The following is a 72,089-nucleotide window of genomic DNA, read 5'->3' as shown; positions in this document are numbered from 1 at the left end:
CCATTTTGCAGTTTTGTGGTGATGACACGTCCTTCCAGAGGGAACTCAACTATATTAAAATGCTGGATATTTCATTTCTTACACCTTTTATGTAGTCTCCTCAGTCCTCTTCTTAAAAACAATTCTTAAAGCACTCTTAGTCATTCTCACATTGTCATTTTAAAGGCCATTCTTGGAATTTTTATTTGAAGACAGAAAGTATGTCCTATGCTTTCATATCTTCTACCACATCTGGCACAAAACTGGGTCAATTAGAGATCATCAGATTTGATTTGACATCTGATTGACAGATTTATTGATTGGCTACATCTCTATGGTAGAGAATACACTAGAGACAAGTATTCTTTCAATTTGCTGTAGTTCTGTTCTTGGTAGATAGATGGTCTGACCATGATTACAGTAGAATTCTGATTAGAGGGAAATAATTCTAAGAAACAGTATTGGAAGTTAGATAATGTGATTTATAATGAAGATAGTGCTTATCATATTTTACAACTTCATATAGGTTAATATAAATTTGTTTTATTTGTTGTTGTTTTTATAAAACAACAAGCATGGCTTTCATTGCAAAGGCATAGGAAAATTGTACAGTCTTTCTCTCTCTTATACACATACACATACACACACCCATACACACACAACTCTATATATCAAAGAGATACCACATGATACACTAAGCATCTTTGTTGGGGTTTGACAAGAAAATTAAATTAATTTAAGTTAAATCAAATACTTTGCATTATATATTTAAGTTGCCATTCAAATAGTACAGATTTTTCTGCCTGTCATTTAGAATGAATTCAGTATCACAAGTTTTCCACTGAATGAACAGAGCTAACTGAGGGCATCCAAGAAGAAACCTTCATAGATAATTGGCTAGCTCAGGGAGCTAGTGTAGTGGAACATGATTCCAGATTGAATCAAATTCTCTAGCTCTCCTGAAGAGAGGACTAAAGAATGGTGGGAAAACAAGATTATATGACAATTAAAGAATGATTTGTACTTTTATTTTATCAATGTTTAGTTTTGCCCAATATACAAATGTCTTTAACATATTGAAGAAAACTTGGTCTATATTTTTTACATATTATGAAGTAGAACAAGGGCAGATTTCTTTAACTCGAAGAACAATAAGCACATAAATTACTCAGGGTTCTATTTTCTCATTACTTTTTAGTTTTGAAAAAAAGTTAGCTTAATGAAGACTTTGATAAAATCGTCTCCATGACATTCATCAGGCATAAAGAAGTTCTACACTGAAATTTACCTCTTGTGAAATTTAAACACATCATTGGCAACATCAAAGATTAAAATGAGCTTTTGGTCCAAACAAACATCATTGTATTTAATGTTCAAAGTTGAAATAAAAATACATTTAGTCAATCAATCAATTCCAGTTCATAGTTGTAGATATACCTCTAAGATTAAAATGGATCCTTTATTAATCTTCCCTGGGTACCATTTTATCTGTCTATCTATCTATCTATCTATCTATCTATCTACTTATCCATCTATCTATTTATCTATCCATCTATCATCTTTTTATTTTTCATTATAAGCTGTTCACATTTCTAACCATGCATTGTGCTCACTGTTCACATTTATATATTTTTAAAATATATTCTTGTGTCTATTATCTATCTAAAGCCACACAATATCATATCTAAAGACATAAGAACTTCTCTATCCAAAGACATCTGAATGCTCTGTGAATACAAGGATATTTATCATCACTTGTGCTTCTGGTCTATATCATAAAACCTGTGTTTCTGTTTTGTAATCCTAAGGTTAGATACCTTTTTGATGAACTCATACCACCCCTCTTCTCTTTTTTATTACTCCATCAAACGTGTACCTATCTCATTCTTCTGCCAGATCCTTGGTTCCCTTGAGGTCACTGTCTTACTCATTATTAAATTTTCCATAACATAAACAGGATGAATTGTACATAATATGTGCTTATTGTATCTTTGATAATTTAATGACTCATTAGTTTTTGATTTCCATGGATGAAGCAGACTGAAATTTCAATTTTAAATATTATTTTCTTTTTTTCTTATAGACATGCTAATGTTATCAATATGGTATAGCCTGAATATTTGATGCAATTTCCTGTTCTAGGTAGCGATGTTATGCTAACTTTCCCTAAGCAAACTCAGTGTTTTGTTGTATTTGACTAAAGAATAGAGATAGTGTAAGGCTTCTACAAGATTACAGAGTCCCATTCCCTGTAGTCTGTAGTATGAATGCCACCCCTAAAAGTTGTGCAGTGCTCAGGCTGACAACGTTGGCTATAGTGCCTTCCCCTTCTTCACATTTCATTCAGTCTCACAATTCAAAAACCAAGCAGGTCACAATTGACCTAATTTGCATTATGAGCATTGCAACCTATGTTGCATGCTATTCTTAGAAGAAGACTTTCTCTCTCTTACCCTGTGCACCTAGAATCTAGAAATGCAGGAATTCACTGAAGGAAATGACGATGGAAAAAGAAACAGCTCTGATGAGTAGAATAACCAAACCATATATAAGGACGGTTTGGGGTATTCTCTCTAATAAAATGAGTGATGTTAACCACAGATTAACCTTTCCTTTGGCAAACGGCTAAATGGAAGATTTTACTGTAAAAGAAATAGACTGCAGGTGTATAAATAAACACATTCGTGAACATAATGCTTCAAAATGTATAGTTGTTTAAAGAAATATCCAGAGCTGGCCCGAAAGATCAGTGGCAATTCAGGTTTCATGTTAGTCTTCAGAGAGGGTTAGAGGAGTAGAAAAGTAACTTCAAATCCTCCCATAAGAAAAACCAGTGAAAAGATTTGGGCTTGTTTTTAGGCAAGATGACTTGTCAGATGGCCTAATTTTAAATACTCTTATTAAGGAAGTATTCTCTTTTTACAGACATACAGAATGATTAGCAGGAACTTCTTTTCTGGCCACCCTAAGTACACTTCAATAAATAGAAACTCTACGTTATTCTGTGCCATGAGACATGATAGAGTTGACTGGCAAGCTGTCCATGTAATTTCTCATCTCCCCTGTACTATCTGGGGTGGGGGGGCATAAGGTTTGACTTGATTTTGTTGGTCCAAGGTTAGGGTGGAGAATTATTTTTTTTTAAAACTACAGTCATAAATATATTATTTACTTTCAGTTCTTAAAAAAATCCTACTGCCACTTACAAAATGTAGTCATCCTTTTCTTTACTTTTATCACTTCATGACGTTTGTACTTATCTCTCTGTTCTACCAGATACCATGTTTCTTTGAGGGTAATTCCTTAGTCATTATTAAATTTTACATAATTTGTACTAAAGTGTATTGCATAGTATATGTGTATTGCCTCTTTGATAAACATGCAAATCATTCATGTTTTCTTTCAATGGATAATAAGTAGTATGAAACTCATATTAGAATTTCAAAGTTTCTCTCTGTTTTATAAAGTATCATCATGCTCAATAGCACAACTGAGAACTCTAGCTCTTGTCTGTGATAATGACCCAGGCCACTTTCAATTAACTTCTTCCAGCCGATTTCTCCCTGCTCCAGGACACTCTAGCACTTCACACATCTTCATCACACCTACTTTAGCTGTGGTACACAGGTTTTCTCCTTGAGTGTAACCTAGTATTTGACTCTGGCTTGATACATAGAGTCTGTATTGGAGAAGCCTCTTTTGCTCCTTCTCCCCTTCCACATGGAACTGTACCCATCACTCCAATCTTAAAAAAATTTTAAAAAAAGAAAGAAAAAAACAAGAAAATTAACACAAAGAAATGTGTCAAAAGGGGCTTGGACATGTAATTGTGAATAAGACAGATAAGGCTGCTATAAAGAGAAGATACAAATGAGATACCAGAGGGAGAGGCCTGCTGAGGTATATCAGGAGGCAGACTGCATCATGAAGAGCCTAGAAGTTTAGGGAGGGCAAAACCAGGGTGAGTTAATAAAAGCAGAGGGACAGAAGGGAGGTCTGAACGGATTATGAAAACCACTCTGCTATTGACTCTGGACATTTGGAGTAGTCACGATTTTATACACCCAAAATAGGATGGCTGTAAGCACCAATAAATCACCCACAAGCACTTGTGAGAATATTTTTCAGAAGCACAGATGTATTCTTATAAGAGCTGAGGAAAACGACTTGGGAAATAATTATAGATGCAGGAAACTACAAGAATAAAACCTGAATTCAAGATTCTTTGAGATATAACATATTCTAAAATGCAAACAGAAAACCTAATAAAATGTTTTAGTTTTTCTCATACTTATAGTTTTATTTTTTAGTTTCTTTTCAATCAAGTCATTGCAATTAGAAACATTCAAAAACAGAACTGCTAGCTTGTTTAATAATGGAATTTTGTATTGGTCATAACCAAATTTTTCCAAGGCCCAGTTTTAAAAAACAGATATGGCAAGAAAAAGGGCTATTGATTCACATTCTGATTTTCATCTGCCTTCTATTTTCCTACATGTTCATTTCAAACAGCTTAAAAGCCATGAAAAGGTGTTGATGTTCTCTGTGTCCAAAGAACATTAAAAATATCCACCTGTGTCCTAGCAGTCTAAATTCACCACGTATGACCCTGAATGAGAACATAGTTGATCCACCACAGATACACAAAATTCAATGCAGTCCTCTGTTTTCATCAAGTGCACAGGATGATCTCTGGTTTAATATGGTGATCAATATTATGGTACCATATTGATCTCTGGTTCAATATGGTATGCCTCCATTTGCCTCCATTTCTCATTCAAATAAAAGAAAATAAAAACAGAATTAAACCCATAAATGTAAAGGAAAGAGAATGGGAGAAGGGCTGTCATTAAACATTAGATTTCAAAACATTTCTGGGAGATGGAAATGGATGAGAACCATGTAGTTGAACAAAGAAGACTGAGGAATCTATAGTCCAAAATTAACATAAGAAGGGATGACAGGAAAAGCTAATCTTTCAGGCAGAACCACAAAGGCTTTTGGAATAAAATTCATAAGTATGGAGGATGAGATCATGGAAGTGAGCCAAAACTAGAGAGCCCCACTGAAATTCTGTCTCTAGAATATGGAGCCAATCATGTCCCTACTCCTCTCCTCTCTTTCCCACATTCCTGCATGTAACAAGAGAACAAGAAACTTCACATTGACACAAGGCGAAAGAAAAGAGAGCACAACAATAATCACCATAACAAAAACAATGACCTCTACATTAAAGAAATTTAATGTATTGCTTGGGGAGAATTAGGACCATTAGCTGGGTGTTGGCACCACAGAATAAATTTCTTCCCATTTTGGTAATCCCTTATCAAAAGCCTGGATCCTCTGTGATTTAAGTGCCTACAAGGCCAGATCAGCCCCCATTACTGAAGGAAAAAATCTTACAGAGGAAACAAGCCTACATAATACAGCAGCAGAGAAAACCCAATCCACTACCTGGAAAAGTCAGTTCAATACCTCCTGTTTTAAATATGCACAAATAACTTATAATCACTCAGGCATATAAAGAAAATTAGCAGCATTAAACTGGCAAAATAAATAAAGCAATCCTAGTGGAAACAGAAATAACTCACTGAAAAGAAGAAACTTGAAAAAAATCTAATTATGTTCTCACAGAGACTTGAAGGATGATACTAAAAAAAGAGAAAAAAATGAGATTAAAGTCAAGAAATTCTACATTAAAAATAGAACAAAAAGGACAAAGAGCAGAAAATATGTGACAAAACGTAGAAGATATAGGATAACAATCAAGAATACACAAAATCTGACAAATATGAGCTCTGGAAGGAGAAAACAGATTATAAAAGGGAAAAAATAAACAAAATAAAACACAGGAAAATTGTGCATATCTGAAAAAAGACATTAATATTTCTATTTAATGGGTACTCTGATTACACAAAATGATGGATGACAAAATACCTACTCCTAAATATAATCTCAGGAAACATAAAAAGAAAAAAACAGCCATCTCAAATTTTACCAGTTGTGGTGGCAAAGAACCAAGGTCTCTGTGGCTAAATGCCCAGGTCTGAGAATGGCTCACTTCCTTGCTGCTCAGTTCATTGGTAAATGAAGCTGGTCACTTGGCTTATTAGCCACAAGGGGGTCTGAATCCAATAATCCCAGGTGCATAGAAGGCAAAAAGAGGAAAATAAATTTGTAAACACCACCAATATCTGCAACACTTGCTTGTACATATCTTTATGAAAAAGTTTGTACATGGAGTTACTCTTGTATAATGAGGATAAAAACTGAGAAGATGTGCAGAAACGTTAGTGTTATGTGGAAGAAGTCAAACAATAAGCGAAGTTAAAAAATGAGGATATATATTTCTTTCTTTTTTATTTTTTGTGGTACGTGGGCCTCTCACTGTTGTGGCCTCTCCTGTTGTGGAGCACAGGCTCCGGACGTGCAGGCTCAGTGGCCATGGCTCATTGGCCCAGCCGCTCCATGGCATGTGGGATCTTCCTGGACCGGGGCACAAACCCGTGTCCCCTGCATCAGCAGGCCGACTCTCAACCACTGCCCCACCAGGGAAGCCCTATACTTCTACTTTAGTATAATATATGCTTAACAAAATTCACCAATTTAATAATTTTAAGTGTACATTTCAGTTTCATTGCTGTGTAACCATCACCACCATTCATCTCCAGAACCTTTTCTTGTTCCCAAACTAAAACTCTATATCCATTAAACAACAACTCCTTACTGCTCCCTCTCCCATCCCCTGGTAAGACAACATTCTAGGTGGCTGACTGCTCTAGGTAGCTCATATAAGGAGAATCATACAATATTTTTCCTTGTGCCTGGCTTACTTCACTCAGCACTAGGTTTTCAAAGATATTTCATGTTGTAGCATGTGTTAGGATTTCTTTATTTTTTAAGGCTGAATAATATTCCATAAAAATATGAATGTTTCACAAATTCACATCATCCTTGCCCTATGCCAATCTCTGTAACACCAATTTTAGTGTATGTGCTGCTGAAACGATATTAAAGATTTAGTCAATTGAAAAAGTGAAATATTAGCTACAGATTAAGTGGAAGAGGAGGAGTTGGGATCATATAAATAAGCTAAATCTTCATCTTCAGTAGATAGGAACAATAATGCCTAAATTTCCTATGTTAAAAAAAAAAGTCACTTCAACACCTCACTTAGAGCTATAGATGTCACCTCTACAAGATGCAAAATTTTAGAAAGTAACAAGAACAGGGACTAGATAATTGGAGAGGGGAAAGGAGGAGCAAGGGAGAGCTTGTTAGTTTAATGCATTCTGCACAATTGTTGTTGTTTTTTTTTACATACACATATTAACCTAATCACAAAAAAGTGCCTCCAACCACAGTGCTACTTAATAACCAAAATCATAGCCCAGAACCTCCAACATTAGTGTCTGCTTTTCATTGTAATAGGTGCCTCGCCCCAGACACTTTCTTGAAGACCCTTAGTGCCATGGACATGATTATGTCACATGGAAAAGGATGTGGAAAATCATAGCAATACCCTAACTCCAAAGGCCCCCATTCCCCTTATCTCCATGTTTGACTGATATTATTCCAGTATATATTAAAGCATTTTATTACTATAACTACCACATTTACTGCTATTTTCCTCTTTTAAAGAGGTCTACCTGCTTCCTTTGACACTGGTCTTACTACTTTCTTGGAATGTATATGAGTTCCTTGAAAGCATACTAGCAAGTTCCCCTACCTACCCCTGGAGCTTTCTCAAAGACCTTGTTCAGTCTTTGAAGAATTTCCACAGCAGCATTAGAGCTTTCTTGAAAGTTCCAGGCAGAGGCTTCAGCAGCCAGTGATGTTTGTGGTGGTCCAGAACCCCACTATGGCTGTGGGAATAATGCCTATGCATCTCATGAGTTTTGATATTTTTTGGTCACCCAAAGACAGTCACACCTAGTTTTTATTTCTCTTTCTGACTAATCTGAAAGGCTGAGTTATTCTTAGCACATTGCCGCTGCCAGAAGTTTACAGTGGGGCTCTTGAATCCATAAGAATGGAGCCCCTGCACCTGGGGCAGCTGAGTTGAGTATACATTCACCCCAAATTTCAGTAGATGGAGGGAGCTGTAGCTCCATGCCCTCAGACAGAATAGGAAATCATATAAAGTAAGTGTAGGCTCAGTTTTACAGAGAAAATGGTGATGTTTCAAGTAAATAAAAATAATTTCTGATCTGCAAATAAAATCTTCTCAATTGTAAGTATTTTTTTATCTCCTACAGCTTTGTACTTTGATGTTCTTTTAATTCAATTATCATCTTTGCTATTAATAACTTTTGCAGATGCAGAAACTTGATTTGGAAAAGTGATGAAGGGTGGTGTTGGAATTTCTAGGTGCTGCACTTAAACCACACTTTCAATATTATTTCCAATTCAAAGTTCCGTACATTAGGAAAGAAAGCTGGAAACTTCTAAAATAAAATCAGCTATGATCATGTGGTGACTGAAAGTCATATCAATTAAGGAATGCTTAGAGAAGCTGGGATATGCAACCCAGAAAAACAAAATAGAATTGAACAGACAGTGTATTTTGAATGTGTAAAATGAGGAGCTAGAAGACTTTTGTGTGTGTGTCCAGAGCACAAAAGGGCTTGAGTTCTGCAATCAAACAGAATTGGGCACAAATTCTAAATCTCCATTTATTAATGTGACCCTCAACAATGTCAGTCTAGCATTATAAGTCTCAATTCACCCTTGTGTAGAATAGGGGCAAATAATAATGCCTACAACATAAGATTTTGTCTGATTATAAATAAAAACATAAACACATACAAAATTGTATTACACGCCTAATACATAGAAAAATATTCTGCTATTGATCATTATTATTACTGTATCATCATACATTATTATTATTATTCCAAAAGAGAAAGGAAATACTAATGAATGAATGTCCTAGATCAATAAAAGGGTGACTTTCTTAACAAATGAAACAACTAACCACGGATGGAAAATTCAATGAAATAATGAGCTTCCAATGGCCATCTCACAGGAATTCTGTAATTAAAAGGAGTTCTTGAATTAAGAAGCAGATTATACCTGATGATCATTAAAGTTCCTTTTACTCTTCAGATTCAATGCAATGATTAAGTTCATGCAGCTCATTAGTGCTAGTAAGTTTGGGGGTGTTGATATGGTCCCAAATTGTCCTTCCTTCTAGTTAATAAGGAGAGAGGCTGGCTGAGGAGTTTCCAGTTACTATTTCTGCATAGCACTGCCAAGGGAAGTTGTATCTCGTACACCATGAGCTAGCAGGCCTCACTCTTCTCTTCTTTTTTCATCATGAAAGCCGCAGGAAGCAGAGACCGCCTGCTCTTCCCTTCTACTCGCCCAAGAAAATGACAAAATGACATTCTTTCCCAGTCTCTGAGAAATGATTTCTGTTAACAGCTCTGGAAAAATGCTGCAAAGATGTGAGCGAAATGATGGCAGGATTTGTTGACAAGAAGGCAAAATAAGGGAATTCAGAAAAAATCACCCACATTAGAGATTGGAGGGCCTGTGGGCTCCATCTGCTCCTCTCCCTTGGCCTGGGGTCTTCTCAGAATCATCTTGGGGGATCTCAGTCTTCTTTTAAATGACTCAATCAATGGGGCTGCTAATAATGTCTAATGGATCTCACTATTAGCAGTTTTTTTTTTTTTTTTGATGCTCAGTCTAAAATTTTCCTTTGATTAATTTAACCTATTTCTCTTCATTAGATGATGGCAGTAATTTTGAAACAAAGGAAAACATGCAAATTTGAAAAGAGTCATTGTGGAATATTCTGCTTAAAAATACCTTATTCTTGCAGCAGCACAGGGCAAAACTAATGCTCAAAATCCTTTGGAGGAGTAAGGTTTCCCAAACAGCAAGGAGTACCTAGGAGCCCACTTTGCCCTGATGTGCTTATTTCTATCCTTGAAGCTAAGATTAGAGAGATCCAGAGAAAGGTTACATGCCCACCTGAATCAGGCCAGTGTGCCTGATATTATCTCTGGATACTCACACTAGACCTTTCTAGACTCTTTTTTTTTTCTTTTACTAGAATATCTTTAAAAGTTGTTACGTGAACTGGTGAGGGGATGAATTAAAAAAAAAAAAATGTCTGAGGGAACACAGTCAGTGTAATGTGATATAAACACATTGCACTGTGTTTGTGTTTGGGGACAATGACTTATGGGTCCTGGTTGTGCCACAAACATTGTCTTAGACAATTTGCTCATCTCTCAAAGCCTCCATTTTTTGTCCTGTAAAATTGTCACAATAATACATACTTTACAGATTAGTTCCATGGCGATTTTTGAGAAGTCTCTAACATAGTGTAAGGCAGAAGTCTAGCACTCAATAAAGATTATAAATAATCATTCCCTCCTTGGTGTGAATAAGGTTGTTACAGATATAGGTTTGAGATTTGGAAAAGATTTATTGAAAATGTTTCAAGATGACTAAAAGTAGGCAATAACACACAGAATGGAATTAACTGTGAATCTGCATGAAACTGAGAAAAGGAAGCTTATTTAGGAACACAATGATGCAAAGGAGGGGGGATGGGTCACCAGAAAGTCTCAGTCTTGGTATTCAGTGATGAGAAGGTAAAGGGAGTGGAATTCTGGGCAAAGAAACACATGGAGCTTTACCTGAGCATGGAGTATTCAAGGAGACATTAGCAAATTATTTTATTTAAACAGAGATGGGTATTGGAGAATGAGTAGACAGAAAGATGGGCTAAATGGAGGAAGGCCAAGATAGGAAGAATGTGAGAAACCAGGGAGGTATCCTCACAAGTTGAGTTATCCCTTTTGAAAATGCTCATAGTCTCTGCAAAGAAGACATTGGTATATATCCCAAATATTACAATTGTATTGGCCTGTGTCACTGGCATGAAAGGCAGTATGCATATTATAAAAGGTCCATAATTGGAATCAGGAAATCTGAGTTAAGATCTTTTCAAGCCAGGAAAACCCGACAAATGACTTAACTTTGGGCAAATCACCTAATCTCTCTCTCGTTAACTTTTCATCTGTGAAATGTGCACAGTGTTAGTGCACACTCCACAAGGATATTGTGATGATTAAACGAGGTCATATCATGCATGCAAAGTGTTTTGTACAGTTCTGGGTACAAAGAAAGCACTCAGCAAGTGTTGGTTTAAAAATAATTCAAAGAAACAAAAAACCTTAACTCAGGGGATTGACCAGTTGCTTTAAATGTGATCCTCTCTCACAGAACTTCATAAGTGGCTCAGAAAAATAAGGCTTGTGAAATCATCTAACACAGTGAATAGTAATTGACTTTGTTGATTATAGCAGCTGTGTGGAGACAGAGTGCAATGGTGAGACTAACTTTGCAAGACTGTCCTGCAAAATGTGGGATGTGAGGTCTCATACACAAAGCAGGTGCTTAGCATATTTTAGTAGAATCTGGAATTGAATAAAGTAACAGAGAACAAATACCAGAAACACAACATTCCATAGGTGTTATACAGTACTACAATGGTCACTGAGAGTTTTCATTAAATGCTATTTGAACAAAGAGGGTTGTAATTGCCTTTCCCCGCCACTTCCCTGCTGCTTTTACTTCCTGATAATAATCTAGCCACTTTGCCTCCGACCTACACAGAGCTCACCTTTCCCATTGTGTTTTCCTTCCTTCTGTTCACTAAACATTTCTTAATCCATGAAGATGATGGGCCGGGCTTGTTAATTCAGCCCACAAGTGTTTTGCTGAAGATAGGATTCTAAGACCTGTTGTAAAACAAAGAGTATCCCTATGTTTTATGTAATAAAATCAATGATCACCAATAGAGAGCAAACCATATTTACTTGGGGTCCCGAGCTCTCAAAGGATTTATTCATAGCAATAATACTCACCTATAGGAAAGGAGCAGCTTCTCTGCTTTGCCAACTCTGGCCAGTAATGCCCTGTGCAAAAGAATTTGGAGATTTTCTCAGCTTGCCTTCATATGCTACAAAAGGGAAATAGCCCAAATTGCACGTACTTGGGCCTGAATTATCGACTTCAGCTTTGAAGTGCAAATGAGCCGAATGAAAACATACTTAGACTGCAACACAGAAACTACTCCTACTAGTTGATTGATGGTGCATTAACTGTCTTGTATGGAAAGCCTTGTATTGCTATGGATTTGTCATCCCCTGGTCCGATTATCACACAGATGAAGGTAAACACCACACACCATATGAACTAGTCAGTAGTGGTCATTTCTTTCAATTCTTTACTTTTTTTCTTTTTTCTAACAATTCGAGTTACTGGGTCACCCATAAAACAGTTCTTTTGTGGTTTATCAGCCCTGCTGCTTCTAAAGTTAGACTTATGGACTCGAGCTAGGAAAACAAAATGCTATAAACAACTTCTCAGTAGGCTAAAATCATCAGTATTTATTGTGAATGCAAACTCCTTTGGAAACTTCTAATTACCATAATCCATCTATATAAAAATAATCCCTGACTAAATGAATATGCCTGGAAGGAAAAATGAACAGAGCATTTATACAACCACACAAAATGCTATGTGCAAATTATTAAAGGGTCTTTGATATTTTGCAGCTTCAAAAAAATGAAGTTATATAGATCCTGACCATATATGATTGACTTTGGGGAATAACGTTAGAAATTTAGTAATTTCTTCCTGAAATCAGAGATATTTAAATAAATAAATGTATTCTTTGTTCATCATTTCCCATCTGTGACATTTTAAACCATGTATCAAGCATAATTGGGAGGACTTATATCAAAATCTCTCGAGGGAATCTCCCAGTGATTTTAGCATAGTAAGATTTGCTTCAGAGGAGGGTCCCCTACCTTGTTGAAAAGAGTAAAAGATAGGTAGTGTTTAAAATCTGCTTACTTTAATGTACCATAAACATCTCTTTTGTAAGATTATGATTTTTAACAACTCATTCATTTACCTTTACTATTCTATCCAAGAGGACTTTCTTTTTACATCCTAGAAATAATGCTTAGAGCTCTTAAGAAGGAAAGGAACCAAACTGAACAGGGGACAAATAAGGTTATATTAGTTTTCCCTTTTGCAGGCCCCTGTGTTAGGGACAGAATTTTAAGATTCACTGGAAAATTTTACTACTGATATATCCACACTTTTTATGTAGAGATTTTCTCTAGAAAAGACAATAGCCCCAGGGAGTGCTTGGATATAGATTCTAACATTGTGTTCCCCACTACTAAGATAAAGGAGAAGGTCTAGAAGTAATGACATGTAGAGATAATCTTCCAAATTCATTGTCCTTCCAATAACTTTCACTGATTCCCTCACAGAATATTCAAGCACACGTGTGAGCAAAGAGCAAGATTCATTGAGTTGAAATTCCTTTTGCTCACAAAAAAAAGGACTGAACAAAGGGGTCTTGCTAGCCAACAAATGAGCTAATCAGACTCCAAATAATTAGCAGGTATCAGTTCAGCAGTGCTGAAGTTTGAATCCTTAATACAGGGGTAAAATTATCATGTGATGGGAACCAAATGAGAAAGAAGAAAAGAAGATGAACCCATTTGACTATAAAATTGTACCTGAGCCATTTCCCCAGGTTAGATAGACCTAAAATCCCACATTTGCAGCTTCAAAACAGTTTCAGAAAAGTTTTTATTATTATCATTGTTCAATTTCATGCATCTCTGCACTTGAACTTCCAGCCAGGAGCAGGAGTCGAACTGCCAGAAACACTGTGAACAAACAGTGTTTTTCCTGGCATTTCCAGCCAACATTTTCAGGCCCAGGAGATATGAAGACACATCCAAACTTTTGAGTGCTAATAAAATTTGAACATCTGAATCTTCTGAGACTTTTTTTCTCTGTCAATCAGAACCAAATTATGAGCTAAGGAAGCAGAAGGATGGAATACAATATCAGAGGTTATTTTCTGTACTGGATACAATATCTGCTGGCCTCCAGATTTCTGGTATGTCCCATCTCTACTCTGAACATTAAATGTAATAGCTATAAAACTAATTATGATGCATATTATCAAGAATGCCCAATGTTTCTTGTGAATAACCTCTCTGTGAAATTTCAATTTCTATTTGAATGAGAATTCAGTTAACAAGAAAAGGTATATGCTTCATGATCAACATAGAACAGCTGTGCACTACACAGAACATATTAAATTATCATTTAATTTATCCAAAATTTTAAGGGGACAGGTATTTTCCAGATAACCAAAATCTAGTTTCACTAGTCAAAAACAAACTTATTTCAATAGAGTATGATGGAGATATTCCTAACATGTCTGATCCCAGAGAATGCTAAATATCACTTAACCACTGCTTGATAAATCCATCGCAGTTACCTCTATGATTATTCTCCTGCTAACTGTAAATATACACGTTATCTTTGGTCTGATTTTTTGTGTAAATTTGTTGTTACTAACTATATTTACTTGCAAATATCAGTCTGCTGATTCAAACAAAACCTCTCTCTTCTCTGATTTGAAACTTAAAATATGCTCTGTTATGAATAAGCAGATAATCAAGTGTGGTATGTTAAATCAAAGTTTTTTGGTGTTGAAAGGAGAACCCAAGTACCTGCATTTTACAGTGGGTCTTTTTTTTTTTTTTAACAACTGTATAGGAGTATAACTGCTTTACAATGGTGTGTTTCTGCTTTATAAAAAGTGAATTAGCTATACATATACATATATCCCCATATCTCATCCCTCTTGCATTTCCTTCCCACCCTCCCTATCTAACCCCTCTAGGTAGTCACAAAGCACCGAGCTGATATACCTGTACTATATGGCTGCTTCTTACTAGCTATTTTACATTTGGTATTATATATAAGGCCATGCCACTCTCTCACTTCATCCCAGCTTACCCTTTCCCCTCCCAGTGTCCTCAAGTCCATTCTCTACATCTGTGTATTTTTTTTCTGTCAAATATGATTTTTTAAAATTTTATTTTATATATTTTTTTATACAGCAGGTTCTTATTAGTCATCAATTTTATAGACATCGTTGTATACATGTCAATCCCAATCACCCAATTCATCACACCACCAACACCACTCCCCCACAGCTTTCCCCCCTTGGTGTCTATACATTTGTTCTCTACATCTGTGTCTCAATTTCTTCCTGCAAACCGGTTCATCTTTACCATTTTTCTGGGTTCCACATATATGTGTTAATAAATGATATTTGTTTTTCTCTTTCTAACTTACTTCACTCTGAATGACAGTCTCTAGATCCATTCACGTCTCAACAAATGACCCAATTTTGTTCCTTTCTATGGCTGAGTATTATTCCCTTGTATATATGTACCACATCTTCTCTATCCATTCGTCTGTCAATGGGCATTTAGGTTGCTTCCATGACGTGGCTATTGTAAATAGTGTTGCAATGAACACTGGGGTGCATGTGCCTTTTAGAATTATGGTTTTCTCTGGATATATGCCCAGTAGTGGGATTGCTGGATCATATGGTAATTCTATTTTTAGTTTTTTAAGGAACCTCCATGCTATTCTCCATAGTGACTGTATCAATTTACATTCCGAACAACAGTGCAAGAGGGTTTCCTTTTCTCCACACCTTCTCCAGTATTTGTGCTTGTAGATTTTCTGATGATGCCCATTCTAACTGGTGTGAGGTGATACCTCAATGTAGTTTTGATTTGCAATTCCCTAATAATTAGTGATATTGAGCAGCTTTTCATGTGCTTCTTAGCCATCTGTATGTCTTCTTTGGAGAAATGTCTATTTAGCTCTTCTGTGCATTTTGGGATTGGGTTGTTTGTTTTTTTAAAAATTGAGCTGAATGAGCTGTTTATATATTTTAGGGATTAATCCTTTGTCCATTGACTCGTTTGCAAATATTTTCTCCCATTCTGAGGGTTGTCATTTTTGTCTTGTTTATGCCTTCCTTTGCTGTGCAAAAGCTTGTAAGTTTCATTAAGTTCCATTTGTTTATTTTTGTTTTTATTTCCATTACTCTAGGAAGTGGATCAAAAACAATCCTGCTGTGATTTATGTCAAAGAGTGTTCTTCCTATGTTTTCCTCTAAGAGTTTTATAGTGTCTGGCCTTACACTTAGGCCCCTAATCTATTTTGAGTTTATTTTTGTGCATGGTGTTAGGGAGTGCTCTAATTTCATTCTTTTGCATGTAGCTGTTCAGTTTCCCCGGCATCACTTATTGAAGAGTGTCTTTTCTCCATTGTATATCCTTGCCTCCTTTTTCATAGATTAGTTGACGATAGGTACATGGGTTTATCTCTGTGCTTTCTATCTTGTTCCATTAATCTATGTTTCTGTTTTTGTGCCAGTACCATATTGTCTTGATTACTGTAGCTTTGTAGTATAGTCTGAAGTCAGGGAGCCTGATTCCTCGAGCTCCATTTTTTCCCCTCAAGACTGCTTTGGCTATTCAGGGTCTTTTGTGTCTCCATACAAATTTAAGATTTGTGTACTAGTTCTGTAAAAAATGCCATTGGTAACTTCATAGGGATTGCACTGAATATGTAGATTGCTTTGGGTAGTATAGTCATTTTCCCAATATTGATTCTTCTAATCCAAGAACATGGTATGTCTCTCCACCTGTTGGTATCATCTTTAATTTCTTTCATCAGTGTTTTATAGTTTTCTGCCTACAGGTCTTTTGTCTCCTTAGGTAGGTTTATTCCTCGGTATTTTACTCTTTATATTGCAATGGTAAATGGGAGTGTTTCCTTAATTTGTCTTTCATATTTTTCATCATTAGTGTATAGGAATGCAAGAGATTTCTGTACATTAATATTTTATCCTGCTACTTTACCAAATTCATTGATTAGCTCTAGTAGTTTTCTGGTGGCATCTTTAGGATTCTCTATGTATAGCATCATGTCATCTGCAAACAGTGACAGCTTTAATTCTTCTTTTGCAATTTGTATTCCGTGTATTTATTTTCCTTCTCTGATTGCCGTGGCTAGGACTTCCAAAACTACGTTGAATAATAGTGGTGAGAGTGGACATCCTTGCCTTGTTCCTGATCTTAGAGGAAATGCTTTCAGTTTTTCCCTATTGAGAATGATGTTTGCTGTGGGTTTGTTGTATATGGCCTTTATTATGTTGAGGTAGGTTCCCTCTATGCCTACTTTCTGGAGAGTCTCTATCATAAATGGGTGTTGAGTTATGTCAAAAGCTTTTCCTGCATCCATTGAGATGATCATATGGTTTTTATTCTTCTATTTTTTAATCGGGTGTATCACATGGATTGACTTCCCTATATTGAAGAATCCTTGCATCCCTGGGATAAATCCCACTCGATCATAGTGTATGATCCTTTTAATGTGTTGTTGGACTCTGTTTTCTAGTATTTTGTTGAGGATTTTTACATCTACATTCATTAGTGATATTGTTCTGTAATTTTCTTTCTTTTTTTTTTGGTAGTATATTTGTCTGGATTTGGTATCAGGATGATGGTGGCCTCATAGAATGAGTTTTGGAGTGTTCCTTCCTCTGCAGTTTTTTGGAAGAGTTTGAGAAGGATGGGTGTTAGCTCTTCTCTAAATGTTTGATAGAATTCACCTGTGAAGCCATCTGCTCCTGGACTTTTGTTTATTGGAATATATTTAATCACAGCTTCAATTTCATTACTTGTGATTAGTCTGTTCATATTTTCTATTTCTTCCTGGTTCAGTTTTGGAAGGTTATACATTTCTAAGAATTTGTCCATTTCTTCTAGGTTGTCCATTTTATTGGCATACAGTTGCCTGAAGTAGTCTCTTAGAATGTCTGCTTGTAGTAGTCTCTTTGTATGTCAGTGGTGTCTGCTGTAACTTCTCCTTTTTCATTTCTAATTTTATTGATTTGAGTCCTGTCTCTCTTTTTCTTGATGAGTCTGGCTAATGGTTTATCAATTTTGCTTATCTTCTCAAAGAACCAGCTTTTAGTTTTATTGATCTTTGCTATTGTTTCTTCGTTTCTCTTTCATTTATTTCTGCTCTGATCTTTATGATTTATTTCCTTCTGCTAACATTTTGTTCTGTTTCTTTTTCTTTCTCTAGTTCCTTTAGTTGTAAGGTTAGATTGTTTATTTGAGATTTTTCTTGTTTCTTGAGGTAGGCTTGTATAGCTATAAACTTCCCTCTTAGAACAGGTTTTGCTGCATCCCATAGGTTTTGGATCATCGTGTTTTCATTGTCATTCATCTCTAGGTATTTTTCGATTACCTCTTTGATTTCTTCAGTAACTTCTTGGTTATTTAGTAACGTATTGCTTAGCCTCCATGTGTTTGTGCTCTTCAAGTTTTTTTCCCTGTAATTGATTTCTAATCTCATACTGCCGTGGTCAGAAAAGATGCTGGATATGATTTCAAATTTCTAAAATTTACTGACGCTTGATTTGTGACCCAAGATGTGATCTATCCTGGAGAATGTTGCATGTGCAGTTGAGAAGAAAGTGTAATCTGGTGTTTTTGGATGGAATGTCCTATAAATACCAATTAAATCTATCTGGTCTATTGTGTCATTTAAAGCGTGTGTTTCCTTATTAATTTTCTGTTTGGATGAACTGTCCATTATTGTAAGTGAGGTGTTAAAGTCCCCCACTATTTTTTGTTACTGTCGATTTCCTCTTTTATAGCTGTTAGCAGTTGTCTTATGTATTAATGTACTCCTTGTTAGGTGCATATATATTTATAATTGTTAAATCTTCTTCTTGGATTGATCCCTTAATCATTGTGTAGTGTCCTTCCTTGTCTTCTGTAACATTCTTTACTTTAAAGTCTATTCTATCTGATATGAGAATTGCTATTCCAGCTTTCTTTTGATTTCCATTTGCATGGAATATCTTTATCCATCCCCTCACTTTCAGTCTCTATGTGTCCCTAGGTCTGAAGTGGGTCTCTTGTAGACAACATATATATGGGTCTTGTTTATGTATCCATTCAGCAAGCTTGTGTCTCTTGGTTAGAGCATTTAATCCATTTACATTTAAGGTAATTATCAATATGTATGTTCCTATGAGCATTTTCTGAATTGCTTTGGGTTTGTTTTTGTAGGTCCTTTTCTTCTCATGTGTTGCCCACTTAGAGAATTTCCTTTACCATTTGTTGCAGATCTGGTTTGGTGGTGCTGAATTCTCTTATTTTTTGCATGTCTGTAAAGCTTTTGATTTCTCTGTCAAATCTGAGTGAGATCCTTGACGGGTAGAGTCATGTTGATCATAGGTTCTTCCATTTCATCACTTTAATTATGTCATGCAAGTCTCTTCTGGCTTGTAGAATTTCTGCTGAGAAATCAGCTGTTAACCATATGTGAGTTCCCTTGTATTTTATTTGCCAGTTTTCCCTTGCTGTTTTCAATAATTTTTCTTTCTCTTTAATTTTTGCTTATTTGATTACTATGTGTCTCTCTGTGTTTCTACTTGGGTTTATCCTTGATGGAACTCTGTGCTTCCTGGATTTGGGTGGCTATTTCCTTTTCCATGTTAGGGAAGTTTTTGACTATAATCTCTTCAAATATTTTCTCAGATCCTTTCTCTCTCTCTTCTCCTTCTGGGTCCCCTATAATGTGAATGTTGTTGTCTTTTTGTTTTCTCAGAGCTCTCTTAGGCTGTCTTCATTTCTTTTCTTTTTCTTTCTTTCTTTTTTTTTTTTTTCTTTATTCTGATCCACAGCAGTGAATTCCACCATTCTGTCTTCCAGGTCATTTATCCATTCTTCTGCCTCAGTTATTCTGCTATTGATTCCTTCTAGGGTAGTTTTCCTTTCAGTTATTGTATTGTTCATCTCTGTTAGTTTGTTCTTTAAGACTTCTAGGTCTTTTTAAAACATTTCTTGCATCTTCTCGATCTTTGCCTCCATTCATTTTTTGAGGTCCTGGATCATCCTCACTATCATTATTCTGAATTCTTTTTCTGGAAGGTTGCCTATTTCCACTTCTTTTACTTGTTTTTATTGGGTTTTATCTTGTTCCTTCATCTGGTACATAGCCCTCTGCCTTTCCATCTTGTCTATCGTTCTGTGAATGTCAGTTTTGTTCCACAGGCTGAGGGATTGTAGTTCTTCTTGCTTCTGCTGTCTGCCCTCTGGTGGATGAGGCTATCTAACAGGCCTGTGCAAGTTTCCTCCATCTGTGCCTTTATTCCAGTCCTGCCCCTAAGTTCTTCATGACCATTTTGTTTGTTTGTTTGTTTTTGGATTCCATATATAAGTGTTAGCATATGGTATTTGTTTTTCTCTTTCTGACTTAATGTCACTCTTTATGAGAGAGTCTAGGTCCATTCACCTCTCGAAAAATAACTCAATTTCATTTCTTTTTATAGCTGAGTAATATTCCATTGTGTATATGTGCCACATCTTCTTTATCCATTCATCTGTCAATGGATACTTAGGCTGCTTCCATGTCTTCATGTCCTGGTTATTGTAAATAGAGCTGCAAAGAACATTGTGGTGAATGGCTCTTTTGAATTATGATTTTCTCAGGGTATATGCCCAGTAGTGGGATTGTTGAGTTATATGGTAGTTCTATTTTTAGTCTTTTAAGGAACCTCCATACTTTTCTCCATAGTGCCTGTATCAATTTACATTCCCACGAAAATAGCAAGAGGGTTCCCTTTTCCCCACACCCTCCCCAGCATTGATCGTTTGTAGATTTTTTGATGATGGCCATTCTAAACTGTGTGGTGGTATCTCATTGTATTTTGATTTACATTTCTGTAATGATTAATGATATTGAGCTTTCTTTCATGTGTTTGTTGGCAAACTGTATATCTTCTTTAGAGAAATGTCTATTTATATCTTCTGCCGATTTTTGGATTGGGTTATTTGTTTTCTGGATATTGAGTTGCATGAGCTGCTTGTAAATCTTAGAGGTTAATCCTTTGGCAGTTGCTTCATTTGCAAATATATTCTCCCATTCTGAGTGTTGTCTTTTCATCTTGTTCATGGTTTCCTTTTCTGTGCAAAAACTTTTTAAAGTTTCGTTAGGTCCCATTTGTTTATTTTTGTTTTTATTTCCATTTCTCTAGGACGTGAGTCCAATATGATCTTGCTGTGATTTATGTCATAGAGTGTTCTGCCTAGAGTTTCCTCTAAGAGTTTTTAGTGTGTAGCCTTATATTTCGGTCTTTAATCCATTTTGAGTTTATTTTTGTGTATGGGAGTTTTCTAATTTCATTTCACTTTCTATTTGGACAGCATGTAGCTGTCCAATTTTCCAAGCACCACTTATTGAAGTGGCTGTGTTTTCTCGATTGTATATTATTGCCACCTTTAGCAAAGATAAGTTGACCATAAGTGCATGAGTTTATCTCTGGATTTTCTATCCTGTTCCATTAATGTATATTTCTATTTTTATACAAGTACCATAGTGTCTTGATTACTGTAGCTCTGCAGTATATTCTGAAATCCAGGAGCTTGATTCCTCCAGCTCCGTTTTTCTTTCTCAGGATTGCTTTAGCTATTTGGTGTCTTTTGTGTTTCCATACAAATTGTGAAATTTTTTGTTCAAATTCTATGAAAATGCCATTGGTAGTTTGATGAGGATTGCATTGAATCTGTAGATTGTGTTGTGTATTATAGTCTTTTTCACAGTATTGATTCTTTCAATCCAAAAACGTGCTAATATCTCTCCATCTGTTTGTATTATCTTTAATTTCTTTCATCAGTGTCTTAGAGTTTTCTGCATACAGGTCTTTTGTCTCCTTAGATAGATCTATTCCTAGGTAGTTTATTATTTTTGTTGCAATGGTAAATTGAAGTGTTTCCTTAATTTGTCTTTCAAATTTTTCATCATTAATGTACAGGAATGCCAGAGATTTCTGTGCATTAATATTTTATCCTGCTACTTTACCAAATTCATTGATTATCTCTAGTAGTTTTCTGGTTGCATCTTTAGGATTCTGTATGTATAGCATCATGGCATATGCAAACAGTGACAGCTTTACTTCTTCTTTTATGATTTAGATTCCTTTTATTTCTTTTTCTTCTCTGATTGCTGTGGCTAAAACTTCAAAAACTGTTGAATAATAGTGGTGAGAGTGGACCACCTTGTCTTCTTCTTGATCTTAGTGGAAATGGTTTCAGTTTTTAACCACTGAAAATGATGTTGGCTGTAGTTTGTTATATATGGCCTTTATTATGTTGAGGTAAGTTCCCTCTATGCCTACTTTCTGGAGGGTTTTTATCATAAATGGGTGTTGAATTTTGTCAAATGAATTTTCTGCATCTGTTGAGATGATCATATATTTTTTTCTCCTACATTTTTTTAATATGCTTTAGCACATCAATTGATTTGTGTATATTGAAGAATCTTTGCATTCCTGGGATAAAACTCCACTTGATCATGGTGTATGATTCTTCTAATGTGCTGTTGGATTCTTTTTGCTAGTATTTTGTCGTGGATTTTTGCATCTATGTTTATCAGTGATATCCGCCTGTTATTTTCTTTCTTTGTGACATCTTTGTCTGCTTTTGGTTTCAGGGTGATGGTGACCTCCTAGAATGAGTTTGGGAGTGTTCCTCCCTCTGCTATATTTTGGAAGAGTTTGAGAAGGCTACGTGTTATCTCTTCTCTAAATGTTTGATAGAATTCACCTGTGAATCTATCTGGTCATGGGCTTTTATTTGTTGGAATATTTTTAATCACAATCTCAATTTCAGTGCTTTTGATTAGTCTGTTTTTATTTTCTATTTCTTCCTGGTTGAGTTTCGGAAGGTTGTGCTTTTCTAAGAATTTGTCCATTCCTTCCAGGTTGTCCATTTTATTGTCATATCATTGCTTGTAGTAATCTCTCATGATACTTTGTATTTCTGCAGTGTCAGTTGTTACTTCTCCTTTTTCATTTCTAATTCTATTGATTTGAGTCTCCTCACTTTTTTTCTTGATGAGTCTGGCTAATGGTTTATCAATTTTATTTATCTTCTCAAACAAACAGGTTTTAGTTTTATTGATCTTTCTTGTTGTTTCATTCATTTCTTTTTCATTTATTACTGATCTGGTCTTTATGATGTCTTTCCTTCTGCTAACTTTGCAGGTTTTTTGTTCTTCTTTCTTTAATTGCTTTATGTGTAAGTTTATTTTGTTTAGTTGAGATGTTTCTTGTTTCTTGAAGTAGGATTGTATTGCCTTAAACTTCCCTCTTTGAACTGCTTTTGCAGCATCTCATATGTTTTGGGTCGTCGTGTTTTCATTGTCATGTTTTTCTAGGTATTTTTTGATTTCCTCTTTGATATTTTCAGTGATCTCTGTGCTATTAAGTAGTGTATTTTTTAGCTCCATGTGTGTGTATTTTTTACCGATTTTTTCCCCATAATTGATATCTAGTTTCAGAGTATTGTGGTTAGAAATACTTGATACAATTTCAAATTTCTTAAATTTACCATGTCTTGTGTTGTGACCCCAGATATGATCTATCCTGGGGAATGTTCCATGAGCACGTGAGAGAAATTGTACTCTGTTGTTTTTGGATGGAATGTGCTATAAATATCTATTAAGTCCATCTTGTTTAATGTATCATTTAAACTTATGTTTCCTTATTTATTTTCATTTTGGATGATGTGTCCATTGGTGAAAGTGGGGTGTTAATGTCCCCTACTCTGATTTTCTTACTGTTGATTTCCCCTTTTATGGCTGTTAACATTTGCCTTATGTATTAAGGTGCTCCTATGTTGGGTGCATAAATATTTACAATTGTTATATCTTGTTCTTGGATTGATCCCTTGATCATTATGTAACATCTTCCTTTGCCTCTTGTAATAGTCTTTATTTTATAGTATATTTTGTCTGATATGAGAATTGCTACTCCAGCTTTCTTTTGATTTCCATTTGCATGGAATATCTTTGTCCATGCTGTATGTGTCCCTAGGTCTGAAGTGGGTCTCTTCTAGAAAGCATATGTACAGGTCTTGTTTTTGTATCCATTTAGCCAGTCTATGTCTTTTGGTTGGAGCATATAATCCATTTACATTTAAGGTAATAATCGATATGTATGCTTCTATTACCATTTTCTTAATTGTTTTGGATTTGTTATTGTAGGTCTTTCCCTTCTCTTGTGTTTCCTGACTAGATAAGTTCCTTTAGGCTTTATTGTAAAGCTGCTTTGGTGATGCTGAATTCTCTTAACTTTTTCTTGTCTTTAAAGCTTTTAATTTCTTCACCAAATTTGAATGGTATCCTGCTGGGTAGAGTAAGCTTTTTGTAGGTATTTCCCTTCATCATGTTAAATATGTCCTGACACTCCCTTCTGGCTTGCAGAATTTCTTCTGAAAGATCAGCTGTTAACCTTGTTGGTATTCCCTTTTGTGCTATTTGTTGTTTTTCTCTTACTGCTTTTGATATGTTTCTTTGTATTTAATTTTTGACAGTTTGATTAATATGTGTATTGGCATGTTTCTCCTTGGATTTATCCTGTATGGGACTCTCTGTGCTTCCTCAACTTGATTAACTATTTCCTTTCCCATATCAGGGAAGTTTTCAACTATAATCTCTTCAAATATTTTCTCAGTCCCTTTCTTTTTCTCTTCTTCTTCTGCAACCCCTATAATTCGAATGCTGGTGCGTTTAAAGTTGTCCCAGAGGTCTCTGAGACTGTCCTCAGTTCTTTTCATTCTTTTTTCTTTATTCTGCTCTGCAGTAGTTATTTCCACTATTTTATCTTCCAGGTCACCTATCCGTTCTTCTACCTCAGTTAATCTGCTATTGACCCCTTCTAGAGTATTTTTTTTTTATTTAGCAAATTTAATCAGTTATACATATACATATGTTCCCATATCCCCTCCCTTTTGCATCTCCCTCCCGCCCTCCCTATTCCACCCCTCCAGACGGTCACAAAGCACCGAGCTGATCTCCCTGCATTATGCGGCTGCTTCCCACTAGCTATCTACCTTACATTTGGTAGTGTATATATGTCCATGCTGCTCTTTCGCTTTGTCACAGCTTACCCTTGCCCCTCCCCATATTCTCAAGTCCATTCTCTAGTAGATCTGTGTCTTTATTCCTATCATACCCCTATGTTCGTCATGACTTTTTTTTCTTAAATTCCATATATATGTGTCAGCATACAGTATTTGTCTTTCTCTTTCTGACTTACTTCACTCTTTATGACAGACTCTAGGTCCATCCACCTCATTACAAATAGCTCAATTTCATTTCTTTTTATGGCTGAGTAATATTCCATTGTATATATGTGCCACATCTTCTTTATCCATGCATGCAATGATGGACACTTAGGTTGTTTCCATCTCTGGGCTATTGTAAAGAGGCCTGCTATGAACATTTTGGTACATGACTATTTTGAATTATGGTTTTCTCAGGGTATATGCCCAGTAGTGGGATTGCTGGGTCATATGGTAGTTCTATTTGTAGTTTTTTAAGGAACCTCCATATCGTTCTCCATAGTGGCTGTACCAATTCACATTCCCACCAGCAGTGCAAGAGTGTTCCCTTTTTTCCACACCCTCTCCAGCATTTATTGTTTCTAGATTTTTTGATGATGGCCATTCTGACTGGTGTGAGATGATATCTCATTGTAGTTTTGATTTGCATTTCTCTAATGAGTAAAGATGTTGAGCATCCTTTCATGTGTTTGTGGCAGTCTGTATATCTTCTGTGGAGAAATGTCTATTTAGGTCTTCTGCCCATTTTTGGATTGGGTTGTTTGGTTTTTTTTGTTATTGAGCTGCATGAGCTGCTTATAAATTTTGGAGATTAATCCTTTGTCAGTTGCTTCATTTGCAAATATTTTCTCCCATTCTGAGGGTTGTCTTTTGGTCTTGTTTATGGTTTCCTTTGCTGTGCAAAAGGTTTTATGTTTCATTAGGTCCCATGTGTTTATTTTTGTCTTTATTTCCATTACTCTAGGAGGTGGGTCAAAAAGGATCTTGCTGTGATTTATGTCATAGAGTGTTCTGCCTATGTTTTCCTCTAAGAGTTTGATAGTGTCTGGCCTTACATTTAGGTCTTTAATCCATTTTGAGCTTATTTTTGTGTATGGTGTTAGGGAGTGATCTAATCTCATACTTTTACATGTCCCTGTACAGTTTTCCCAGCACCACTTATTGAAGAGACTGTCCTTTCTCCACTGTACATTCCTGCCTCCTTTATCAAAGATAAGGTGACCATATGTGCGTGGGTTTATCTCTGGGCTTTCTATCCTGTTCCATTGATCTATCTTTCTGTTTTTGTGCCAGTACCACACTGTCTTGATTACTGCAGCTTTGTAATATAGTCTGAAGTCAGGGAGCCTGATTCTTCCAGCTCCAGTTTTCGTTCTCAAGATTGCTTTGGATATTCGGGGTCTTTTGTGTTTCCATACACATGATGAAATTTTTTGTTCTAGTTCTGTGAAAAAGGCCAGTGGTAGTTTGATAGGGATTGCATTGAATTTGTAGATTGCTTTGGGTAGTATAGTCATTTTCACAATGTTGATTCTTCCAATCCAAGAACATGGTTTATCTCTTATCTATTTGTATCATCTTTAATTTATTACATCAGTGTCTTATAATTTTCTGCATACAGGTCTTTTGTCTCCTTAGGTAGGTTTATTCCTAGATATTTTATTCTTTTTGTTGCAATGGTAAATGGGAGTGTTTCCTTGATTTCACTTTCAGATTTTTCATCATTAGTATATAGGAATGCCAGAGATTTCTGTGCATTAATTTTGTATCCTGCAACTTTACCAAATTCATTGATTAGCTCTAGTAGTTTTCTGGTAGCATCTTTAGGATTCTCTATGTATAGTATCATGTCATCTGCAAACAGTGACAGCTTTACTTCTTCTTTTCTGATTTGGATTCATTTGATTTCCTTTTCTTCTCTGATTGCTGTGGCTAAAACTTCGAAAACTAGGTTGAATAAGAGTGGTGAGAGTGGGCAACCTTGTCTTGTTCCTGATCTTAGTGGAAATGGTTTCAGTTTTTCACCATTGAGGATGGTGCTGGCTGTAGGTTTGTCATATATGGCCTTTATTATGTTGAGGAAAGTTCCCTCTATGCCTACTTTCTGCAGGGTTTTTATCATAAATGGGTGTTGAATTTTGTCGAAATCTTTCTCTGCATCTATTGAGATGATCACATGCTTTTTCTCCTTCAATTTGTTGATATGGTGTATCACGTTGATTGATTTGCATATATTGAAGAATCCTTGCATTCCTGGAATAAACCCCACTTCATCATGGTGTATGATCTTTTTAATGTGCTGTTGGATTCTGTTTGCTAGTATTTTGTTGAAGATTTTTGCATCTATGTTCATCAGTGATATTGGCCTGTAGTTTTCTTTCTTTGTGACATCCTTGTCTGGTTTTGGTGGCCTCGTAGAATGAGTTTGGGAGTGCTCCTCCCTCTGCTATATTTTGGAAGAGTTTGAGAAGGATAGGTGTTAGCTCTTCTCTAAATGCTTGACAGAATTCGCCTGTGAAGCCATCTGGTCCTGGGCTTTTGTTTGTTGGAAGATTTTTAATCAGTTTCAATTTCAGTGCTTGTGATTGGTCTATTCATATTTTCTATTTCTTCCTGACTCAGTCTTGGCAGGTTGTGCATTTCTAAGAATTTGTCCATTTCTTCCAGGTTGTCCATTTTATTGGCATAGAGTTGCTTGTAATAATCTCTCATGATCTTTCATATTTCTGCAGTGTCAGTTGTTACTTCTCCTTTTTCATTTTTAATTCTATTGATTTGTGTCTTCTCCCTTTTTTTCTTGATGAGTCTTGCTAATGGTTTATCAATTTTGTTTATCTTCTCAAAGAACCAGCTTTTAGTTTTATTGATCTTTGCTATCGTTACCTTCATTTCTTTTTCATTTATTTCCGATCTGATTTTTATGATATCTTTCCTTCTGCTAACTTTGAGATGTTTTTGTTCTTCTTTCTCTAATTGCTTTAGGTGCAAGGTTAGGTTGTTTATTCGAGATGTTTCCTGTTTCTTAAGGTAGGATTGTATTGCTATAAACTTCCCTCTTAGAACTGCTTTTCCTGAATCCCATAGGTTTTGGGTCGTCGTGTCTCCATTGCCATTTGTTTCTAGGTATTTTTTAATTTCCTTTTTGATTTCTTCAGTGACCACTTCGTTATTAAGTAGTGTATTGTTTAGTCTCCATGTGTTTGTATTTTCTACAGATCTTTTCCTGTAATTGATATCTCGTCTCTTAGCATTGTGGTCAGAAAACATACTTGATACAATTTCAATTTTCTTAAATTTACCAAGGCTTGATTTGTGACCCAAGATATGATCTATCCTGGAGAATGTTCCATGAGCACTTTAGAAAAATGTGTATTCCATTGTTTTTAGATGGAATGTCCTATAAATATGAATTGAGTTCATCTTGTTTAATGTATCATTTAAAGCTTGTGTTTCCTTATTTATTTTCATTTTGGATGATCTGTCCATTGGTGAAAGTGGGGTGTTAAAGTCCCCTACTATGATTGTGTTACTGTCGATTTCTCCTTTTATGGCTGTTAGTATTTGCCTTATGTATTGAGGTGCTCCTATGTTGGGTGCATAAATATTTACAATTGTTATATCTTCTTCTTGGATCAATCCCTTTATCATTATGTAGTGTCCTTCTTTGTCTCTTCTAATAGTCTGTATTTTAAAGTCTATTTTGTCTGATATGAGAATTGTTACTCCAGCTTTCTTTTGATTTCCATTTGCATGGAATATCTTTTTCCATCCCCTTACTTTCAGTCTGTATGTGTCTCTAGGTCTGAAGTGGGTCTCTTGTAGACAGCATATATATGGGTCTTGTTTTAGTATCCATTCAGCCAATCTGTGTCTTTTGGTGGGAGCATTATTCCTTTTACATTTAAGGTAATTATTGATATGTGTGTTCCTATTCCCATTTCCTTAATTGTTTTGGGTTCGTTATTGTAGGTCTTTTCCTTCGTTGTGTTTCTTGCCTAGAGAAGTTCCTTTAGCATTTGTTGTAAAGCTGGTTTGGTGGTGCTGAACTCTCTCAGCTTTTGCTTGTCTGTAAACATTTTAATTTCTCCATCAAATCTGAATGAGATCCTTGCTGGGTAGAGTAATCTTGGTTGCAGGTTTTTCTCCTTCATCACTTTAATTATGTCCTGCCACTCCCTTCTGGCTTGTAGAGTTTCTGCTGAGAGATCAGCTGTTATCCTGATGGGGATTCCCTTGTGTGTTATTTGTTTTTTTCCCCTTGCTGCTTTTAATATGATTTCTTTGTGTTTAATTTTTGACAGTTTGATTAGTATGTGTCTTGGTGTATTTCTCCTTGGATTTATTCTGTATGGGACTCTCTGTGCCTCCTGGACTTGATTAACTATTTCCTTTCCCATATTAGGGAAGTTTTCAGCTATAATCTCTTCAAATATTTTCTCAGTCCCTTTCTTTTTCTCTTCTTCTTCTGGAACCCCTATAATTAGAATGTTGGTTCGTTTAATGTTGTCCCAGAGGTCTCTGAGACTGTCCTCTGTTCTTTTCATTCTTTTTTCTTTACTGTGCTCTGCAGCAGTTATTTCCTCTATTTTATCTTCCACCCCACTTATCCGTTCTTCTGCCTCAGTTATTCTGCTATTGACCCCATCTAGAGTATTTTTCATTTCATTTATTGTGTTTTTAATTGATGCTTGATTCATATTTAGTTCTTCTAGGTCCTTGCTAACTGTTTCTTGCATTTTGTCTATTCTATTTCCAAGATTTTGGATCTTGGAAATAGAATCTTGGATCATCTTTACCATCATTATTCTGAATTCTTTTTCAGGTAGACTGCCTATTACCTCTTCATTTATTAGGTCTGGTGGGTTTTTATCTTGCTTCTTTTCCTGCTGTGTCTTTTTCTGTCTTCTCATTTTGCTTATGTTACTGTGTTTAGGGTCTCCTTTTTGCAGGCTGCATGCTCGTAGTTCCCGTTGTTTTTGGTTTCTGTCCCCAGTGGCTAAGGTTTGTTTAGTGGGTTGTGTAGGCTTCCTGGTGGAGGGGACTAGTGCCTGTGTTCTGGTGGATGAGGCTGGATCTTGTCTTTCTGGTGGGCTGGTCCACATCTGGTGGTGTGTTTTGGGGTGTCTGTGGCCTTATGATGATTTTATGCAGCCTCTCTGCTAATGGGTGGGATTGTGTTCCTGTCTTGCTAGTTGTTTGGCGTAGGGTGTCCAGCACTGTAGCTTGCTTGTCGTTGAGTGAAGCTGGGTGCTGGTGTTGAGATGGAGATCTCTGGAAGATTTTCGCCGTTTGATATTATGTGGAGCTGGGAGGTCTCTTGTGGACCAGTGTCCTGAAGTTGGCTCTCCCACCTCAGAGGCACAGCACTGACTCCTGGCTCCTCAATTTGGGATGATTTGTTGTCTATTCATGTATTCCACAGATGCAGGGTACATCTAGTTGATTGTGGAGCTTTAATCTGCCTCTTCTGAGGCTGCTGGGAGAGATTTCCCTTTCTCTTCTTTGTTCTCACAGCTCCACGGTCTCAGCTTTGGATTTGCACCACCTTTGCATGTAGGTCACCGGAGGGCGTCTGTTCTTCACTCAGACAGGACAGGGTTAAAGGAGCAGCCGCTTCAGGGTCTCTGGTTCACTCAGCCCGGGCGGGACGGAGGGGCACGGAGTGCGGGGCGGGCCTGCAGCGGCAGAGGCCGGCGTGACGTTGCACCAGCCCGAGGCATGGCGTGCGTTCTCCCAGGGAAGCTGTCTCTGGATCCCAGGACCCCGGCAGTGACGGGCTTCACAGGCTCCCGGAAGGGCGGCGTGGACAGTGACCTGTGCTCGCACACAGGCCTCTTGGCGGCGGCAGCAGCAGCACCCCCAGCGTCCCGCGCCCGTCTGTGGAGCTCCCTTAAGCAGCACTCTTAATCCCCTCTCCTCGTGCACCAGGAAACCAAGAGGGAAGAAAGTCTCTTGCCTCTTCGGCAGCTCCAGAGTTTTCCCGGACTCCTTCCCGGCTAGCTGTGGCGCATTAGCCTCCTTCAGGCTGAGTTCTCACCGCCAGCCCCAGTCCTCTCCCTGCACTCTGACTGAAGCCCGAGCCTCAGCTTCCAGAGCCGCCCGCCCCGGCAGGTGAGCAGACAAGCCTCTCGGGCTGGTGAGTGCCGGTCGGCACCGATCCTCTTTGCGGGAATCTCTCCGCTTTGCCCTACCCAGGTATGTGGGGAGTTTCTTGCCTTTTGGGAGGTCTGGGGTCTTCTGCTAGCGTTCAGTAGGTGTTCTGTAGGAGTTGTTCCACGTGTAGCTGTATTTCTGGTGTATCTATGGGGAGGAAGGTGATCACCGTATCTTACTCTTCCGCCATCTTCCCCGGAAGTCTAGAGTATTTTTAATTTCAATTATTGTGTTGTCCATCATTGCTTGTTTCATCTTTAGTTCTTCTAGGTCCTTGTTTAACGTTTCTTACATTTTCTCTATTCCATTTCCAGGATTTTGGATCATCTTTACTATCATTATTCTGCATTCTTTTTCAGGTTGACTGCCTATTTCCTTTCATTTTTTTGGTCTGGTTAGTTTTTACCTTGCTCCTTCATCTGCTGTGTGTTTATCTGTCTTCTTATTTTGATTAACTTACTTTGTTTGGGGTCTCCTTTTCACAGGCTGCTGTTTCATTGTTCCCCTTGTTTTTGGTGTTTGCCCCCAGTGTCTAAGGTTGTTCAGTGGGTTGTGTAGCATTCCTCATAGAGAGGACTCGTGCCTGTGTTCTGGTGGACAAGGCTGGATCTTGTCTTTCTTGTAGGCAGGACCGTGTTTGGTGGTTTAGTTTTTGGTGTCTGTGACCTTATTATGATTTTAGACAGCCTTCTAATGGGTTGGTTTGTGTTCCTCTCTTGCTAGTTGTTTGGCATAGGGTGTCCAACACTGTAGCTTGCTGGTCGTTGAGTGGATCTGGGTCTCAGCATTGAGATAGAGATCTCTGGGAGATCTTTCACTGTTTGATATTACACCAGGAGATCTCTGGTTGAACAGTGTCCTGAACTCGGCTCTCCCACCTCAGAGGCACAGGCCTGACACCTGGCTGGAGCACCAAAACCCTGTGAGTCACACAGCTCTTGGAAAGTCTGAGGTTCTGCCAGCGTTCTCTAGGTGTTCTGTATGCATTGTTCAACATGTAGTTGTATTTCTGATGTATTTTTTGGGAGGAAGGTGTTCTCCACGTCTTACTTCTCTGCCATGTTGAAGGTCTCTATAGTGGGGTTTTTATGATGCTTAATTTGTGTTGTCAGAGGATTTTTTCCTCTTTATTTCCAGAATTGGTTTTATATCTCATGAGACAGGATTACTGCAACAGTAATTTCTGCACATCTGTATTTAAAAGCCATCAGTTATGGGTATCACAGTTAGGAAACTTGTGGTACAAATGTCGTATATCTACACTTCAGCAAAAACATAGGGTACACATTAACAAAGATGGTTCTCTGCAGAATGTGACTGTAGGGATACTGGCATGATTGTACCTGCCCCTAAATACCTTGTATATATTTTGGTCATGAGACAAGTTTCAAAATATCCTCACTTTGTTAAGTATAACTTTAGGCCATCTCCATATAGAGTGAAGCATTGCCTTCAATTGGTAAAAATCAACATAAAAAAAAGCAATTTGTGGAATCAGTCTGAGCGCAAATGCTTTCTCAAACACTTCCTAGCTTTTGATTACATGCAAGAAATTTAGTACCCATCATTAGTATGGTTTGAGGATGCAGTAACTTATTTTGTACATTAATATCAGTAAACATTATACTCTATGTCAGGCATTGTTCTAAGTACTTTTTTATATATTGAGAAAGTGCATTCTATAATGACTCTATATAGTTGGTACTACTGGCACCTGCATTTCACGTCTAGAAAAATCAAGGCACAGAAGTTAAATAACTTGTTTGCTGCCATGTGGTTACTAACTGTATAAATCAAGATATTAACACAAGGAGTGTGATTCTGGAACCTATACTCTTAACCACCCAACAAAAATATAATTAGGAGTAGAGTGAGTAAATATTTTTTAATGTTTAATGTTATGTTACCTCGTGAGGAAAGGAAGTTCTGTTCTATCATATGACTTTCACCATCTCTTGTGACCTGCTGGAAGTTTTTTTTTTCATGCTTGTCAACCATCTCTTTGAAGATCTAAGACTCTAGTCAAAGGGGATTGAACACCAGCCATCTAAAAAGATTCCAAGGCTGCTATTGGATAACTTGTTTTGAGGAGCAGAAGAAGAAAAGTTGAAAGAAGAAGGCATGAAGAAAGAAAGAAAAATAAATAGTAGGTTTACTGAAGACAGTTTATGAAGGGGAGGCAGGGACCCTATGGAACAGCCCTTGGACAGGGAGGTAAATTGAGCAGATTGTTTGTGCACAGGGAGAGGGAGAGATTTGCAGGGAATTTAAAGTTCCCCATTAGTCATTTTTTTCTTACTATGATCTTGATTCATCCTAAGTTGACTTTTAAAATTCTTCTCTTCCCCACCTGTCATGGCACAATGAATAATCACCAAACTTGCTGCTTCACAGACGTCTAATTCTACCTGCCAGTAATAGCTCTTAATATAAACAACGTCTTTTTTGTGTTTTTTAAAAATTTAACTATATATTTACATTAAACTTAAATTTGGTTTTTGAGAAACGAGGCTAGGTATAATGAAGAATTTAAACATATTTTCTTATGCATATGAATAAAATATATACACACATATACACACTAACTCTACTTATATTTATTATAACTCAGAATAAAGTAATTTATAAGAATATGTTTTTAGAAATATGGATAATGCTGCAATGTTGGTAATAGCATACTGAGATTATTTTCTTATATGATCTGGACAATACACTTCTTTAGTGTAGAGGGATTCCACGTGTACTTTTAAGAAAGTATATCACTATGTGAAACTAACATCTAGAAGTTCACTTGACTCCCTGGACATAAATCATGCTGTCATCACTCTGGGGAATAAAAATTGCATTTTGTAAATGCAGTGAAACCTGCTCCTTCCCTCTTTATCCCCATCTTGATCAAATAACTGTGAAGAGGGCTTCCCTGGTGGCATAGTGGTTAAGAGTCCGCCTGCCGATGCAGGGGACACAGGTTGGTGCCCCGGTCCAGGAAGATCCCACATGCCATGGAGCAGCTGGGCCCTTGTGTCATGGCCACTGAGCCTGCACGACCAGAGCCTGTGCTCTGCAACAGGAGAGGCCACAACAGTGAGAGGCCCACGTACTGCAAAAACAAACAAAACAAAACAAAACAAAACAAAAACTGTGAAGAACATGACAGTATAATCATGGTCACATGACTGAGTGAACAGGAAACAAGACTTACTTACATATATTTTTTTCAATTATTTACCTTACCTTTGTCTTAAAATATTATTTATTTCATGATAGGTTTTCCATTTACAGTGGGACTTCAAGTAGTCAAGAATGAGTGAACACAAAAATAAGGCACCCACCTTAGTACAATGTGTATGTCTAATTTCTGGGATAGCTGTGTCTTAAAGAAATGGAACACTTGGTTACTTTCATTTGAAACATAAATTTAAGTATTTTTTTAAATATCAAGGTCACAGGAAAAGGGTCAGGGGAACAGTTGTTAAAAAGATCCTATTGAGGCTTACATTCTGTTTATGGAAATGTTCGCTTCAATTTTTGACATATGCTGTAGGTCTTCCTTTGTCACTGATTAGATAGATATAGATATAGATATAGATAGATATATTTGTTTGCTGCACTGCACAGCTTGCAGGATCTCAGTTCTCTGACCAGGGATTGAACCTGGGCCCTTGGCAGTGAAAGCACCAAGTCCTAACCACTGGACAGCCAGGGAGTTCTCTATTGCTGATATATATTAAATGGCTCATGTATGTAGGGCATCCATTCAATTTGAGGTTCTTAAAACAAATGTCAAAAGTGGAAGTATGGCAGCTTAATTGGAAAGTGCACTGGGCAGAATGTAGAGGATCCTGGGTTCTACACTGGGCAGAATGTAGAGGATCCTGGGTTCTAGGCTTGGATTTGCTACAAATGTACTTGGCCCCTGACTACAGTTTACTTATGTATCAAATGTTGATGATAAGCATGATCTCTGATGATGATAACCATTGTGAGCATGACAATGACATCCATGGATTCATTTTTTAATACACTAGCCATGATAAAAATAACAATCTCTAATTGTTATTGTCCTTATCTCCTAGAAACCAGCAGATCTACTGGCATACAGAAATTGCCAATAAATGTGTATTTAAATGAGTGGAATGAAACTGTAAATAACAAAAATGTAAACAATATGGCAACTCATTTACTTAAACTACTTGGGTAAAATGACGGTTTAAATTGTTAAGTATGATTATCAGAATGCTTTTAAAGAAATGGAGTATTTCTGACACATATAGTAATGGATTTAACATTGTATCACCATGTATAGATTTCAAGGAAACCATCTTAAGAATAAATAATATCTCACAATTAATAAATCAAATCAACATGATGAAATGAAATCATTGGTGTGTCTCAAACATTTGGAAATGATTCTCTGAAATTTTTCAGACATTATTCTGAGAACTTAGATACTGAATATACTGATCAAGTACATTTTTAATGATGTGGTTTAGCTTTCCCACCCCTCATTCAGAATATTACTACATTAATTCCAAAATAAGCGAGGAATTGGTGAGGGAGATATTTATCAGATTTCATAGAATTCTCCTCACTTGGTATTTTCATTAGAATTGTTGTGCCTTATAGTAATGAGAAAATGCTAAAGAAAATCAGTAGATCAAGTCCCTTTTGTGGATAATGTGGGAAAGAGTAAAAGTCAGCACTCTCTCTGATCTCCTCTTCTTTTCTTATGCTCTCTGGAGACTCACATCTATAAACCAGATCAGTTGAAGGCTGTAAAATGGCTGTTTACCTCATTGGCCCCATGAAGAATGGCTTTAGCTGAGATAAACAGTAAGGCTGATAGATTCTTCCTTGTTGGTTGAGTCCATGCCCACAATGGCTATAGAAGCATAATTTTGTCAGTGTAAACTGAGGTTTAACATAAATTTAGCTCCCTATGAAATGCATTACTGCACTTAGTAGAACACCTTTATGTCTTTATTCTTTACCATATTTTACAGTATTTAAGCATTGTTTGTATTTTACTTAGTGTGACTTTGCAGCCCAGCAACCTCACAGCTGGTGTAGATTGGTTCCAATTGAACATGAGCTCTAGACTAGGCATGAGAACCCAGTCTGTGAGGCAAATGGAAGTGAGCTCCAAAGCTGCATTTTTGGTGTCAAAGTGTATAAAACAGCCTCAAAGGTGAAATAGTGGGGGGAATGTAGGTAACAAGGTTGCCTTTTCTTATTCTAGGGCTTCTCAAGCCAAGAGAAGTATGTTATAATAAGCCTGATGTCTTCTGTCAAAACAAAATTACTCATTCCAGAAAGGACTGTTTTTTTAAGAATGTGTGATCATGAACAGTCTATTAGGAATACTATTTACTCAGTCAAAAGTACACAAAATAATTGAATGTCTTTTGACCTTGAAATTTGATAACACTTATATCCCTCAGAAATTAAGAAGCTTGGTGGAAAAGAATTGTAAACCAGTGTTTGGAAACAGAAAAGCTAAAAATATTGAAACTATTCTCTTCTTAAATAAGCTTGCCTAATGTTATATTTATGGCTGAATTCATAACTGAACCTTATACAACACAATTGCCTAACTTCAAAGTTCAGACATTACTTTGTAATGGCAGAATTAATTTCCTTGATTGCTAATCCATCATGCCTAAGTGTGATGCATGTGGTATCAAACATGGGTATTTCTGCTATCATTAATTGTGGCATATTGTCACAACCGATAAGGAAATGCAGTAAGAGAAAAAGAAGAGAGGCCCTGATATTGGAAGTTTAGCCTTGTTTTCCCATTAGCCATGGCAGGTACAGCCAGAGCCCTCAAAATAAAGGGAGGGGGCCCTTGTGATTCTCACAAAGAGAAAATACAGGCATACAGAAGCATCAATCACTGGGTGAAGCCTGCTCACCATTTGCCAACCTGTTGTTCATTGTGAGATAATGATTGATAGGGTCTAAACAAATGCTGGGAGGAATCACCAAAGATGCAGGCACATAGGTGTGACATTTGGCCACAGGAAATCTTCAGGGAAGAGGCCGGCTGGCAATGAGGACATTCTGAGGGAATTAACATGGATGCATTTAAAAGAGCAAATAATGAACTGTGGGTTAAATGACAGCAAGGAAAAATGGCAGTTTATGAACACCAAGTAGAATATGTGTCAGAGAGGAAAGAAGTAGGGCATTAAGATTATTTGAGTGGGTTTCGTTAAGAAAAAGGCATCTTTTAAAGGAGCCGCTCTTAATAAAAAGAGAACATTCAGTTTGGAAGAGGGAAGATTTGAGCGAGGAAGTTCAGATAAAAGGAGTAGTTTTGGAAAATTTGTTATGAATATAAGCACAATTGGAAACAGAAAAAAATGTGAATTATTGATATACATATTTTTTCCATTAAAATTCAATGAGAGGAGGATGAAGAAATGCCAAAAGTCTTGTTCGTCAGCATCAGAACCATGGTCTCTTCTTAATGCAACCCTGGCATCCATGTACTGAGAAATATCTGTATGCTGAAGCTGAGACAAGCATCCATACAGTTGACTTTATTTCCTTCTTTACCAGGAGATATGAGCACTGTGAAGACCAAGCCTCAGGTCAAGACTTTAACAGAAGGTCTTACCTGAACGTTGATTAAAGAAGATATTTCTCCATTGCAAACACTGTTTGTTTCAGGCACCTCTTCAGTGTAGTCACCCATGGTTTTTACCAAGAGCTACAATTAGCTCAGCTCTTCCTCACTAATCACATTTCATTTTTCCCTTAAACACATATCTCTCTTAAGGATCTATTTCCCCTGCTGTCTTTTGCACAGGGCTTTTCTTTTCTCCGTCACTTATTCCTGATCTCCCTCTTCACTGGGCCTTGTTCCATGCCTCTCCCAAAAGGTGATGCCAGGTTTCTTTAACTTTTTCCATCCTTGTTTTTAAATTTCTTAAATAAGAATATATAAAACCCACACAGAGAGTTTTGAATGTTGAATGAGTTAAGCTCAATGCATAGTTCCTGGCTCAACAAATGTACTTATCTTCTGTTATCTTATATACTTCTTTAAATGCTGTAGTTAATGGTGTGATGAGATTATTAGACAGTCTATTATGCAGACATACAATTAATGTGTTTATATAATGAGAGAGATAGAAGTAGATTATATTTTCAAATCATTTTTCTAGCATATTTGTTACCAGGCTTTATTAGTTGTTGGCTCTGATTTATTTACAGTAACACATGGGACTTCTATCTGTACTTGCTTATATGTTCCCTTAGCAGGGAAGGTCGCAGTTTCTGCTATGTTGATAGGTGTTTGATGGGCCATCTTGAGAGCTTTCTTTTTTTATTTTATTTTACTTTTTCCAACTTTATTGAGGATGAGAGCTTTCTTTAGCAAGAGTTGTAAGACAGAAGCCAGTTTCTCCTCTGAATCTGATGTGTAAACTCACCTACCAGGTGGTGGTGAGAGCAATCAAATAGGATTTAGGGGGTATGGTGCCTAGTCAAAATATTTCCTGAAAATAAAAGGGGCATTTATGCTCAAATAATTGCATTTTTGACATCAGTCTCTCTTGATTTTTCCCTGGGTTTCATTTAGAAAAAAAAATTGCGTAGTGAGCCATGCTCTGTTGGAAAACAGCAGGACAGAGGTGAAAATCAGGTAGGCAAGCTTCAAAGTTTTTTTTTTTTTTTTTTTTTTTTGCATGAACTTCAACTTCCTTTCTGTGTGAACTGGGGAAAAATTACTCACCCTTTTTGAATCACAGTACAGTACATGGTTAATAAGCACAGTAATATAATCAACATCTTTCTACTAACAGAACACGTTATTGAGAGGATAAAATAAAACTTTTCCTGGAAGTTATTTGAAAGTTAAAAGGAAAAGAAGAAATGAAGGATAGGAGGAAGGAAGGAAGGAAAGAGGGAGGGAGAAAGGAAGGAAGGATGGAAGGAAAGAAGGAAATACAATATGAAACTTCCAGTTGAATATAGTTAATTAAGCATCTCAGTGTATCTCTTCTCTCTTCCAAACCCAGCTAAGCAACTAAAACAAGGAACAAAGAGAAATGGAAAAAGGATATGACAAAGTTTTCATCAAATCCCTTTTTCTCTATTTCCTATAGAACTCTCTTAGCTTCTAATTTCCAGCCTTGCAGTTAGATATGTCTATGTTCTTGAATTCTGGCTCATGGAATAAGGGCAAAAGAGATGTGCATCAATTCCAGACTAAATGCTGATATATCTTTCCCATTATGGATGAAGTTACCAGTGAACTGATAACTACCTCTAGAAATTACAAAATATCAAAGAAGAAAGAAAATGTGTTCACAACGTATTCATGGCTCAGTCATGATCAGTTCTTATAGAACAAAGTAAATAGTGAGGATAAATTTGATCTTTGATTGTGTCATGATCATATTGGGAGGTAGAGGAAAGGATGAGTACAAACAGGAGGCATGTAATAGTGCTCAATCCCCACCTCCTCCATCTATAGAGAACCAGTCATCACAGCAAAAATTGTCATCAAAATATAGCAATAAAAGCAGATTATTTGAAAGTATGTAAGTTAAGAAAAATGAGACTAAAAGGGTAGGAATCTGTTGAACAGGGAGTAGAAATTAGAAACAAAATGGTCTTACCATTTCCCATTATGAATACTATGAATACTATGATACTATGATTTGACATTTAAAAATTATACAAATGCATTCAATGTTGAAAAATATTATTTTAAAGAAAGGCAACATAAGATGCAAAAAAATATTATAGCATAAAAAAACTAAATGAATGAAGTTACCAGTGAACTCAGGGTAGGTGCACCAAACACTACTTATGGGGTGTAAGACACATTCCAGCCTTGCCAAAAGTAGGAAGCTAGAACATTTAAATATTCATACAATGGTCTTAATGCCAAATCACATCTCCATATACTGAGTTTTATTAACCCTGGCTCTGCCATAGGCTTAAATCTGACCCAAGTCTCATTTCTTTCTTGGCTCCTCATAAAAAAATAAAAATAATAACATTTGGGGGAGTGATATTGCACTATGAATTTTGAAAAATAAAAATAGCTTTGCCCATCCAAACTCAATAAAAGTTGTTCTGCTGATTGCCCATATCCAATGTCAAAATACTCCCAAGATTTACTCTCAATAAGGTTTGTTAGGGAGTTTTATTTTACAGTGACTAAGGACCCTCATGAATTCTATAAAACTCTTAACCACAACCAATCTTCTCAAGCCCCCTTTCATTTAGTTCATGGATGTTGGCATCAATTGAACAATATTCTGACCTTTTTTAAAGGGCAAATATAATACTACATCAGCTTAGTTTGCTGAACTTTAGACTCCTCTGAATTGGAGAGCATTTGGGAGCTCCTGGGTAGATTTCACACATAATGTCATCACAGGATTAATGATTCATTTCTTATAGAAACTACAAAGCTTTCCTTTAAAACAAGTTAAAATATATATCATTTAAACTTGAGTATTCAGACCTATTGTTGAATCAGCAGCCCTCAGGCTAAGTGGAACTAGACTGAAAAGAAAACAATGATTGGATCAAGAAAAATATGCAAGATCAAAGGCATATTGTTCACAGTTTTAGAGAAAGAACAGGAGTGGCTCTAGGCAGAAATAGAAAGTGGTTAGCACTTACCAGCAATATCAAATATATTTTTGTGATCCTTCACTTGTTCTATTCTTCCCTGTCTGGCCAAAATCTGTGCCTTATTCCTGGCACCCCAGATTTTTTCCTATGGTAGATTTTCCCTCATTGAAACTTACTCTTTAAGTATTTTATCCCATAGGTCTTTCAACATTCCAAAGTGAAGTCCAACCATTATGATAAATTGCCTCAACATCATCACAGTCTATATCTCAAGTTTTATTGTTCACAGAATATTCTCTCATTCAACCCTCACAATCAACATGTGAAGGCTGGTGATAATAATCTGTTCATTTTGAAGTTGATGTTAGTAATGCATATACAATTCTAATTATAGTATCTGACATATTATAAGTGCTTAATAAGTACTAGATATTAATTTAATTTAATTTATTTGTTTCATCTTTCATGACACAGTAGGCAGAAATGAACAGTGTATTTAGGAGAGAAACAATTCTTCCCTCTTCTTGTGCAAAGAAAATATCATGTAGCCCAAGATATATTAAAGGAGGCATCACCTGTTCCAATTAGATGCAAAACAGTTTCACTGATTGTTAGTTAATGGGTGTGTATTGACACTGTTGTACAAGATACCATATGAGGTAAGATGAAGAAAACCAAAATAAATAATATCTTTTCTATCACCAGTAAGCTCTTAGTCTAGGCAGGGAGTCAGGGCATATTAAGGATTAAATAAAAAAGTAAGAACAGAAGATAAATGAACAACATCTTTTTGATTGATAGGTGAGTTGATGATAAAATAATGGTGAGTTCAGGCGGAGAACGACTGCAGTTTTATGTGACATGGGAGGCATGCATGAAGACAAGGGAAACTTAGTAGGGACCTGAAGCAGCTCTATGTGCTGGTGGTTCACAGGGTTGTGTGAACTGGAATTGGGCTTACCTATGTGGTTTGAGCTATGCTGCCTGAGAGGCCCTTCTCTGCATTGTGGCACCAAAGCCTACTTTCTTTAGATTGAATCTCCAGTGTTTGAAGGACACAGCCAGCAACAGGTTTCTTCCCAAAGCTGGGACATACCAAGCCATGTTGATAACCTCAGAAAGTCCAGGCAAAACATTGTGCAGGCCTCTCTGGCCAATATATGGCAACTGCTGACTTGTATTTGTGAAAATATAAGATTGTCCTAGTCTGATAGTGGTGGATAGAAAGGTATCCTTGAATGATCTTCTGTAACACCACAGAACCAGTTTAATACTAATGTTCTTCTCAAAAAGGAGAAGAGATGGCCACTGATCACAGGGAGTTTCCAAGTTAGGCTAATAAGACTAAGACCCAAGGAAAAATAAAAATATTGCTACAAAGTAAAATCAGATCTTGCTTTGTTCCCAACTTGTGTTTGAAGTTCAATACGTTCCTTCTGGTCTGTATACTCATTTATAAAGTGAAGGGTTGAATGAGGTATTCCTTGGCATCCTTGATTACCTTAGTCTTCTAAAAAAGTAAAGTGAGAGTTAGAGCAGTACTAGGAGTATTTGGCTACAAGAGGTAAGGAATATAGAAATGGCAGACTGACTAAGAATATTTAGATTGTTGGGGCTTTCTGTCATAAAACCTGTTCAGTCCCATTTCCCATGAAGGTAGCTAGGGGATGGATGTACAGGGAGCTGGAAAAACACCATTATAACAACTACCTGTGGAGAGCTTAAAGATGGAGGAAGAGTAAGACTCAAAGAACACCTTCCTCCACACAAATACATCAGAAATACATCTACATGTGGAACTGCTCCTATAGAACACCTACTGAATGATGGCAGAAGACCTCAGACCTCCCAAAAGGCAAGAAACTCCCCACGTACCTGGTTAGGGCAAAAGAAAAAAGAAAAAAACGAGACCAAAGAATAGGGACAGAACCTGCATCTCTGGGAGGGAGCTGTGAAGGAGGAAAGGTTTCCACATACTAGGAAGCCCCTTTGCAGGCAGGGACTGCGGGTGGCGGGGGTGGGGGGAGCTTCAGAGACATGGAGAACAGCACAGCCACAGGGGTACAGAGGGCAAAGTGGAGAGATTCCCGCACAGAGGAATGGTGCTGACCAACACTCACCAGACTGAGAGGCTTGTCTGCTCGCCCTCTGGTGCCGGGAGGCCAGGGAGCTGAGGCTTGGGCTTCAGAGGTCAGACCCCAGGGAGGGAATTGGGGTTGGCTGCGTGATCACAGCCTGAAGGGGGCTAGTGCATCACGGCTACCCTGGAGGGATTCCGGGAAAATGTCTGGAGCTGCCGAAGAGGCAAGAGACTATTTCTTCCCTCTTTGTTTCCTGGTGCAGGAGGAGAGGGGATTCAGAGCACCACTTAAAGGAGCTCCAGAGACAGGTGTGAGCCACAACAATCAGCTCATACCCCAGAGATGGGCAGGAGACACTAAGGTTACTGCTGCAGCCACCAAGAAGCCTGTGTGCAAGCACAGGTCACTCTCCACACCTCCCCTTCTGGTAGCCTGTGCAGCCCACCACTGCCAGTGTCGCATGATCCAGGGACGATTTCTCTGGGAGAACACAGGGTGCCCCTCAGACTGTTACAACATCACACAGGCCTCTGCCACCGCAGGCCCACTCCACATCCATACCCTTCCCTCCCCCCGGCCTGAGTGAACCAGAGCCCCCAAATCAGCTGCTCCTTTAACCCCGTCCTCTCTGAGAGAAGAACAGAGGCCCTCAGGCAACCTATATGCAGAGGCGTGTCCAAATCCAAAGCTGAATCACGAGAGCTGTGAGAACAAAGAAGAGAAAGGGAAATTTCTCCCAATAGCCTCAGGAGCAGCGGATTAAAGCTCCACAATCAACTTGATGTACTCTGCATCTGTGGAATACCTGAATAGACAATAAATTATCCCAAATTAAGGAGGTGGACTTTGGGAGCTAAGATATATTATTTTTTTTTTACACTTTTTGTCCTTTTGTGAGTGTGTATGTGTACACTTCTGTGTGTGATTTTGCCGGTATAGCTCTGCTTTTACCATTTGTCCTAGGGTTCTGTCCGTCCTTTTCTTGTTTGTTTGTTTTACTTATTAAAGTTTTTTTTCTTAATAATTGTTTTTATTTTAATAACTTTATCTTATCATAGTTTATTTTATATTATCCCCTTTCTTACTTACTTTCTTTCTTTCTTTCTTTCTTTCTACTTTTTCCCCTTTTATTCAGAGCAGTGTGGATGAAAGGCTCTTGGCACTCCAGGCAAGAGTCACTGCTGTGCCTCTAAGGTGGGAGAGCCAACTTCAGGACACTGGTCCACAAGAGACCTCCCAGCTCCACATAATACCAAATGGCGAAAATCTCCCAGAGAACTCCATCTCAACACTAAGACCCAGCTTCGCTCAATGATCAGCAAGCTACAGTGCTGGACACACTATGCCAAACAACTATCAAGAGAGGAACACAACCTGATCCATTAGCAGAGAGGCTGCCTAAAATCAAAATAAGGCCACAGACAACCCTAAACACACCACCAGACGTGGATCTGCCACCAGAAAGAAAAGATCCAGACTCATCCACCAGAAAAAAGGCACTAGTCCCCTCCACCAGAAAGCCTACACAACCCACTGAACCAATATTTGCTACTGGGGACAGACAACAAAAACAACGAGAACTACGAACCTGCAGCCTATGAAAAGGAGACGCCAAACACAGTAAGTTAAGCAAAATGAGAAGACCGAAAAACACACAGCAGATGAAGGAGCAAGGTAAAAACTGACCACACCTAAAAAATGAGACAAAATAGGCAGTCTACTTGAAAAAGAATTCAGAATAATGAGAGTAAAGATGAACCAAAATCTTGGAAATAGAAAAAAGAAAATAGAAGAAATGTTTAACAATGACATAGAAGAACTAAACAGCAAACAAACAATGATGAACAACACAATAAATGGAGGACGGAGGAAGATGGCAGGAGAGTAAGACACGGAGATCACCTTCCTCCCCACAGATACATCAGAAATTCATCTACACGTGGAACAACTCCTACAGAACACCTACTGAACGCTGACAGAAGATCTCAGACCCCCCAAAAGGCAAGAAACTCCCCACATACCTGGGTAGGGCAAAAGAAAAAAGAATAAACAGAGACAAAAGGACAGGGACGGGACCTGCACCAGTGGGAGGGAGCCGTGAAGGAGGAAAGGTTTCCACACACTAGAAGCCCCTTTGCGGGCGGAGACTGCAGGTGGTGGAGGGGGAAAGCTTCGGAGCAGCGGAGAAGAGCACAGCAACAGGAGTGTGGAGGGCAAAGCGGAGAGATTCCGGCACAGAGGATCGGTGCCCTCAGGCACACACCAGCCCGAGAGGCTTGTCTGCTCGGCCGCCGGGGCAGGCGGGGCTGGGTGCTGAGGCTCGGGTATCGGGTTTCAGTTGGAGCGTAGGGAGAGGACTGGGGCTGGCGGCAGGAAGAGAGCCTGAAGTGGTTAGTGCACCACGGCTAGCCCGGAGGGAGTCCGGGGAAAAAGTCTGGAGCTGCCAAAGAGGCAAGAGACTTTTTCTTCCCTTTTGTTTCCTGGTGCGCGAGGAGAGGGCATTAAGAGCTCTGCTTAAAGAAGCTCCAGAGACGGGCACGAGCCGCGGCTAAAGGCACGGACCCCGGAGACGGGAGTGGGATGCTGAGGCTGCTGCCGCCACTGCCACAAGGCCTGTGTGCGAGCGCAGGTCACTGTCTACCCCCGCTTCTGGGGAGCCTGTGCAGCCCACTGCCGGGGTACCAGGACCAAGGGATGGCTTCCCTGGGAAAGCGCACGGAGCGCCTCGGGCTGGTGCAATGTCACGCCGGCCTCTGCCGCCGCAGGCCCACCCCTCACTGCGTGCCCCTCCCTCCCATCAGCCTGAGTGAGCCAGAGCCCCCGAATAAGCGGCTCCTTTAAACCCGTCCTGTCTAAGCGAAGAACGGACGCCCTCCGGCGACCTACGTGCAGAGGTGGGGCCAGGTCCAAGGCTGAGACCCGGGAGCTGTGAGATCAGGGAAGAGACAGGGAAATCACTCTGTGCAGCCTCGGAGGCAGCGGATTAAAGCTCCATGGTCCGCTTGATGTGCCCTGTGTCTGTGGAGTGCATGAATGGACAGCGAAACAACCCAAATTGAGGAGGTGGACTTTGAGGACAAGATTTAAGATTTTTTCCCCTTTTCCGCTTTTTACAACGAATTATCCCAAATTGAGGAGGTGGACTTTGAGAGCAAGATTTTCGATTTTTTTCCCCCGTTCTCTTTTTGTGAATGTGTATGTGTATGCTTCTCTGTGAGATTTTCTATGTATAGCTTTGCTTCCACCATATGTCCCAGGGTTCTATCTGTCCGTTTTTTTTTTCAATAATTACATTTATATTTTAATAATGCTACTATATTTTATACTTTATTCTATTTTACTTTATCTTGTCTCTTCTTTTTTTTCTACCTTCCCTTCCTCCCTCCCTCACTCCAACCCTCCTTTCTTTCTTTCTCTCCTTCTTTCCTTCCTCCCTCCCTCCCTCCCTCCTGTCTTTCTTTCCTTCTTACTTTCTTTCTATTTTTCTTTCTTCCTTTCTTTCTTTCTTTCCTCCCTCCCTCCCTCCTTCCTTTCACTCTTTCTTTTTCTTTACTCCCTCCCTCCCTCCCTTCTTCCTTTCACTCTTTCATTTTCTTTCCTTCTTCCCTCCCTCCATCCTTTCTTTTTTTTCTTTCCATCCTTCCTCCCTCCTTCCCTCCTTTCTTTCTTTCTTTCTTTCTTCCTTCCTTCCTTCCTTCCTTCCTTCCTTCCTTCCTTCCTTTCTTTCATTATTCCTTTCTTTCTCTCTCTCTTTCTTTCTTCTACTAATTCTTTCTTTCTACATTTTCTCCCATTTATCCTGAGCTGGGTAGATTAAATGCTCTTGGTGCTGCAGCCAGGAGTCAGTGCTGTGCCTCTGAAATGGGAGAGCCAACTTCAGGACATGGGTCCACAAGAGACCTCCCAGATCCACAAAATATCAAGAGGCGAAAATCTCCCAGAGATCTCCATCTCAACACCAGCACCCTGCTTCAGTCAACGACCAGCAAGCTACAGTGCTGATCACCCTATGCCAAGCAACTAGCAAGACAGGAACACAACCACATCCATTAGCAGAGAGGCCGCCTAAAAACATAATAAGGCCACAGGCACCCCAAAACACAGCACAAGACGTGGACCTACCCACCAGAAAGACAAGATCCAGCCTCAACCAGTAGAACACAAGCACTAGTACCCCACACCAGGAAGCCTACACAACTTACTGAAACAACCTTAGCCACTGGGGACAGACAACAAAAACAACGGGTACTACGAATCTGCAGCCTGCAAAAAGGAGACCCCAAACGCAGTAAGAGTGAAGGAGCAAGAAAAAAACCTAACAGACCTAACAAATGAAGAGGTAATAGGCAGTCTACCTGGAAAAGAATTCAGAATAATGATGGTAAAGATGATCCAAGATTCTATTTCCAAGATCCAAAATCTTGGAAATAGAATAGACAAAATGCAAGAAACAGTTAACAAGGACCTAGAAGAACTAAAGATGAATCAAGCATCGATTAAAAACACAATAAATGAAATAAAAAATACTCTACATGGGATCAATAGCAGAATAACAAAGGCAGAGTAATGGATAAGTGAGGTGGAAGACAAAATAGAGGAAATAACTGCTGCAGAGCAAAATAAAGAAAAAAAGAATGAAAAGAAGAGAGGACAGTCTCAGAGATCTCTGGGACAACATTAAACGCATCAACATTCGAATTATAGGGGTTCCAGAAGAAGAAGAGAAAAAGAAAGGGACTGAGAAAATATTTGAAGAGATTATAGTTGAAAACTTCCCTAATATGGGAAAGGAAATAGTTAATCAAGTCCAGGAGGCACAGAGAGTCCCATACAGAATAAATCCAAGGAGAAATATGCCAAGACACATATTAATCAAACTGTCAAAAATTAAACACAAAGAAATCATATTAAAAGCAGCAAGGCAAAAACAACAAATAACACACAAGGGAATGCCCATCAGGTTAACAGCTGATCTCTCAGCAGAAACTCTACAAGCCAGAAGGGACTGGCAGGACAAAATTAAAGTGATGAAGGAGAAAAACCTGCAACCAAGATTACTCTACCCAGCAAGGATCTCATTCAGATTTGATGGAGAAATTAAAACATTTACAGACAAGCAAAAGCTGAGAGAGTTCATCACCACCAAACCAGTTTAACAACAAATGCTAAAGGAACTTCTCTAGGCAAGAAACACAACAGAAGGAAAAGACCTACAATAACGAACCCAAAACAATTAAGGAAATGGGAATAGGAACATACATATCAATAATTACCTTAAATGTAAATGGACTAAATGCTCCCACCAAAAGACACAGATTGGCTGAATGGATACAAAAACAAGACACAAATATATGCTGTCTACAAGAGAACCACTTCAGACCTAGAGACACATACAGACTGAAAGTAAGGGGATGGAAAAAGATATTCCATGCAAATGGAAATCAAAAGAAAGCTGGAGTAGCAATTCTCATATCAGACCAAATAGACTTTAAAATAAAGATGATTAGAAGAGACAAAGAAGGACACTACATAATGATAAAGGGATCGATCCAAGAAGAAGATATGACAATTGTAAATATTTATGCACCCAATATAGGAGCACCTCAATACATAAGGCAAATACTAACAGCCATAAAAGAGGAAATTGACAGTAACACACTCATAGTAGTGAAATTTAACACCCCACTTTCACAAATGGACAGATCATCCAAAATGAAAAGAAATAAGGAAACACAAGCTTTAAATGATACATTAAACATGATGGACTTAATTGATATTTATAGGACAATCCATCCAAAAAGAACAGAATACACATTTTTCTCAAGTGCTCATGGAACATTCTCCAGGATAGATCATATCTTGGGTCACAAATCAAGACTTGGTAAATTTAAGAAAATTGAAATTGTATCAAGTATCTTTTCCAACCACAATTCTATGAGACTAGACATCAATTACAGGAAAAGACCTGTAAAAAATACAAACACATGGAGGCTAAACAATACACTACTCAATAAGGAAGGGATCACTGAAGAAATCAAAAAGGAAATTAAAAAATACCTAGAAACAATTGGCAATGGAGACACGACTACACAAAACCTATGGGACGCAGCAAAAGCAGTTCTAAGGGGGAAGTTTATAGCAATACAATCCCACTTTAAGAAACTGGAAACATCTCGAGTAAACAACCTGACCCCGCACCTAAAGCAATTAGAGAAAGAAAAACAAAAAACCCCACAGTGATCAGAAGGAAAGAAATCATAAAGATCAGATCAGAAATAAATGAAAAAGAAATGAAGGAAACGATAGCAAAGATCAATAAAACTAAAAGCTGGTTCTTTGAGAAGATAAACAAAATTGATAAACCATTAGCAAGACTCATCAAGAAAAAAAGGGAGAAGACACAAATCAATAGAATAAGAAATGAAAAAGGAGAAGTAACAACTGATACTGCAGAAATACAAGAGATCATGAGAGATTACTACAAGCAACTCTATGCCAATAAAATGGACAACCTGGAAGAAATGGACAAATTCTTAGAAATGCACAACCTGCCAAGGCTGAATCAGGAAGAAATAGAAAATATGAATAGACCAATCACAAGCACTGAAATTGAAACTGATTAAAAATCTTCCAACAAACAAAAGCCCAGGACCAGATGGTTTCACAGGCGAATTCTATCAAACATTTAGAGAAGAGCTAACACCTATCCTTCACAAACTCTTTGAAAATATAGCAGAAGGAGGAGCACTCCCAAAGTCATTCTATGAGGCCACCATTACCTTGATACCAAAACCAGGCAAGGATGTCACAAAGAAAGAAAACTACAGGCCAATATCACTGATGAACATAGATGCAAAAATCCTCAACAAAATACTAGCAAACAGAATCCAACAGCACATTAAAAGGATCATACACCATGATCAAGTGGGATTTATCCCAGAGATGCAAGGATTCTTCAATATACGCAAATCAATCAATGTGATACACCATATCAACAAATTGAAGAAGAAAAACCGTATGATCATCTCAATAGATGCAGAGAAAACTTTCGACAAAATTCAACACCCATTTATGATAAAAACCTTGCAGCAAGTAGGCATAGAGTGAACTTTCCTCAACATAATTAAGGCCATATATGACAAACCCACAGCCAACATCATCCTCAATGGTGAAAAACTGAAACCATTTCCACTAAGATCAGGAACAAGACAAGGCTGCCCACTCTCACCACTCTTATTCAATTTAGTTTTGGAAGTTTTAGCCACAGCAATCAGAGAAGAAAAGGAAATCAAAGGAATCCAAATCGGAAAAGAAGAAGTAAAGCTGTCACTGTTTGCAGATGACATGATACTATACATAGAGAATCCTAAAGATGCTACCAGAAAACTACTAGAGCTAATCAATGAATTTGGTAAACTAGCAGGATACAAAATTAATGCACAGAAATCTCTGGCATTCTTATATACTAATGATGAAAAATCTGAAAGTGAAAACAAGAAAACACTCCCATTTACCATTGCAACAAAAAGAATAAATTATCTAGGAATAAATCTACCTAAGGAGACAAAAGACCTGTATGCAGAAAATTATAAGACACTGATGAAATAAATTAAAAATGATACAAATAGATGGAGAGATATACCATGTTCCTGGATTGGTAGAATCAACATTGTGAAAATGACTCTACTACCCAAAGCAATCTACAGATTCAATGCAGTCCCTATCAAACTACGACTGGCATTTTTCACAGAACTAGAACAAAAAATTTCACAATTTGTATGGAAATACAAAAGACACTGAATATCCAAAGCAATCTTGAGAACAAAAACTGGAGCTGGGGAAATCAGGTTCCCTGACTTCAGACTATACTACAGAGCTACAGTAATCATGAGAGTATGGTACTGGCACAAAAACAGACAGAGATATCAATGGAACAGGATAGAAAACCCAGAGATAAACCCACGCACATATGGTCAACTTATCTTTGATAAAGGAGGCCAGAATGTACAGTGGAGAAAGGACAGCCTCTTCAATAAGTGGTGCTTGGAAAACTGGATAGGGACATGTAAAAGAATGAAGTTAGAACACTCCATAACACCATATACAAAAATAAACTCAAATTGGATTAAAGACTTAAATGTAAGGCCAGGCACTATCAAACTCTTAGAGGAAAACTTAGGCAAAACACTCTATGACATAAATCACAGCAAGATCCTTTTGGACCCACCTCCTAGAGTAATGGAAATAAAATCAAAGATAAACAAATGGGACCAAATGAAACTTAAAAGCTTTTGCAAAGAAAAGGAAATCATAAACAAGACCAAAAGACAACCCTCAGAATAGGAGAAAATATTTGCAAATGAAGCAACTGAGAACGGATAAATCTCCAAAATTTATAAGCAGCTCATGCAGCTCAATAACAAAAAAACAAACAACCCAATCCAAAAATGGGCAGAAGACTTACATAGGCATTTCTCCAAAGAAGATATACAGACTGCCAACAAACACATGAAAGAATGCTCAACATCATTAATCATTAGAGAAATGCAAATCAAAACTACAATTAGGCCTTCCCTCTCAGCACAGTGGTTGAGAATCCGCCTGCCAATGCAGGGGACATGGGTTCATGCCCCGGTCTGGGAAGATCCCACATGCCGTGGAGCAGCTAAGCCCGTGAGACATGGCTGCTGAGCCTGCGTGTCCGGAGCCTGTTCTCCACAACGGGAGAGGCCACAACAGTGAGAGGCCCGTATACCACGAAAAAAATAAATAAATAAAAGTAAAAAAACTACAATGAGAGGGCTTCCCTGGTGGCGCAGTGTTTGAGAGTCTGCCTGCCAATGCAGGGGACACGGACTCATGCCCCAGTCCAGCAAGATCCCACATGCTGCGGAGTGGCTAGGCCCGTGAGCCATGCCGGTTGAGCCTGTGCGTCTGGAGCCCATGCTCCACAACGGGAGAGGCCACAGCAGTGAGAAGCACGTGTACCGCAAAAAAAAATAAAAATAAAAATAAAAACTACAATGAGATATCATCTCACACCAGTCAGAATGGCCATCATCAAGAAATCTAGAAACAATAAATGCTGGAGAGGGTGTGGAGAAAAGGGAACACTCTTGCACTGCTGGTGGGAATGTGAATTGGTACAGCCACTATGGAGAATAATATGGAGGTTCCTTAAAAAACTATAAATAGAACTACCATATGACCCAGCAATCCCACTACTAGGCATATACCCTGAGAAAACCATAATTCAAAAAGAGACATGTACCAAAATGTTCATTGCAGCTCTATTCACAATAGCCCGGAGATGGAAACAACCCAAGTGTCCATCATCGGATGAATGGATAAAGAAGATGTGGCACATATATACAATGGAATATTACTCAGCCATAAAAAGAAACGAAACTGAGCTATTTGTAATGAGGTGGATAGACCTAGAGTCCGTCATACAGAGTGAAGTAAGTCAGAAAGAGAAAGACAAATACCGTATGCTAACACATATATATGGAATTAAAAAAAAATGTCATGAAGAACCTAGGGGTAAAACGGGAATAAAGACACAGACCTACTTGAGAATGGACTTGAGGATATTGGGAGGGCGAAGGGTAAGCTGTGACAAAGCGAAAGAGAGGCATAGACATATATACAGTACCAAACGTAAAGTAGATAGCTAGTGGGAAGCAGCCGCATAGCACAGGGAGATCAGCTCGGTGCTTTGTGACCGCCTGGAGTGGTGGGATTGGGAGGGTGGGAGGGAGGGAGACGCAAGAGGGAAGGGATGTGGGAACAGATGTATATGTGTGACTGATTCACTTTGTTTTAAAGCAGAAACTAATAATAAAAAAAAAGAATTAAAAAAAACACAATAAATGAAATTAAAAATTCTCTAGAAGGGATCAGTAGCAGAATAACTAGGCAGAAGAATGGATAAGTGACCTGGAAGATAAAATAGTGGAAATAACTACTTCAGAACAGAGTAAATAAAAAAGAATGAAAAGACTGAGTACATTCTCAGAGACCTCTGGGACAACACTAAATGCACCAACATTCGAATTCTAGGGGTACCAAGGGAAGAAGAGAAAAAGAAATGGAGTGAGAAAATATTTGAAGAGTTTATAGTTGAAATCTTCCCTAATATGGAAAAGGAAATTGTTAATCAAGTCCAGGAAACACAGAGAGTCCCATACAGGATAAATCCAAGGAGAAACATGCCAAGAAACATATTATCCAAACTATCAAAAATTAAATACAAAGAAAACATATTAAAAGCAGCAAGGGAAAAACAACAAATAACACACAAGGGGATCCCCATAAGGTTAACAGCTGATTTGTAAGCAGAAACTCTGCAAGCCAGAAGGGAGTGGCAGGACATATTTAAAGTGATGAAGGAGAAAAAGCTATAGGCAAGATTACTCTACCCAGCCAGGATCTCTTTCAGATTTGATGGAGAAATTAAAACCTTTACAGACAAGCAAAAGCTGAGAGAGTTCAGCACCACCAAACCAGCTTTACAACAAATGCTAAAGGAACTTCTCTAGGTAAGAAACACAACAGAAGGAAAAGACTTACAATAACGAACCCAAAACAATTAAGAAAATGGGAATAGGAATGTACATATCGATAATTATCTTAAATGTAAATGGACTAAATGCTCCCACCAAAAGACACAGATTGGTTGAATGGATACCAAAACAAGACCCATATATATGCTATCTACAAGAGACCCACTTCAGACCTAGAGACACATACAGACTGAAAGTAAGGGGATGGAAAAAGATATTCCATGCAAATGGAAACCAAAAGAAAGCTGGAGTAGCAATTCTCATATCAGACAAAATAGACTTTAAAATAAAGACTATTATAAGAGACAAAGAAGGACACTACATAATGATCAAGGGATCGATCCAAGAAGAAGATATAACAATTGTAAATATTTATGCACCCAATATAGGAGCACCTCAATGCATAAGGCAAATACTAACAGCCATAAAAGGGGAAATCGACAGTAACACAATCATAGTAGGGGACTTTAACACCTCACTTTCACCAATGGATAGATCATCCAAAATGAAAATAAATAAATAAATAAATAAGGAAACAAACTTTAAATTATACATTAAATAAATGGACTTAATGGATATTTATAGGACATTCTATCCAAAAACATCAGAATGCACTCTCTACTCAAGTGCTCATGGAACATTCTCCAGGATAGATCATATATTGGGTCACAGCAGACCTAAATAGACATTTTTCCAAAGAAGATATACAGATTGCCAACAAACACATGGAAGAATGCTCAACGCCATTAATCATTAGGGAAATGCAAATCAAAAGTACAATGAGATATCATCTCACACCTGCCAGAATGACCACTATGAAAAAATCTAGAAACAATAAATGCTGGAGAGGGTGTGGAGAAAAGGGAACCCTCTTGCACTGTTGGTGGAATGTAAACTGATACAGCCACTATGGAGAACAGTATGGAGGTTACTTAAAAAAACTAAAAATAGAGCTACCATATAACCCAGCAATCCAACTACTGGTCATATACCCTGAGAAAGCCATAATTCAAGAAGAGTCATGTACTAAAATGTTCATTGTTGCTCTATTTACAATAGCTAGGATATGGAAGCAACCTAAGTGTTCATCAACAGATGAATGGATAAAGAAGATGTGGCACACATATACAATGGAATATTACTCAACCATAAAAAGAAATGAAATTGAGTTATTTGTAGTGAGGTGGATTGACCTAGAGTCTGTCATACAGAGTGAAGTAAATCAGAAAGAGAAAACCAAATACCGTATGCTAACACATATATATGGAATCTAAGAAAAAAAAAAGGTTCATGAAGAACCTAGGGGCAAGATGAGAATAAAGACACAGAACTACTAGAAAACGGACTTGAGGATATGGGGAGAGGGAATGGTAAGCTGTGACAAATTGAGAGAGTGGCATGGACATATATACACTACCATACGTAAAATAGATAGCTAGTGGGAAGCAGCTGCTTAGCACAGGGAGATCAGCTCAGTGCTTTGCGTCCACCTAGCGGGTGGGATAAGGAGGGTGGGAGGGAGGGAGATGCAGGAGGGAAGAAATATGGAACATATGTATATGTATAACTGATTCACTTTTTTATAAAGCAGAAACTAACACATCATTGTAAAGCAATTATACTCCAATAAAAATGTTAAAAAAAAAAAAAAAAAAAAAAACTACCTGCCTCGGGAATTAATTTCTGTAATTCCGGCCATTGTCTAAACTGATCCTAATTGACTAGTATATGTTGCAACCACACCAGTACTGCAGGAGACGTTTTCATCTTTCACTTTGTTCACATGTATGTGCAAGGAAATAGGAGTGCTGTCTTAGAGGGACATATAAGGGAGGCTGTGTCCTTGGGACTCAGAGAGCAGTGACTGTTAGGAAGTCACTGAGACACATTTCCAAGTCTTACCTGTTGGTCCAGGGTTTACTCAGCTTGACAGACTCAAACCTTAAACTACATTAAGGTCTAATATTCCTGACTGAGGAAGAAATTAAATGACAACCCAGGGAAGTTATATAAAATGGAGGGGGGGATAGCTGTCATTTGCAGGACCTAGCAATCAACCACCGCTTTCTCCTAGTTATAAAGATGAGGGAAAGACAAAGCGATGAGAGAAAGGCAAAATAATGACATTTTAACCTATAGTTTGCAATTAAAACAAGAATTAAGCTACATTTTAAAGAGCTTTTATTTTTATTTTTATTTTGCGGTACACTGACCTCTCACTCTTGTGGCCTCTCCAGTTGTGGAGCACAGGCTTCGGACACGCAGGCTCATCAGCCATGGCTCACAGGCCCAGCCTCTCTGTGGCATTGTGGGATCTTCCCGGACCGGGGCACGAACCCGTGTCCCCTGCATCGGCAGGTGGTCTCTCAACCACTGTGCCACCAGGGAAGCCCGAAGCTACATTTTATAAATTGATTATGACTTACACAAATCCACCAGCTACCCCAGGATTTTATTTTGCCCCTCCATTTCTGATCCCTCTGCAGTACATAGTCATTGTTCCTTGAATGCTTCTCATTCTCATTCCCAACCCAACCCAGCATCTGCTTGAAGCCCCCAGCTGTCTTGGTGGCTGGCTCAAATATAACATAAAGCAGTAAGATCAAGCCAGCATGCCAGGTAGTACTGAGTTATTTATATTGACATATTCCTTCCTGATGATGATTGTGCTTTAAGACTGATGGTATGGGGGATGCAGAAGAGAAAGGACTAAGTACTTCAGAGCTTCTACTGAGTGTCAAGTACTATACAGGCACTTTATAAATGTTATTTGATTATATTTTCAAAATCATCATAATTTAAAAATTACAGTTGCAGTTTCCTCCTCCTGAAAGAGAAGCCCAGAAAAGGTCAATAATAGTGAGAGAGCTCAAATATTTCTATCTAGTTATATTATGTTATTTCCATGTTATCGCTTTATGCCTTTATGGTCACCAGATGCTTGTGCAAAGGAGATATATTGTACTGCTACCCCAGCTTGTTCAAACCCAGTCATTATTTTAGGGATTTCCCTTTTTTCTTCTACCCAGATTTCTGCAGGTGTTTGGGGTTATGTTTCCTTTGTCCTGTGCTAATAGGAGTCTGCCAGAAAATTTGCATGTCTGGACTTGTCCTTATGGAAAAAGAAAATTGATTGGCACCAACTAGGGTCTTGGGGCACAGAGGGCACTTTCAAAGAGAGACCAAAGAGCACAGTCCTGGATGCCCTTGAAGAGGATTCCATAACAAACCATGAGAATGTGATCCCTGGTAATCACTGAAGTAAAGCAGGTGATCTGTAGATAAAGTTACATGCACCCCTACCCACCCCCCTTAACCCCAGAGCACTTGAGTAATGTTCCTCATCCATATGGCTTGGTGCATAGCCCTGTCTCTCTGGATTTTACAAACTCTCCCTCCGTCTCTCTACATTTCTTACCACAGAAATACTTTTAATGGCTATTCAATCCATAAAAAATATATGTACTCTATGCCCAAACCCATTCTAGGTCAGCCAAGAAAATCCAAAGAAATAATTTCATTTTCAAGATATTACAGTCATTATATTAAGAAAGGCATAAACCCATGAAGTAAGAAAAGTCTAAAAAAGATAGTGTGGACTCAATGGCAGGTCATGAATGATCGATATGCTCAAGATTCTCAGTAACCTAACTCATGGATTCTACCCCTTCTGTACTGATTCATGCCTTTTGGAAAGCAGGAACCCTGAATTCAAGGTGTGTTAGTTATATTTGTATATATACTTGCATATTTTTCTGAAAGCTGACCAACATCTAGTGGATATAAACTTCTATCTACAGCATTTCTGGCTATTAGCAGAGCTGTGATAGAAATCTGAATTATTAATGCTTTTATTTCCCCATGGAATTGCACAAACAGATGTTCGTTTATGCATTTATAAAAAGAATATCTAAAACAGACAGCCAAGAAGATCAGAGAAAGAAAAGGCTTGGGATCAGGCTATCCTGCCAAGGTATAAAAGATTCTTTCCCATGTGTTTCTAGTCTTGATTGGCCTGACAGTAGTTTTTGACAAAGAACTTTTCCAAATGTTGATATGAGTATATGTAGTACAGAGTACAGCAATTGGCATCTAGTGCACAACAAATAAAAGTTTATGGAGTGGATGAATAAATGACTACCGATCATGAAACCTGAAGAAATTATATATTTTTTATAAGCCATTACATCAATGGTTAAGTATATTATCTTTTATTTTTATTATTTTTTTATTGAAGCATAGTTCATTTACAGTATATCATGTTAGTTTTAGATGTACAGCACAGTGATTCTGTTATACACGTATATATGTTCTTTTTCAGATTATTTTACTTTATAAGGTACTACAAAATATTGAATATAGTTCCCTGTGCTATGCAGTAAGTCCTTGTTTGTTATCTATTTTATACACAGTAGTGTGTATATGTTAATACCAGCCTCTTAATTTACCCCTGCCCCCACTTTCCCCTTTGGTAATTATAAGTTACCAAATATCAAATTATTCCATTACATCAACTATAAATATATTCTTAAGTATTTTTATATCAAGTGCCACCAGATACTTCTAGATATTGGTTCGGTCCCCTTCACCTCTCTCAAATGGACACATTCTTGGTGATATTGTGTTTATATGTTTATGTATTGATTGTTTGATTACTTTAGTTTTTTTTTGTGTGTGTGTGTGTGTTTTGTTTGTTTTTTTCTTTGTTTTTATATTGGAGTATAGTTGATTAACAATATTGCATTAGTTTAAGGTGTACATCAAAGTGATTCAGTTACATATATACATGAATCTATTCTTTTTCAAATTCTTTTCCCATTTAGGTCATTATGGAATATTAGGCAGAGTTCCCTGTGTTATACAGTACATTTGGTTATCTATTTTAAATATAGCAGTGTGTACATGTCAATCCTAAACTCACAGTCTATCCCTCCCCCCAACTCTTCCCACCCTGATAATCATAACTTTGCTCTCTAAGTCTGTGAGTCTGTTCTGTTTTGTAAATAAGTTTATTTGTATTTTTTCTTAGATTCTGCATATAAGCAATATAATACATTTGTTTTTCTCTGTCTGACTTCATTTAGTATGATAATCTCCAGGTCCATCCATGTTGCTGCACATGGCAGTATTTCATCCTTTCTTAATGGCTGAGTACTATTCCATTGTATATTTGTACCACATTGTCTTTATTCATTCCTCTGCTGATGGACATTTAGGTTGTTTACATGTCTTGGTTATTGTAAACAGTGCTGCAATGAAGACTGGGGTGCATGTATCCTTTTGAACCATGTTTTTCTCTGGATACATGCCCAGGAGTGGGATTGCTGGTAGCTCTATTTTTAGTTTTTTAAGAAACCTCCATACTGTTCTCCATAGTGACTGTATAAATTTATATTCCCACCAACAGTGCAGAAGAGTTCCCTTTCCTCCACACCCTCTCCAGCATTTATTATTTGTAGATTTTTGATGGTGGCCATTCTGATAGGTGTGAGGTTATATCTCATTGTACTTTTGATTTAAATTTCTCTAATAATTAGCAATTTTGAACATCTTTTCATGTACCTCCTGGCTATCTGTTTGTCTTCTTTGGAGAAATGTCTATTTGGGTCTTCTGCCCATATCTTTATTTAGTTGTTTGTTTTTATGATATTGAGCCACATAAGCTGTTTATTAATTTTGGAGACTAATCTTTTGTCGGTCACACAGTTTACAAATAGTTTCTCCCATTCTGTGGCTTCTCTTTTCATTTTGTTTATGGTTTTCTTTGTTGTGTAAAGGCTTTTGAGTTGATTAGGTTTCATTTGTTTATTTTTGTTTTTATTTCTTTTACTCTAGGAGATGGATCGAAAAATATATTGTTGCAATTTATGTCAGAGATTGTTCTGCCTATGTTTTCCTCTAAGAGTTTTATAGTATCCTGTCTTACATTTAGGTCTTGGAGACACAAAAGACCCTGAATAGCCAAAACAATCTTGAGAAAGAAAAACAGAGCTGGATAACTTAGGCTCCCAGACTTCAGGCTATACTACAAAGCTACAGTGATCAAAACAGTATGATACTGGCACAAAAACAGAAATATAGATCAATGAAACAGGATAGAAAGCCCAGAAATAAACCCACACCTATGGTCAATTAGTCTGCAACAAAGGAGGCAAGACTATACAATGGAGGAAAGACAGTCTCTTCAATAAATGGTGATGGAAAACTGGACAACTACATGTAAAAAAATAAAATAAATTTAGAATACACTTTAACATCATACACAAAAATAAACTCAAACCAGATTAAAAATCTAAATGCAAGATCCTTTTAGTGTTATATTGCTATTTTTCATATATTAACCTGTGATGTGCAAGGTCTGTATTTCCAATACATATTTAAGCTGAGAGTGGGGTCCGACCTTCTGGACCAAAATCAATCACGCACTTATTCTCTTGGTTCTTCAGTTTAATTCCTCCTCAGATGTCATTCCTTCTGTATTTCAACATATTCCTTTCCTTCATTAACCTCCATCATACTAAGATAAATAGAAATGTGCTTCATGCTTGTTCAACTTGGTTTAGAAGATATGTTTGAGCATCTAATATGTGCTGAGCTCTGTGGTAGAGGGGGATATAAAAATAATTATAAGACTGAACATAGGCACTTGCAGGTTATTAGATGAAGGTAGACACGTAAACAGCTTATTTTGATATAGTTTGGTACATGAAATTATCCAGCAATATGATTAAGATGAGCATAAGTGTTTAAGAGAGCTGTACAAATTAGGTAGAGGCTCCTAGAGGAGGTGCACTCAAACTGTGTCATGAAGAATGAGGAAGAGTTAATGAGGTAAAGAGGTAAAAAGAGAAGAAACAGCTGTTCTAGAAAAAAAGAACAATAAAGAAAAGAACATGCCACATGTGGAGAGAAAAGCATGTTGGGAGAGAAGTCCAAAGAAATTTGGTTCTATCTAGTCACCTACATGACAAAAGGCTTCACTGTGTTTTCTCCTACAGCTCCAAGCAACTGGATAGAAATAATGACAGCTAACACTTGATAGCACTAATTATAGACCAGGTACTGTTTTACATGCTTTATATAGATGTTCATGTCTACATTAATTCATTTAAACTTCACAATAACCCTACTAAATTAGGTGCTATTATGACTTCAATTTTACAGATGAGAAAACTCAGGAAGAGCACATTATACAACTTGCTGGAGCTGTGATTTGAATCAGGCAATCTAGTGTGGAATCCAGGCTTTAAAATTCTACACTGTCTACATGCATAAACTGATCAATTAAGATGACTAATTTTACCTCTTCCCTTTTATAGTGAATAATATAGATATCCTTTTAGGGGTTTCAAAAGAGCTTAGATTTTCCTGAATATCCAGGTTTGAGAGTTGGAGAGAGACAAGGTGTATGTGTTGGAAGAGTGTAATTCTACATTCATGGTGATATACCTACAAAATTCTCCCTTAAAACAATCATGTGCTATGTGAATTCAGCAGAAGTATGTGGAAACCTAGTCTAGTCAGTTCCTTCAATAACTTTGTGACTGAGGTAAAAATCACTATTGTATCAGTTTCCTTACTTGTAAAATAAAGGATTTCACATAGGGGTTGCCAAGGTCCTTCCAAACAGTCCATTCCATATTGTAATACTACAATGCACCTTTCATACTCAGGTTCCTGGATACAATTTCCATACTTTGATAGTTGATGATATCATCAGTTAAGAAAGCTAATAAAGAAAAAAAAAAAAAGAAGTTAGGATCAGTAAGAAGAGTAATGAGGTTAGATCATAAAATTAAACATATTGCATTCTTTGGATAAAATTCAATTAAGGTATATCCAAAACACTTATTCAAAGAGGTATATGTAAATTATTTTATGTAAAAATATTTATTTTTTCAAAACTTAGGCATCATACATAAAAGGTAATTGGTAGCAATACATAGTCTTAAGTTGAGGACACTTTAAGCTCTCTCAGTATCTTAGTTACCCTGCTTTATCTGCCCACAGCTGTTCCAGAAGAATAACCACAATATTGGAGATGGGACATCTTGTATCCAAAGAGGTATAAACTAAAGATTGAGACCTAGGCCAATAACTCAGCCAACCCAAAGAGTCCAAGAGTGCCATGCTACTTGCAAGTCCTTTTCTCCTTTGCATGCCAAGCAGGCTACACAGGCACAAACTATATACTTGAAGAGCCCTTTCCCACATGGCACAGCTAAAGCTGTGTGAGCTTTCCTATGGTTGCTCCCCAACTCAGTCCTAAATAAATACTCTCATGAGGCAGAAACCTTCTCTCTATGAACTTACCTAAAATCTATCCTAGAAATATGAAAACATGTATCATGAAATATGGCCCCTGTCCACAAAGACAACAATGTTTTCAAGGAGACACTAGATATAATGCAATTTTCATTTAAATATTTTGAGTAAAATATACTGCAGAAATAATACAGTATGGTACTCACTGATTTTTTTTTCCCAAAACATGCCCTTCAAGGGGCCATATTTGAAATACCCCAAATTTATCTTCTTAAACATGCCTGCCAGCCTGGCATCTAACAGTGATTCATTGAAATGTGTTGGAAATATGATTTGTGTGGGAGCCAAATATAAATCAGATTGGTCCCATCCCTTATATCTATATCTCTCTATATACATTTGGCTTTGACATTCATCAAATTACTCTGTCCTAACAAAGCTTTCTTGCACAAAGTAATCTCAAGCAACAGTGCGTAGTGATATGTATAATATGAAAGGAGTTGAATGGCTAAGTAGTCAGCTTGACAGTATCGCTGAAATCTTTTATTGCATATATTAGAGAGTTAAACATTGCAATCTGCTTTTCCTATGAGACCCAATAAATAAGAAAAAGGCAGGTTTACTCAGGATTAGGCTGGTTTTCCTTTGTTTTCTTGCCAAAAAAGAAGTCTTGATTAGCTTATGGAAGGCAAAATTTGCATCTCTATGCTTAGAAGGGTGAAAATTTTCTGCTAGAAATCCATTTTCAGAAGGATCCTCTTGAGCACAATGTTTCATCCCATTCTTCTGTCTGCTAAATTATAAACAACTTTATTTTTATTTCTGACTTTGTAAATGGGAATTATATCCACTTCATGAGAATGACTCATATATGAATCATACACTTTGGGGAAATGCTGAATTGAAAGTCTTTTTGTTTGTTGTTTGTTTACCTCACTTCAGAAGCAGCTCTTGTGCTCAACCCAGTTCTCCTGGACATGCCAGTCTCCACACTCTGATAATCAGATGAATATAAATTATAACAATGTCAATAACAATGACAATGGAGAATGAAGCGGAGGAAAGAGCTGCCAGTTTTTAAATGGCCACTGACAGTCTGTGACCAGATCATCAGTGCATCAAAAAATAAAAAAACGTGTATACACATATGCATACACACAAACAAACAAACATAATCTTCCCTGAAGTATGCCACTTCTTCATCTTGGGATGGAGTTTGTTCTTTGGGGAATCCATTATAAATTTTATACCTTTACTATAATTTTCTAGAAACACGACTAATTTCCTAAAAGTATCATAACTTACTGTGTCTTGTTTTATTTGGGGTATAGTTACTTTACAATGTTGTGTTAGTTTCTGCTGTATAGTGAAGTGAATCAGTTATACATATATCCCCACTGTTTTAGATTTCTTTCCCATTTAGGTCACTAGAGAGCATTGAGTAGAGTTCCCTGTGCTATAGAGCATATTCTCATTAGTTATCTATTTTATACATAAATGCAAATCAAAACTACAATGAGGTATCACCTCATACCAGTTAGAATGTCCATCATCAAAAAATCTACAAACAATAAATGCTGGAGAAAGTGTGGAGAAAAGGGAACCCTCTTGCACTGTTGGTGGGAATGTAAATTGATACAGCCACTATGGAGAACAGTATGGAGATTCTGTAAAAACTAAAAATAGAATTACTATATGATCCAGTGATACCACTACTGGACATATACCCTGAGAAAAACATAATTTAAAAAGGCTCATGCACCCCAATGCTCATTGTAACAGTATTTAAAATAGCCAGTACATGGAAGCAAGCTAAATGTCTACTGACAGCTGAATGGATAAAAAATATGTGGTACATATATACAATGGAATATTACTCAGCCATAAAAAGGAAAATGAATTTGGGTCATTTGTAGAGATGTGGATGGACCTAGAGACTGTCATACAGAGTGAAGTAAGTCAGAAAGAGAAAAACGAATATTGTACATTAAGATATATATGTGTAATCTAGAAGAAAGGTACAGATGAACCCATTTGCAAAGCCGACATAGAGACACAGACATAGAGAACAAATATAAAACTTACTCTTAATTAAATCCTATTCAAGACACTCTGATTTCTCTTTTTTTTTTTTCTGAGAGCAAAAATAACATGACATCCTTACATTAGTATATGAACCACTGTAACTACACCAAATCCAGAATGAATTAATGCATTTTAGTAAAGAAGCCCTGTATAATACTTATGAGATACCAGGAACCCTGTGTTCTAAGTCTTTACCACTATGACTCATTTGATCCTCCTAAATCCACTATGGGGAAAGTATAATTGTTATCCTCATGTGAGGAAACTGAGGTACAGAGGGCTTAGGTAATTTGCTCAAGTTCACATAGGTAGGACGTCTCAGAGTCTCACTTGAAAACAGACATTCTGACTCTGGAGTCCATTATCTTAACAAGTCTGCTATGCTTGGAAACTAGGAAAATATACTGAGAAATTTAAATGTAAAAAATAAGCATAGGATTAACCAGAAACATGATCTCAGAGACTGGCAAATGATCCTCCAGAAGAGTACGTCCTCCACCCATCTTTCCCATTATTTTAAATTATATTTTTAAGCATTCATGGTTTAATTATAACACTTTAGAGGTAAAAGACAAGTGAGAATTTACCTATTATCTTGGCAGGTAAATTGAGAACTATAGCACTTGAACAACTTATTCAAAATAAAACAGCAAATAAATTGCAAAACTAGAGCCTATTCTTGTGCTTTCTATTTTAGGATATATGTCCAAAAGGAATCAGGTGGGACTAAATTAAATCTTAATAATTATATATTTAAGTAGAACAGTTCTAGGTATTTTAAACATGTCAAGGTAGTCTTTCTACATTTATCATTCACAAATAGTTCGTACTAGTAAAGCAAGCTAATCATATTTTTTTAGTTAATAATAAAACACCATGGAGACATATTTTATATGTTTTAGAATGAATGGTTCATAAGCAGAATAAAGAAATACTTCAAAGACAATTTTCCTCTAGATAGAAGCTCTGGGAAGTTGTAGAAGACTTTCTCATTTTAATTCCTATATTTTGTTTCAGTTTTTTATAGGCATTTAACTTTTCTAATTAAATCAAAGCACTATAAATGACAATGTAGAGGAAAAATGTTCCGAGTGAGGAGGTAAAATGAAAAATGGCAAGTTAATAAATAAAAAAATGTGACCCATATGTGAAAATAATAGGTTTTTTTCATTTTAAACTAATTTTAGACTTATAGAAAAGTTGTAAAAATAGTTAAAACAGTGCTTATTATGCCTCACACAGCTACTTCTTATATTAACACCCTACATAAATATGAAAGTATCCAAACAAGGAAATAACATTGGTACAACACTATTAACATACTGTTTTCTCCTGTTCAAATTTCACCATTTGCTCACTAATGTTCTTTTTCTCTTTGAGGATATAACATCACATTTAGAAGTTATTTCTTATTTGTCACCTCTAACATATAACATTCCCTCAGTAATTCCTTTTCTTTCATGTTGCTGACACTTGAAGAATATTGGTCAATTATTGTTGTAGAAAGTCCCTCAATTAGTGTTTGTGTGACATATTCTTAAAATTAGATTGAAGTTATGCATATTTAGCAAAGTTACCACAGAAATGATATTGTGGTCTCAGTGCATCTACCAAATGATTCATGAAATCATTGTCTTACTTTTGGTGATGTTAACTTTTATCATTTGATTTTTTCTGCCTGTCTGAGTTTCTGCACTATAAAATACACATTTTCCCTTTCTAGTTAAAAATATTGGGGGGCAGATAACTTGAGAATATACAAGACTTGTTTCTCCTCAAACTTTTACCCACTAATTTTAGCATCCATTAAGGGACATTAGCTATAACTATAACTCTGTTATTTACTTAATGTTTTCTTTTGTTTTTCTGAATTTTTGAATTTTATTTTATTTATTTTTTATACAGCAGGTTCTTATTAGTTATACATATTAGTGTATATATGTCAATCTCAATCTCCCAATTCATCCCACCACCCCCACCCCCATAACCTTCCCCCGTTGGTGCCCATACGTTTGTGCTCTACATCTGTGACTCAAATTCTGCCCTGCAAATCGGTTCATCTGTACATTTTTCTAGGTTACACATATATGTGTTAATACACGATATTTGTTTATCTCTCTCTGAGATACTTCACTCTGTACGACAGTCTCTAGATCCATCCATGTCTCTACAAATGACCCAATTTCGTTCTTTATTATGGCTGAGTAATATTCCATTGTATATATGTGCCTCATCTTTATACATTCATCTGTCGATGGGCATTTAGGCTGCTTCCATGATGTGGCTACTGTAAATAGTGCTGCAATGAATATTGGGGTGCATTTGTCTTTTTGAATTATGGCTTTCTCTGGGTATATGCCCAGTAGTGGGATTTCTGGGTCACATGGTAATTCTATTTTTAGTTTTTTAAGGAACTTACATACTGTTCTCCATAGTGGCTGGATCAAATTACATTCCCACCAACAGTGCAGGAGTATTCTCTTTTGTCCACTCCACTCCAGCATCTGTTGTTTGTAGATTTTCTGATGGTGCCCATTCTAACTGGTGTGAGGTGATACCTCATTGTAGTTTTTATTTGCATTGCTCTAATAAGTTGTGATATTGAGCAGCTTTCCATGTACTTCTTGGCCATCTGTATGTCTTCTTTGAAGAAATGTCTATCTAGGTCTTCTGCCCATTTTTGGATTAGGTTGTTTGTTTTTTTATATTGAGCTGCATGAGCTGTTTATATATTTTAGAGATTAATCCTTTGTCCATTGATTCATTTGCAAATATTTTCTCCCATTCTGAGGGTTGTCCTTTTGTCTTGTTTGTAGTTTCCTTTACTTTGAAAAAGGTTTTAGGTTTCATTAGGTCCCATTTGTTTATTTTTGGTTTTATTTCCATTACTCTAGGAGGTAGATCAAAGAAGATCTTGCAGTGACTTATGTCAAAGAGTGTTCTTCCTATGTTTTCCCCTAAGAGTTTTAGAGTGTCTGGTCTTACATTAAAGTCTCTAATCGATTTTGAGTTTATTTTTGTGTATGGTGTTAGGGAGTGTTCTAATTTCATTCTTTTACATGTAGCTGTCCAGTTTTCCCAGTACCACTTATTGAAGAGACTGTCTTTACTCCATTGTATATCCTTGCCTCCTTTGTCATAGATTAGTTGACCACAGGTGCGTGGGTTTATCTATAGGCTTTCTATCCTGTTCCATTGATCTGTATTCCTGTTTTTGTGCCAGCACCATACTGTCTTGATTACTGTAGCTTTGTAGTATAGTCTAAAGGCAGGAGTCTGATTCCTCCAGCTCTGTTTTTTCCCTCAAGATGCTTTGGCTATTTGGGGTCTTTTGTGTCTCCATAGAAATTTCAAGATTTTTTGTTCTAGTTCTGTAAAAAATAACATTGGTAATTTGATAGGGATTGCAATGAATCTTTATATTTCTTTGGGCAGTATAGTCATTTACACAGTATTGATTCTTCCAATCCAAGTACATGGTACATCTCTCCATCTGACTGTATCATCTTTAATTTCTTTCCTCAGTTTCTTATAGTTTTCTGCATACAGGCCTTTGTCTCCCTAAGTAGGTTTATTCCTAGGTATTTTATTATTTTTGTTGCAATGGGAAATGGGAGTGTTTCCTTAATTTCTCTCTCAGATTTTTCATCATTAGTTTATAGAGATGCAGTAAATTTCTGTGCATTAATTTTGTATCCTACAACTTTAACAAATTCCTTGATTAGCTCTGGTAGTTTTCTGGTAGCATCTTTAGGATTCTCTATGTATAGTATCATGTCATCTGCAAACAGTGACAGTTTTACTACTTCTTTCTAATTTGTATTCTTTTTCTTCTCTGATTGCCATGGATAGAACTTCAAGAACTATGTTGAATAATAGTGGTGAGAGAGGACATCCTTGTCTTGTTCCTGATTTTAGAGGAAATACTTTCAGTTTTTCACAGTTGAGAATGATGTTTGCTGTGTGTTTGTCGTATATGACCTTTATTATGGTGATGTAGGTTCCCTCTATACCCATTTTCTTGAGAGTTTTTATCATAAGTGAGTGTTGAATTTTGTCAAAAGTTTTTCTAAATATATTGAGATGATCATATGTTTTTTATTCTTTGGTTTGTTAATATGGTGTACAACATTGCTTGATTTACATATATTGAAGAATCCTTGCATCCCTGGGATAAATCCCACTTGATCATGAAACCCCACTTAATCATGGTGTATGATTCCTTTAATGTGTTGTTGGACTCTACTAGTATTTTGCTGAAGATTTTTGCATCTATATTGATGAATAATATTGAGCTGTAATTTTATTTTTTTGTAGTATCTTTGTCATGTTTTGGTGTCAGGGTGATGGCAGCCTCATAGAATGAGTTTAGGAGTGTTCCATCCTGTGCAATTTTTTGGAACTGTTTGAGGATGGGTGTTTGCTCTTCTCTATATGTTTAATATAATTCACCTGTGTAGCCATCTGGTCCTGCACTTTTGTTTGTTGTAAGAGTTTTAATCACAGTTTCAATTTCATTACTTGTGATTTGTCTGTTAATATTTTCTATTTCTTCCTTGTTCAGTGTTGGATGGTTATACCTTTGTAAGAATTGGTCCATTTCTTCCAAGTTGTCCATTTTATTGGCAGAGAGTTGCTTGTAGTAGTGTTGTAGGATCCTTTGTATTTCTTTGGTGTCTGTTGTGACTTCTCCTTTCTCGTTTCTAATTTTATTGATTTGAGTCCTCTCCCTCTTTTTCTTGATGAGTCTGGCTAATGGTTTATCAATTTTGTTTATCTTTTCAAAGAACCAGCTTTTAGTTTTTTTCATCTTTGCTATTGTTTCCTTCATTTGTTTTTCATTTATTTCTGATCTGATCTTTATGATTTCTTTCCTCTGCTAACTTTGGGTTTTGTTTGTTCTTCTTTCTGAAGTTCCTTTAGGTTTAAGGTTAGATTGTTTATTTGAGATATTTCTTTTTTCTTGAGGTAGGATTGTATTCCTATAAACTTCCCTCTTAGAACTTCTTTTGCTGCATCCCATAGGTTTTGGATCATCCTTTTTTCCTTGTCATTTGTCTGTAGGTATTTTTTTTTTATTTCCTCTTTGATTTCTTCAGTGATCTCTTGGTTATTTAATAATGTATTGTTTAGATTCTATGTGTTTGTGCTTTTTGCATTTTTCCCCTGTAATTGATTTCTAATCTCATAGTGTTGTCTTCCAAAAAGATGCTTGATATGATTTCAATTTTCTTAAATATACTGAGGCTTGAGTTTTGACCCAAGACATGATCTATCTTTGAGACTATTCCATGTTCACTAAAGAAGAAAATGTAATCTGCTGTTTTTGGATGGAATATCCTGTAAATATCAATTAAGTCTCTCTGGTCTATTGTGTCATTTAAAGCTTCTCTTTCCTTATTTATTTGCATTTTAGATGATCTGTCCATTGGTGTAAGTGAGGTGTTAAAATCCCCCACTATTATTGTGTTACTGTTGATTTCCTCTTTTATAGCTATTAGCAGTTGCCTTATGTATTGAGGTGCTCCTATGTTGGGTACATTATATATTTGTAATTGTTATATCTTCTTCTTTGATCGATGCCTTGATCATTATGTAGTGTCCTTCCTTGTCTCTTGTAACATTCTTTATTTTAAAGTCTATTTTATCTGATATGAGTATTGCTACTCCAGCTTTCTTTTGATTTCAATTTGCATAGATTACCTTTTTCCCTCTCCTCACTTTCAGTCTGTATGTGTCCCTAGGTCTGAAGTAGGTCTCTTGTAGACAGTATATATATGAGTCTTGTTTTTGTTTACATTTTTTGAGCCTGTGTCTTTTGGTTGGAGCATTTAATCCATTCACCTTTAAGGTAATTATTGATATGTATATCCTTATTACCATTTTCTTATTTGGAATGGGTTCGTTTTTGTTGGTCCTTTTCTTCTCTGTTTTTCCCACTTAGAGAAGTTCCTTTAGCATTTGTTGTAGAACTGGTTTGTTAGTGCTGAATTCCCTTAGCTTTTCCTTGTCCATAAAGCCTTTGATTTCTCCATTGAATCTGGATGAGATCCTTGCCAGGTAGAGTAAACTTGGTTGCAGGTTCTTCCCTTTCATCAATTTAAATGTTATGCCACTTCCTTCTGGCTTGTAGAGTTTCTTCTGAGAAATCAGCTCTTTACCTTGTGGGAGTTCCCTTGTATATTATTTGTCATTTTTCCCTTTCTGCTTTCAATAATTTTTCTTTGTCTTTAATTTTTGCCTATTTGATTACTATGTGTCTCGTCATGTTTCTCCTTGGGTTTATCTTGTATGGGACTCACTGTCCTTCCTGGACTTCGGTGCCTATTTCCTTTCTCATGTTAGGTAAGTTTTCAACTATAATCTCTTCAAATATTTTCTTGAGTCATTTCTCTTTCTCTTCTCCTGGGACCCCTATAATGCAAATGTTTTTGCTTTTAATGTCAACCCAGATGTTTCTTAGGCTGTCTTCATTTCTTTCCATTGTTTTTTCTCTATTCTCTTCTGCAGCAGTGAATTCCACCATTCTCTCTTTCAGGTTACTTATCCATTCTTCTGCCTCAGTTATTCTGCTATTGATTCCTTCTAATGTATTTTTCATTTCAGTTATTATATTGTTCAACTCTGTTTGTTTGTTCTTTACTTCATCTAGGTCTTTGCTAAACATTTCTTGCATCTTCTCAATCTTTTCCTCCATTCATTTTGCAAGGTTGTGGATCATCTTCACTATCATTATTCTGAATTCTTTTTCTTGAAGGGTGCTTATCTCAACTTCATTTAGTTGTTTTTCTTAGGTTTTATCTTGTTCCTTCATCTGGTATATAGCCCTCTGCCTTTTCATCTTGTCTGTCTTTCTTTTAATGTCCCCCCCCCCCACCGCAGGCTACAGGATTGTAGTTCTTCTTGCTTCTGATCTCTGCCCTCTCTCCTTGATGTTTTCTTTCTACATAAGTTGAAACGAAATCTGCTGTAAGAAGGAATTGCATTTTCTCTCCTATTTACTTATTCATTTAATTATTAATTTACATTAGAATGGACTCATAATATTTATCTTTTCTATGGATTAAAATTCCATTTTTACTCTTCAATTTCATTGCTCAAAGTGTTCCAGCTTTGGTCATTAGCAGCTTCTTCAGGGTGGTTTGTATATTGTTTAAACAAGTGTCGCTTCTTTTTGAGACCTTTCCTACTTTCTGGTACTACAGGATGTTCCAGGGTGATCTTGTAATTTTCCCTGCCCTGGAAGTGGACTCAAGCACTTCTCCAAAGAGACCTTGTTCCTTTTTATTAAAGATAGGTATTTAGCAAACAAAATATCTTTGCTAGGTATGCTTATTGCTACTGGGTTGTCATTGCCTCTAAGCATTGTCAGAAGACAAATGAAAAAATATATGCTTATATACTAAACCTATGCATAATCACACATTTCTCTCTTTCTCTCTATACACACACACATACACATACATACATGTACAAAAACACATAAATATATCTATCTGTTTAGCTGTATATACATAGATATATCGATATCTATATGTGTATTTATCTATATAAACATACATATGTTGATAGAAATGAATACATATACATCTATGTATATGTTTATATTTATTTCTGTATCTGTTATTATGTGTTCATACTGATACCTTGCATTCTAATCCAACATCACAGGGTTATTTTTAGCCCTTTCTTTCCTTCTTTGTAACTTCTTTTTCCAACAGAGAGAAACCTGACCTTATTATGGTTGATATATTTACTTTTTGAATTTTAATCTACAAATTAATTAGTTTCATGATTGCTAACCTATATTCCCATGAGAAATACATGACTACATAGCTGCATTTATGTACTGTTCAATTTGTCTTTATCCTCACTGTAACCAGTCTGAAGTTTATATTGCCTTTTGCCTGCTCCTTTCCACCCCACCCTACTACTACTACTACCTTCTGGTTAGATTTCCTTGTTTATTTGGAGACATATGAAATATGTATGAAACATTAACTTTCCTTCTAGGAATAATAGCTATACAAAAAGATGTAATCAGATAAGTCTCAAGTGTTCTTCATCTGCTGTGCTAATCCTTCACCCTTTTTTCCACCTCTTTTGCTCCCATCCCCCTGAAGGCAACAAGTCTCTTTAGTTTTGGAATATCCTTCCTGAATTGCTGTTTTATGAATAATCGGACTCCTGTGTATTTTTTGTATATTTTGCAAATGAAAAATGCTATTTTACTTTATGTTTTCTTTTTCCCCACTTACACAAATTCTTGGAACTCACTCAATATCTGGTTCATAGAGATGTTCTTTATGCTTTTTGCTATAGCATCATTGTATTCCAGTGTGTGACTGTATTATATTCAACCACTCTTTAATGATGGACATTTAAGGTTTGTTACAAAACTTCAATTGCAAATAATGCTGTAAGAAGTTATATATATATATATATATATATATATATATATTCATATTTGTAGAGTTATGTATACAAAGGAGATACCTGAAGTAGGA

The sequence above is a fragment of the Hyperoodon ampullatus genome (assembly GCF_949752795.1).
Source record: "Hyperoodon ampullatus genome assembly, chromosome: 13".
NCBI lineage: Eukaryota > Metazoa > Chordata > Mammalia > Artiodactyla > Ziphiidae > Hyperoodon > Hyperoodon ampullatus.
The sequence above is the reverse complement of the archived record's forward strand: the minus strand, read 5'-3'. Positions refer to the sequence as shown.